This window comes from Cherax quadricarinatus, chromosome 20 (genome assembly GCF_038502225.1).
Source record: "Cherax quadricarinatus isolate ZL_2023a chromosome 20, ASM3850222v1, whole genome shotgun sequence".
Taxonomy (NCBI): domain Eukaryota; kingdom Metazoa; phylum Arthropoda; class Malacostraca; order Decapoda; family Parastacidae; genus Cherax; species Cherax quadricarinatus.
In genome coordinates this window covers 35,788,184-35,860,272 of record NC_091311.1, presented here as the reverse complement: position 1 = coordinate 35,860,272, position 72,089 = coordinate 35,788,184, and the positions used below count along the sequence as shown (strand labels likewise).

General features: G+C 41.1%; 1 protein-coding gene across 2 annotated transcripts; it reads left to right on the top strand.

The window, feature by feature from the left end:
• Positions 1 to 12,912: 12,912 nt before the first annotated feature.
• On the top strand, positions 12,913 to 70,876 carry Kyat (Kynurenine aminotransferase). 2 transcript variants are annotated; one of them, XM_070086933.1, is made up of 11 exons: positions 12,913 to 13,036; positions 26,133 to 26,342; positions 35,757 to 35,910; positions 45,101 to 45,227; positions 49,820 to 49,929; positions 52,793 to 52,915; positions 53,333 to 53,453; positions 56,550 to 56,716; positions 66,770 to 66,956; positions 69,366 to 69,529; positions 70,076 to 70,294. In XM_070086933.1, the coding sequence occupies exons 2-11, from the start codon at positions 26,140 to 26,142 to the stop codon at positions 70,148 to 70,150; spliced, it is 1,431 nt and encodes a 476-aa protein (XP_069943034.1). In that variant the 5' UTR covers positions 12,913 to 13,036; positions 26,133 to 26,139; the 3' UTR covers positions 70,151 to 70,294. The 2 variants fall into 2 exon arrangements, with proteins under 2 accessions (XP_069943034.1, XP_069943035.1); XM_070086934.1 differs by having other exon boundaries at positions 12,923 to 12,972; positions 70,076 to 70,876.
• Positions 70,877 to 72,089: the final 1,213 nt, after the last annotated feature.

Below are 72,089 nucleotides of genomic sequence, written 5' to 3'. Positions count from 1 at the left end.
TTTGACACTGCTCGCCTGAATGCGCAAATTCATTCTTCCAAACTACAAAATAAACTTCAACGTCTCATCTCAGCTAGCCCTTGGTCTAAATTCTCCCTCACTGACTGTGTTACTAATCTGTCTTCTGTCTCACTCTCTCAGTATGAGCTTGAACTTCTTGGTTTTGGTCTTTCCTTTGCCACTTCGCCTACTCCTCGCGCTGGTATTTCCCTGATTAGCTCTTTTGATTCCTTTCGTCAATCTCGCTTCCGTAATCTTCCTGACTTGTCCACTTTTCGTGGTGCTCTCCTTCCTGCTCTTGTTAGTCTGTTCTCCAAGAATCACCACCTTCCACGCCGTTACCAACTTGCCCTTTCTTCTCTTAAATCTAACACTAACATTGTCATACTATCTTCTGACAAAGGTAATTCGGTAGTTATCCTTGATCGCGAGGATTACCTCCGTAAAGCTGATGTCTTGCTCTCTGACTCATGCACCTACACTCCTCTCGTTTCCAACCCTCTTGATCGCATCAAGAGAACTTTCAACAAAAAACTAAGGACTCTCTCCGACCTCTGTCCTCCTGACTTTGACCTTGTTCAACGGTTTCGTGTCATCTGTCCCTCTCTTCCCTATTTCTATGGCCTTCCCAAAACTCATAAACCTGATATTCCTCTTCGTCCTATCATATCCTCTAGAGGTTCTGTCTCTTATTCTCTTGCTTCTTGGCTGGCCAAAACCCTCACTCCCTTTCTTGGTACTTTTTCTCCTGCCCACCTCCGTCACTCTCAAGACTTCATTGAACGGGTTCGCTCTCTCCCAACCTGTAAGATGCTTAGTCTTGACGTTGAGTCCCTCTTCACCAATGTCCCTCTTGATGATGTCCTTGATTTCCTTAGAGAGAAGGCCCATGAAGGGTTTCTTCATCTCCCTATCCCCACTGATGTCTTTCTTGATCTGATCCGCCTCTGTGTGGACTCTAACTCCTTTTCCTTCCAAGGGAAATATTATTCCCAAACCTTCGGTGTCGCTATGGGCTCTCCTCTCTCTCCTGTCCTTGCTAATCTTTACATGGAATACTTCGAGACTGTTCTTCTTCCTACCCTCGATGTGCAACCTTCACTCTGGCTCCGCTATGTGGATGACATCTTTGCTCTGTGGCCTCATGACTCCAGTCTCTTCCAACCTTTTCTTGAAGCTCTTAACAATCTTGCCCCTTCCATTAAGTTTAAAGCTGAATGGGAATCTAATTCCTTACTTCCTTTCCTTGATGTCCATGTCCACCGCTCAGATACAGGTTTTTCCTTTTCCGTTTACCGTAAACCTATGCACAGTGGCATGTACATTCACTACTTTTCCTATCATGCTTCCCCTGTCAAGAAAAGTGTTCTTATCTCCCTCTTTCTCCGTGCCCTCCGCATCTGTGATCCTCAGTTCCTTCCAGCAGAAATTTCCACTCTTTATAATTCGTTCTCCCGTCTTGGCTACCCTTCCCATTTCATAGACTCTGCCCTCTCACGTGCTAAACGCAATTTCTTCTCTCCCAAACTCTCTACTCATGGGAACTCTTCTATCCTCTGCCTTCCCTACATTTCCGGTCTTTCTAATCTCAACAATTCTCTCCGTCCCTTAGACATCAAGCTTACCTTCCGCCAGACTAACACTCTTCGCACTAATCTCGTTCATACCTCTCCTCCCTCTACAGATGTTCCTGGTGTCTACTCTATTTCTTGCTCCTCCTGTCCTCTTCAATACTTTGGAGAAACTGGTCGTTCTCTTTCTGACAGACTTAGGGAGCACAAAAATAGTGTTAGGCTTGCCGACACTAACAATGCTCTTTTCTGTCACGTCAGAGATCATAGCCATCCTATTGACTGGTCTTCTGCTAAAACTGTCTTCCCTACTTCCAACTCGAACAGTCGCCGTTTAGTTGAATCCTCTCTTATACACAACTTTCCTTGTATGAACCTTAGCCCTGGCTTCGTCTCTGTAGATGCCTTCCTCTCCCACTACATTGTAAAATGCTCCAAACTTCAGAACACCCGTGACTTAACCTGATTCCTCATTTTTTCTTCTTCTTCTTCTTTTTCTTCTTCCTCTTCCCCTTTCCTCTCTCCTTTTCTCCTCTGGGTTGTCTTCCTCTCTCCTGTCTCGTGTTTCTGTTCCTTCTTTATTTTATTTCACCACTTCCCGTTTCACGCACCTCGGTGCGCTTGCTCTCCCTCTGTGGGTTTCTAGCTCTCTTGCAGTGCTCCCCTTCCTTTGTATTTGACTGGCTCGTCTTCCTTATTTCCCACTTCTACCACTACCACTACCACTACCACTACCACTACCTCTTCTTCTTCTACTACAACTACTGATGAAATTAGACACATGTGCGGCGTCTGGTTGTCTTTGTTGTGGACGTTTCGCCATCCAGTGGCTGGCTGGATGGCGAAACGTCTACGGTGAGGATGCCCGGGTGTTGTGCGTGTGTCATTTCATCCTGTCGGTATTATATACAATTCTTGTACTACTACTACTACTACTACTACTACCACTACTACTACCTCCACCTCTTCCTGCCTATATATAGCCGTCCTGCTCCTCCCCTGTTAGTGTGACTTTGTCAATGGTCCAAGTCGGACCGAAACGTCGTCGTAAGCTTCTGTCTTTTATGTGCGGGTTATTTGTGTATCGTTCCAGTCACGGTATTGTGCCTTTTTGTTATTTATTTTTTCCTGTTTCCTCAATATCTTTTTACCCCTGTGTGGACATCAGTGCTTCCACCAGATTTTGCTGGTAGTGTGTCGACACTATTCCCTGAGGCCTTATCCCATTTTGATCTATCTCCAGAAGTATCTCAATTTTGAACCTCTGTGGACTGAATAAGGTTGTCTTCAGTGTCCTCCAGGACAACAGTAGTACCCTCACGAGCTCTATCGTGATTCGATCCCCGGCAAGGGTGAAAACATTGGGTGTGTTTCCTTACACCTGCTGTCCCGTCTACCAAAGCAAGCAAGTAGGTATCTGGGTGTTAGTCGACTAGTGTAGGTTGCATCCTAGGGGACAAGATTTAAGGACCCCAGTGGAAAAAAGATTCTCTCGATGACGCACTGACTTTCTTGGGTTATCCTGGTTGGCTAACCCTCTGGGGTTAAAAATCCGAACAAAATCTTATCTTGCACTGAAAAATCATCAATGAAGGCGAGGAAGTGCGGGGATCTGCGAGATTTGGAGAAGGGTTGGGATAGGAGGACGTTGTGAAAGTTCTTTACTGGCAGGAGATAAGAATGAGGGTTTAGTCCTTGCCAACCTCAACAGAACACATGACCATAATAGAAGGCACAGATCACTCTTTGATGTTCCTCGTGTCCATCTCACGCTATGCAAAAACTCAATGCACATAAAAGGCCCTAAAATCTGGAATTCATTACCTGTAAATATAAAAGAAACACTACCTGTTTATAAATTCAAGTCTCTTCTCAAAGTTCACTTACTCACTCAAAACCAAATAAATACTGAATAACTGAACCATATAAATTGTATATCCTAAATGTTACTCACAATTATATCACACAAATGTTAAACCTAACTTTGTTATTTTTTTAAATACACTACCTAACAGAATACTCCATTCTACTGAATGAACATCAATGCATGCAACCATAGGACCTGTCTTTGTAATACTCATTTGTATTTTATAGTTATCTGTTTACAATAATGTCTTATCACTGATTTCATCATTGCTTAGTTAATCTTAAGTTAATTTTAAGCCAGCCCGTAATGCTATGCATATAAGTGGCTTTGGCATGCTGCTCTTACCTGTATTTTTTGTACCTCTGTTTGTATGCTAAAATTTCTAAATAAATAAATAAATAAAAAAGAGTATTGTTGTCTGTCTCTGACGGGGCTAAGGCAAGGCTGGGTCCACCTGACCTACGTGAAAACTTATCGTACCCGTTTCTTATTCTGGGAACCTTTGATTTGTTTATTATTCTTACACTGATTCGGCCAACATATTTTTTCCCCGGACTTTCTATAAAGTATGTCAATAATGTCATAAACTTTTCTAAAGCACATGTAACTCTAAATAAACACTGTCACTGTCACTGTCATTATCACTGTCACTGTCATTATCACTGTCGCTGTCATTATCACTTATTATCACTATCATTGTTACGGAGACTAGTGTTTCCCTACTTGACCACATCTGGACCAACACCATATCCCCTTTAAAATCAGGCATAAACACAGATAATACCTGTAGTGATACTGGTCCTGTGGGGAGCAGCAGCAGGATAATACTGCACCACCTCTAGGGGCCCTTAACAACAACAACAACAGTTTGGTGTGTGTCATGGGCACCAACACATGGTGTGTGATTCTCTCCTACTTTATCCATTTATCAGCGATGCAGATTACATGGTGAGTTTAAATATGTGGCCTGTAGTTATAACTTTTCTCTTGACATATGCAAGACATCACCATCCCTGTAGAAGCCATTATTAGATGTACTAGTCATTATATTTTGTTGTTGCAGAAGTACTATGAAGATTCTATGTTCAATAAAGCCTAGAGATAAGGCCTGTGTTTCTATCACAACAATTTATTGAACATAGAATCCTGGGCTACCTGGTGGTGATCCTGCGCTAGACTACATCACAACATGGAGCGTTTACTGAAACCTGAGAGGCTAGACTGTGACCCCAGCTTATCAACGGCTGCTCAGGAATGGAAGCACTGGTTTAAGACTTTCGAAAACTTCTTGGGAGCCCTTCCTAAAGAAGATCTAGATAAACTAAGTCTGCTCATCAATTTTGTGTCACCTAAGATATATGAGGCTATTTCTGAGTGTAATACCTACGAAGATGCTATCAAAACCCTCAAGTCTCAGTATATTAAACCTACAAATGAAATCTTTGCACGCTATCGCCTTGCAACTCGCCGCCAGCAGATTGATGAGTCCTTAGAGGAATACTTTCAAGCGCTGAAAATTTTAGGTAAGGACTGTCACTTCCAAGCAGTGACAGCTGCTCAGTATTGTGAAGAGTCCATCAGGGATGCTTTTATCAGTGGCCTGCAATCACCAATAATAAGGCAGCGTTTATTGGAGAATAAAACTCTCGACTTAGCTGCTGCCTTTGACCAGGCAAGAGCTCTAGATTCAGCCCAGAAGAATTCTGAAGTATACAGTACCACTCAGCCTTCTCGAGTGGTAAGTGCTGCAATTCCTGACCAAGACTCTTGCAATGAAGTTACTGGGGAACCTGCCTCAGTGACAGCAGCAGCAGGTACGGTGTGTTTCTTTTGTGGTTTTTCAAGACATCCACGTCCAAAGTGTCCTGCTCGTGAAGCAATGTGCCATAAATGCCACAAGAAAGGTCACTTTGCTAAAGTATGTCGTGCTAATGCATCAACAAGAGCTAGTGCCTCCACACATTCCAGTGATCATGCGACACTAGCAACAGTGACTTCTGCGGCTACTCCAAATTCACTGTCAAAGGCAGTTGTGAAAGTATTCATCAAAGGAACAGAAGTAGATGGTCTTATTGATAGTGGCAGCTCAGAGAGTTTCATAAACCTTGACTTAGTTAAACGGCTCTCCTTGACTCTACATCACTCATCAGGTACCGTTTCCATGGCATCAACATCTCTCTCTATTCAGACCTTAGGGTTTTGTAAGGTAAATCTCAGAGTTAATGGAAAGGATTAGCAAGATGTACATTTAGCTATTCTGCCACAACTGTGCTCTGATGTTATCCTTGGTCAGGACTTTCAGAAGCTGCATGGTAGTGTCACCTTAACATATGGAGGTGAACTGCCTCCTCTTGTTGTCTGTGGACTTAGCACTTTAAGGGTAGACCCACCAAAGCTGTTTGCAAATCTTACCGCGGATTGCCATCCTATATCAGCTAAGTCACGCCGCTATTCTTATGAGGATCGGATGTTCATTGAGAAAGAAACTCAGAGGCTGCTGAAGGAGGGTATTATAGAACCGAGTGATTCCCCTTGGCGTGCACAGGTTGTTGTTGTTAAAGATGGTTATAGGAAACGGAGACTGGCTATCGATTACTCTGAGACAATCAACAAATTTACACTTCTTGATGGGTACCCTCTACCTCGAATTGACGATACAGTGAACAAAATTGCTCAGTACTACGTGTTTAGCACAATTGATCTGCAGAGTGCCTATCATCAAGTCCCTATAAGGAATGAAGATAAACCATACACAGCGTTTCAGGCTAGTGATGGCCTGTATCAGTTTACCAGAGTCCCTTTTGGAGTCACCAATGGGGTAGCCTGCTTCCAACGAATTATGGATTCACTCATTCAGGAAGAGCAACTCATGGGAACTTACGCGTATTTAGATAATGTTACCATTTGTGGCAAGACCCAGGAGGAACATGATGCAAACCTTGATAAGTTTTTGGAAGCCGCCAAGAAGAAAAATATCAGTTACAATGAGGAAAAGTGCACTTTTTCAACTAAAAGGCTTAGCATCCTTGGTTATGTAGTGGAAGGAGGTTCAATATTCCCAGACCCTGAACGACTACGACCTCTACGGGAACTTCCAATGCCTCAAGACAAAAAGTCACTCCGAAGAACTCTTGGTCTCTTTGCTTATTACTCACAATGGATCTACAACTATTCAAGTAAAGTCCGCCCATTGAGTGCTACCACATTTCCTGTGACAAAGGAAGCAGAAGCCGCTTTCCATACTCTCAAACAGGACATTGAAAACTCAGTAGTTCAAGCCATTGATGAGTCCCTACCATTCGAAGTGGAAACGGATGCATCTGACATTGCCATTGCTGCAGTCTTATCTCAGGCAGGACGACCAGTAGCCTTCTTTTCAAGAACTTTTCAAGGATCAGAGAAATGTTATGCTGCTGTAGAAAAGGAAGCCCAGGCCATCATAGAAGCAGTTTGCCACTGGAGGCATTATTTAACTGGTAGACATTTCACCATAAGGACTGACCAACGGTCCGTGATGTATATGTTCGACAAGAGGCACAAAAGTAAGATAAAGAATGACAAGATATTACGCTGGAGGATGGAACTATCGTGTTATGACTTTGATATTCTGTACCGACCGGGTCAAGAGAACATCTCACCTGATGCATTCTCTAGGTCCCACTGTGGAGCAGCATGTCATGATTTGCAATCACTCTCAGCTCTCCACAAAGCTTTGTGTCACCCAGGAGTTACACGCCTGTACCATTTTGTCAAATCAAAGAACATGCCCTACTCAGTGGAAGATGTGCGACAAGTGATCAGAGCATGCAGAGTATGTGCAGAGTGCAAGCCAAACTTTCATCAGCCAGAGAAGACTCATCTCATAAAATCCACCCAGCCTTTCGAAAGATTGAATATAGATTTCAAAGGACCTCTACCAAGCACAAATCAGAATAGGTATTTCCTTAACATAGTAGATGAATATTCAAGGTTTCCCTTTGTATTCCCCTGTGCAAATATGGCTGCTTCAACTGTTATTAGTTGTCTTTCACAGTTGTTCTCTATTTTTGGTATGCCAGCTTATATCCATTCAGACAGGGGATCCTCGTTCATGAGTAACGAACTTCAGGAGTTTTTGGCTAGCAAAGGTATTGCCTGCAGCAGAACAACAAGCTACAACCCTCAAGGCAATGGTCAAGTGGAGCGGTTCAATGGTACTATATGGAAGGCAGTTACAATGACATTAAAGTCGCGCAATCTACCTGTTCAACACTGGCAAACTGTCCTACCTGATGCTCTTCACTCTATTAGATCACTGCTGTGCACAGCTACTAATGCAACCCCTCATGAAAGACTCCTCAACTATTCACGTCGTTCCTCTACGGGAGCCTCCGTGCCCACTTGGTTATGTCATCCTGGACCCGTTCTCCTGAAGAGTCACCGTAGGATGAACAAGACGGATCCTTTAGTGGAAGAGGTAGAGCTCCTGCAAGCTAATCCACATTACGCCCACATTCGCTACCAAAATGGTGAAGAGACTACAGTATCTACAAGACATTTAGCCCCAGTTGAAATCCCTATTAGTGTGGAATCTCAAGATACACCAATAGATGTGAAAGATGCTTCGTTTTCTCCTGGAAAGCCCCTTGAGACTACCCCTATGGAAATAGAGGATTCTGCTCCAGCAGTTAATCAAACCCCGCTGGAAAATATCGAACCTGGTGAAGAGGCTCAAGGGCTACGAAGGTCGGGACGTGTACGTCGCCCACCAAACAGTTTGGGAGATTACTGTCTCTGATATTTTAGAAGGGGGAGATTGTAGTGATACTGGTCCTGTGGGGAGCAGCAGCAGGATAATACTGCACCACCTCTAGGGGCCCTTAACAACAACAACAACAGTTTGGTGTGTGTCATGGGCACCAACACATGGTGTGTGATTCTCTCCTACTTTATCCATTTATCAGCGATGCAGATTACATGGTGAGTTTAAATATGTGGCCTGTAGTTATAACTTTTCTCTTGACATATGCAAGACATCACCATCCCTGTAGAAGCCATTATTAGATGTACTAGTCATTATATTTTGTTGTTGCAGAAGTACTATGAAGATTCTATGTTCAATAAAGCCTAGAGATAAGGCCTGTGTTTCTATCACAACAATACCACAGACCACTACCCTACTTTCCTCATAACAACTCTTGGTAAAATACCCCAAGACACTACTAAAGTCACCTTCAGACTTCACAATGAGGCAGCCATTAATAACTTCACAACAGCAGTAACAAACATTGACTGGCACACTGAGCTAGAAATCTATACAGATATTGACGAATGTTTTAATAATTTTCTAAAAAAGACCCAATACCTCTATAACAAGCACTGCCCTAAAAAAACTAAACAGATGACAGCTAAGAGACTGAACAGTCCCTGGCTAACACCCAACATTCTCAAATCCATAAATACAAAACACCGATATGAAAAACAGTACAGAATGGGTCACATAACCAGAGACCAAACAAAACGTTACTCGTCAATCCTAACCAGCCTGATAAGAAGGGCAAAAAAATTGTATTATGAGAACAGATTATCCAACTTACGAGGTGATATAAAAAAGACCTGGAAAACCCTATCAGAAATTCTGGGAACAAAAAAGATATCACGAAATAGCGAAATAAAATTAGCAAAATCAGATGAACCCCAACTCCCACCAACAGAAACAGCAAACAGACTCAATGATTTCTTCTCCACTATAGGACAAAACCTGGCCAATAAAATCCCAAGCTCAGATACCCCACCAAATGACTACCTCACTGGCAACTACCCGAACACACTGTTCCTAGCTCCGACTAACCCATACGAAGTCTCCCTTATTACCAACGCACTAAAAAACAAGGCAGGAGATTTAAGATAAGATAAGATAAGATTTCGCTCGGATTTTTAACCCCGGAGGGTTAGCCACCCAGGATAACCCAAGAAAGTCAGTGCGTCATCGAGGACTGTCTAACTTATGCTTAACACTGACAAAACCTACTATATTATGTTTGGTAGCAGAGCAGGAGATGCACAAATTAACATTAAGATTGACAACACTCTAATTACCAGAAATAATGGGGGAAAATTCCTAGGCTTATACCTTGACAACAACCTGAATTTCAGCACCCATATCCAGCAAATAGCCAAAAAAGTATCCAAAACGGTTGGGATCCTCTCCGAGATACGATACTACGTGCCGCAAAATGCCCTTCTCACACTATACCACTCACTTATTTATCCATACCTCACCTATGCTATTTGTGCTTGGAGATCAACTGCAGCAACACACCTAAAGCCAATAATAACCCAACAAAAAGCTGCAGTAAGAATAATCACTAAATCCCATCCCTGGCAACACCCCCCCCCACTCTTCATAGATCTAAACTTACTCCCAGTTCAGTACATCCACACTTACTACTGTGCAATCTATATCTACAGGGCCTTAAACTCTAATATCAACCTTGACCTAAAACGCTTTCTTGATAGTTGTGACAGAACCCACAGGCATAACACCAGACACAAACATCTCTACGACATTCCCCGTGTCCGACTAAACCTTTACAAAAATTCAATGTATGTCAAAGGCCCTAAAATCTGGAATACCCTACCTGAGAACTCTAGAACTGCAGACACATTCATCACCTTCAAAACTACCATTAGAAAACATCTTATATCCCTGATACACCCCGTCAACTAACTACACGAATACCACCTGGTGGTTCACACTTACACTCGCTCACTCATTTGACCATAAACAGAAATATTAATCTCAGTCTTAAAATAATGAATCCTGTGATACTCCAATACTGAAACTATGTACTGTGCCAAAACAAAAGCATTCACATTGCTAAACTCACAAACTAGTATTTAGTCACTTAGCCATAATACCAACTTACCTCATAATTTGTAATATTTTACAATTAAGAATAAAACTAAGTATGCCCGAAATGCCTAGCCATGCTAAGCGTTCTAGTGGTACACTCTGTAATCACAATTTTACTACATGTAAACCAAACAATAACCAAATTTCTGTAAACTCAGCATTGTAATCCTTATAGAGAATAAACTTTGAATTTGAATTTGAATTGAGGTCCTCAATCTTGTCCCCCAGGATGCGACCCACACCAGTCGACTAACACCCAGGTACCTATTTGCTGCTAGGTGAACAGGACAACACGTGTAAGGAAACGTGTCGAAATGTTTCCACCCGCCGGGAATCGAACCCGGGCCCTCCGTGTGTGAAGCGGGAGCTTTAGCCACCAGGCCACCGGGCCACCAATTTAAATACCTTACCACCCTTTATATACAAAAAAGTGTCACAAGTGCTATCACCAATCATTGCAACACTCTTCAACAAATCCATTGAATCCTCCACCTTCCCTACAGTTCTCAAAATAGCAAGGGTCACCCCGATCCATAAAGGAGGAGACCAAACAGAGTTGAATAACTATAGGCCAATATCCAATTTACACCCTCTCTCAAAAATCTTCGAAAAATTAATTCATAAACGAATCTACTCCTACCTCATCTCCCAAAACATACTCAACCCCTGCCAATTTGGATTCAGGCCTAATAAAAATACGAATGATGCTATCATACACATGCTAGAACATATATACACTGCAATAGAGAAAAAAGAAGTCCCACTGGGGATCTTCATTGACTTACGTAAAGCTTTTGATACAGTTGACCATGACTTGCTCCACATAAAATTGTCACACTATGGTATAAGAGGGCACTCCCTCAACTACCTCAAGTCATACCTCAGCAACAGAAGCCAATATGTGTACGCAAATGGGGCAAGCTCTTCCGCACAACCAATTACAGTTGGTGTCCCACAGGGAAGTGTCCTTGGCCCTCTTCTCTTTCTCCTATACATAAATGACCTTCCAAATGCTTCGCAATTACTCAATCCCACACTATTTGCAGATGACACTACATACGTCTTCTCTCACCCGAGCCCAGTCACGCTAGCCAATACTGTAAATACCGAATTACAGAAAATATCTACCTGGATGAGGACTAACAAACTTACACTAAACATTGACAAAACCTACTTCATTCAGTTTGGTAACAGAGCTACAGATGTCCCTCTTAACATAATGATAAACGGATCACCTATCACAAAGCTAACAGAGGGAAAATTCTTAGGAATCCACCTTGATAATAGACTCAAATTTCATACACATGTACAACAAATTTCTAAGAAAATTTCCAAGACTGTAGGCATACTATCGAAGATACGGTACTATGTTCCACAGTCAGCCCTCCTGGCCCTATATCACTCTCTTATTTACCCCTATCTCACCTATGGAATTTGTGCATGGGGCTCAACAACAATTAACCATCTCAGACCACTAATTACCCAACAAAAGGCTGCAGTTAGAATGATAACAAATTCTCACTACAGGCAGCACACTCCACCAATATTCAAAACACTCAACCTACTCACCATACAAAACATCCATACTTATTATTGCACCTATTACATACATAGAACACTTAACTCTGATATTAACCCTCCCCTCAAACATCTCCTTGCCAACCTCAACAGAACACATGACCATAACACAAGGCACAGATCACTCTTTGATGTTCCTCGTGTCCATCTCACACTATGCAAAAACTCAATGCACATAAAAGGCCCTAAAATCTGGAATTCATTACCTGTACATGTAAAAGAAACACTACCTGTTTATAAATTCAAGTCTCTTCTCAAAGATCACTTACTCACCCAAAACCAAATAAATACTGAATAACTGAACCTTATAAATTGTATATCTTAAATGTTTCTCACAATTATATCACATAAATGTTAAACCTGAAACCCAATCTAACAGAATACTCCATTCGACTGAATGTACTTTATTATTTTTTAAATACACTACCTAACAGAATCACTACCTAACTGAATGCAACCATATGACCTGTCTTTGTAATACTCACTTGTGCTTTATAGTTATCTGTTTACATTAATGTTTTATCACTGATTTCATCATTGCTTAGTAGCAGCGCTGTATAGTCCTAGTGGCTTAGCGCTTCTTTTTGATTATAATAATAATAATAATCACTGCTTAGTTAATCTTAAGTTAATTTTAAGCCAGCCCGTAATGCTATGCATAGTATAAGTGGCTTTGGCATACTGCTCTTATCTGTATTTTTTTGTACCTCTGTATGTGTGCACAAATTGGAAATAAATAAATAAATAAATAAATAAATGCATGCAACCATATGACCTGTCTTTGTAATACTCACTTGTGCTTTATAGTTATCTGTTTACAATAATGTTTTATCACTGATTTCATCATTGCTTAGTTAATCTTAAGTTAATTTTAAGCCAGCCCGTAATGCTATGCATATAAGTGGCTTTGGCATGCTGCTCTTACCTGTATTTTTTTGTACCTCTGTATGTATGCTAAAATTACTAAATAAATAAATAAATAAATAAATCTCTCCCGGGAAGAAGGGTTCAATAAGCGGTGAGTTTTAGTGGCCTTTAAGAAAAAGAACATCCGAGTGCCGGTAAGACTCTGCCATCTGGGACACTCTGGGCTTTTTATTTCTCGCTTGTAGAGGCTTTCTTAAGGTCAGCAGTCTTATTTTTAGCTAACCACAGACTAACGTAACTAATCATATAATCGTCGTTAGCTTATTTAAAGCTAACGACGGATCCATATGCTTGGGAGTCAATGTGTACATTCATGTTGTAGCCTTGGAATTTTTAAGCATTTTTTAAAAACATCTCAGTGGAGGCTCCTTGATGACGGTTGAGGGGGCTCTTGATCCAAGGGATTTGACCTGATCGTCCCCTAGGTCGAACCAAATTACCTCTTATTTCCCCCAGGCGCTGTATGACCCATGCGGGCTTAGCACTCTCCCTCGAATGTAATAATAATGTGAAAGTTATGTGTACATTTGTACATACATTGCCCCTCAAGGGAGGTTCCTTGACGCTGGTGAGGGGCTCTTGATCTAGGGAATTGGATCTGTGCTCCAGTTCCCTGAATTAAGCCTGTATACCCCCCCCCCCACAGGCGCTGTAAAGTCCTACTGGTTTAGTGCTTCCCCATGATTATAATAATAATAATAATAATGTAACATACATTGAGAGGTTGTACAAGACATGATGATTGACACAGTTCATATTGCAAGTTGTTATGAGTTGAACACAGCAATATAGAGTAAGAATTAGGATTAGTTTGCCTGAAATTCCAAGGCATGCTAGTGGCTTTCTTTGTAATTAATATATATAATATGTAAGCCACACATTGTAAGCTTTGCAAGGAAATAAACTTTTTCATTTTCATAATGGTAGAAGTCATGATATAAAATACCAAGACGATGGATAAAGACACAGATGCAGTACATATATTATAGTCCTTGTTGACAATATTTTGCCCAGACACTGGGCTTTATTCAGTGACAAAGATAGCAATAATGTGCGTACATAGGGAACACATAGTGACGAGTTTGTTCGGATTTTTAACCCCGGAGAGTTAGTCTCCCAAGATAACCCAAGAAAGTCAGTGTGTAATTGAGGACTGTCTGTCTTATTTCCATTGGCGTCCTTCAATCTTGTTCCCCAGGATGCAACCCACACCAGTCAACTAACACCCAGGTACCTACTTACTGATAGGTGAACAGAGACAACAGGTGTAAGGAAACACACCCAGTGCTTCCACCCTGCTGGGGATTGAACCGTGGACACTCAGTGTGTGAGGTGTGATTGTTGCCCACCTGGCCATGGGACACATGTGGACAGATACAGGGCCATACAATGGAGCATTATAGTATCTTAGTGTCCAAACATCCAACCATTCAGAGGCACGTCCTTGTAAACCTTACATGATATTTGAATAAATGGTTTAAAAAGCAAATTGATTAATAGACATGCATGCAGCATTTGGGGTAAACCTGTTTGCGACTTGATAATGCCTGTGTGGGCAAAGCATTATCAATAAAGTCTCACATTATACTGCTTTATCATTTATTTTAATTGTTCTGTCATGTCTTATATCATATGCATGTATCTGCCTACATGTACTCCTCTGTTTGTAGTTGCAGGGGTAGATTATCAGATCCTGCCCCTGCCTCTTAACTTGCCACTCTCCAGATTCACTCCCTCTTAGCCTCGTTGGCCATATTGTACCTGATCTTAAAACTATGTATGAGGCTTACCTCCACCAATTCCTTACCAAGATCATTCTCCTTCCTGATCACTCTGAGACTGAAGAAATGCTTCTTAACATCCCTGTGGCTCATCTGGTCTCCTTCCTCAGACTGAACCTAATTACCCCCAATCCCCCCCCCTACCCTATCCCATCCTCCCCATCCTCCCTTTTTCCTTTCCTCCTCCTCCTCCCCACCCCTCCCTTTTGTCCTTCCTCTTTCTGGCCTTCGGGATTTTTCCCACAGGCACGCTAGTCCCTGGGTAGGGGAAAGGGTACCGGGGTCCATCCCATTCCGTTGAGGTTCTTGGCGGTGGTGTAGTTTGCCGTGGAATCTGGATTGCCTGGGGATGCCCCAGTCCCTCTCCGGTCTCCCGGGGGGTGGCTTTGGATGTCTTTCGGGTGACGGGTGTATCTCTGGAGGCTGCCTTTCAGATTCCGGGGGTGGTGGCCAAAGGAGATATGCTTTGTGGCGGATATCCGGCCACCCTCTCTTTTGTCCACCGAGGTAGCTCGGCAGATGTGAGGTTGTTATCCCGGATTGCTGGTTTACTGGCATAAAGGGTAGGGTATGGCACGGGTTCCATGCCGCATCTGCGCTACTTGCAGTGCTGAGGTCCTCTTGGGCACGGAGGGAGATTTCTGGCCCTTTCATTCCTCCTAGGAACTATCCCTCCCTGGTCCCCCCTTTTTTATTTTTTTTATTTTTATATTCTTTTCTTTTTTTTCTTAAAAACATAAAGAAAGAAGTAACCTAACCATGGAAGATCCAATCCATGACCCCACTACCCCCGGGCCCCTTCTTGTTACCACACCCCATTCTGACCCCGCCTCGTCTTTTGGCCACTCTTCGGATACTCCTAAGGCCCCTGTACCTCTTGCTGGTGCTGTTTCATCACCCGCTTCAGGTGCCGGGGTTTCGACTGACTCCTTCGATTTGTCTGACCTCCGCTCTCCTTTGACTATGCTTCCGGCCTCTCCCTCTACGGTGCAGCAATTTTTGAATCGCCAGCCCATCCCACATTGGACCAACTCCGGTCCCACTCATAAATGCCAACGACAATTGCCTGATGATACTTCTTTGCCACCTTCTCGTTCTACTCAGAAAAGACCGATACACTGTGCTCTCCCTTTCCACGCTCAGTTTCGGAATGCACAATGGACTAAATTCTTTACTTTACGACTGACTTCCTCTATTGCCTATCTTTCCAACCATAGTACAGTGGACCCCCGGTTAACGATATTTTTTCACTCCAGAAGTATGTTCAGGTGCCAGTACTGACCGAATTTGTTCCCATAAGGAATATTGTGAAGTAGATTAGTCCATTTCAGAACCCCAAACATACACGTACAAACGCACTTACATAAATACACTTACATAATTGGTCGCATTCGGAGGTGATCGTTATGCGGGGGTCCACTGTATTGGCAAGGTGCTTCTATGCCATGTTGGTAGAGATATTTCCTTTCGCGCTCTCAAGAGCGGTACCTGCATCATCACTGTCCAGAATGCCACCCAAGCTCGTGATCTTTCTCTTCTTTCACATATCGATACTATTCCTGTCACTATCGAAAAACATCATTCCCTCAATTCTTGTAGTGGTACTGTTATTCTGCCCCATACCATAATCCAACAGAATTTCCAGACATGTGGCAATGACATTCTTGAACAGCTGGAACTCCAAGATCTCCCAATCCTCAAAGTAGACACTTACGTCCTTCCTGCCCATGGGCAGAGACGTTACCCTTGCAATGTGGCTCGATTACCTTTAGACAGCCGTGAACTCCCATCCTCTGTTTATGTAGCAGGACATCATTTACACGTTCGAAAGGTGATCCCTTCACCGCAACAGTGTAGAAACTGCTGGCGATTTGGTCACCCTGCAAAATATTGCAGATCTATAGCTGAATGTCCAGTCTGTGGAGCTGATGACCATTCTAATACATCTTGTAGCCACCCTCCCTCTTGCCTTAATTGTTATGAGGCTCACCCTTCTTACTCTCGCCGTTGCCAAGTCTACTTAAATGAGCGAGAAATCGTTGCCTCAAAGAAACTGAAGGTCTCCCTTATTCTATGGCAGTTTCTCAACTGCGCCTCCAAGGGAGACTGCCCCGTATTTTTTATTCTCGTGTTTCTAAACGTCCCCACCACTTCTGCGGTCCCATCTTCTGCAACTTCCTCTGTGGTCACCCCTCCCATAGTCACTTCTGTCTCTAATTCTTTTGCTGTCCTGGGCTCAGAAGTCCCTACTTCAACACCTCAGTTTGTTCTCACCTCTTCGTGTTCTCCCTCGCAAGCTCCGGTATCAACAAGACCTCGTATGACACCTCCTCCCAATCGTCCCTCTACTTCTCAGAAGTCCAAAAAATCTCCATTGCGCAAATCTCCTTCACTTCTTCCACCTCCAAATTTTACCTTCCCTGTCTCTGTACCTGGTTCTTTCCCTCTCACTGGCTCTGTTACAAGTGTGGAGGTTCACCTTCCTCCTCGTGCTGTGCCTTCCTCCTCTGTCCCCTCCCCAGTTTCTTCCTCTTTTGCCACCTCCCAGGTTTCTGCCTCTTCAGTCCCCTCTCACACTTCTTCTCCAGTTCCCTCCACCCTTTCGTCCACCCCTACTTTGGTACAGTCCATTACGGTTCCAGTCTTTACTCGCCCTGCTCCTTCCATATTGTCTCCCATGCGATGTTTTTGAATTCCGAAACACTTGACACTATCTCTGAATATATTGCAGAGACCAAACCATCAATGGACACTGATCCACCCCCTGTTCCTTCTCTTTCCTCTCCTCCATCAGTGCAACTCCTTTCTTCGCAGCGCACCGTTCCTTCGCCGCTTGAACATTTTTCGCTACCGCTGCATGTGGACTTTTCTAACCCCTCTAGTCCGTAGGTACCCTTACCTGCGGATTTTTGGTATCTTTATCATTGCCAATCATGGCCTATTTACAGTGGAATATATGTGGCCTCAGGGGTAATCGGGGTGAGCTTCAGATGTTGCTCTCCCAGTTTTCCCCTGTTGGTGTTTGCTTACAAGAACCAAAATTACACTCTGATGTTATCTATCCCATCTCAGGCTATAATTTATTGTATTCTTCGGATCCTTTTAGTGATGAGACCTTTAATGAAAGTGCCCTTCTTCTACGTACTGATATTCCGTACCATCAGCTATTTCTTCGTACTTCGGTGCATTACACAGAAGCCCGTATCCACTTGCATAGGTGGTATACACTCTGTTCTTTGTAACTCTCTCCTTCTCGAGCATTATCTATTCCGGATGTTGCCTTTCTTGTTTCATCCTTACCGCCGCCACTTCTGTTACTTGGCGATTTTAATGCCCATCATTTCCTCTGGGGGTCTCACTGTGATCCCCGTGGCATTCAGTTGGAGGCTTTTCTTGTTTTCCACCCCCTCCATGTTTTAAATACAAGTATTCCAACCCATTTTGATCCTCTTACTCATACAGTGGATCCCCGCCTTACAATGGCATCGCATTACGTTAAATCCGCCATACGATACATTTGAACGCAAAAATTTTGCCTCGCCTCGCGCTAAAAAACTCACCTCACGCAATTCGTCTGGGACACGTCCCACGTGTGGCCTCAGCGCCAGTGTTTACAAGCCAGCCAGTGCGGTTGCATCCATGCATATGTTCAGTACATTTCGCCTTATCCCAGTGTTTTTTGTGTTTGTAGCTGCAAAATAAGTCACCATGGGCCCCAAGAAAGCTTCTAGTGTCAGCCCTGTGATAAAAAGGGTGAGAATTAGTATGGAAATTAAGAAAGATTTTGAAGGGTTTGGGGCTAATCCTGAGAAGCCTGTGCCAGTTGTGGAATCCATTGTACCTACTTCAAAGGTTAAGGAAATGTGTGCAAAGTGGGTTGAACTGCAAACCTTTATGGATGAAAAGCACCCTAACACAGCTATTGCAAGCCAAGCCATGCTGGTGACTTACAATGATGATGTTGTGACCCATTTTAGGCAAATCTTAAAGGAACGGGAGGTACAGAACTCTGAACAGATTTGTTGTGCGACAGAGGTCCAGTGACTCAAGCTGGTCCTAGTGGCATTAAAAGAAGAAGGGAAGTAACCCCGGAAAAGGACTTGCTACCTCAAGTCCTAATGGAAGGGGATTCCCCTTCTGAGCAATAACAACTTCCACACACTCCCCTCCTCCCATCCCATCAATCATTACCAGATCTTCAATAAAGGTAAGTGTCATGTATTCTATTCTTAGTAGAGTATTAATTGTGCATGTCTTCTTAAGTTTGTGTGTATTAAAATTAATATTTCATGTGGTAAATTTTTTTTTTTTCAGACTTTTGGGTGTCTTGCACAGATTAATTTGATTTCCATTATTTCTTATGGGGAAAATTAATTCGCCTTACGATAATTTCAGCTCATGATGAGCTCTCAGGAACGGATTAATATCGTAAGGCGGGGGTCCACTGTACTCTCTCTTGCGTTGATCTCTCAGTCTGCTCTTCCTCTACCGCACTAGACTTCACCTGGTCTGTTCTCCCGGACTTACATGACAGCGATCATTTTCCAATCACTCTTACTTCTCCTTCATATTCACCACCCCTTCGTAGCCCACGCTGGCAATTTGATCAGGCAAATTGGGACCTTTACTCACAACTAATTGCTTTTGGTGAGGTTCCTTCTTCGTCCTCCATTGATGAGATTTTACACCTCTTCTCGTCCTCAGTTCTAACCGCAGCTTCTCGTTCTATACCCCAAACCTCGGGCAGGCATTCTCAGAAGTGCATGCTTTGGTGGTCTCCTGCTTGTGCTCGTGCAGTACGTTTGAAACGCGCTGCGTGGGGCAGGTACAGGTACAATAGAACCGCTGAGAGACTTCTTGAGTTTAAGCAGAAGCGTGCGGTCGCTCGCCGTGTCATTCGTGATGCTAAACGCACTTGCTGGTGAGATTATGTATGTTTCCACCATCACCTCTGCTTCCTCTATGAGTGCAGTCTGGAAAAAAGTGCAGAAATTGAGTGGTAAATACTCTCCTGACCCGGCTCTTGTTCTGTGGGTCGCTGGTGTTGATATAGCAAACCCTCTTGATGTTGCCATTGAAATTGGCAATCATCTGGTCTGTATTTCTCAGGGGCTCCATCTATGCCCTTTGTTTCTTTCATCAAAGTCTGCCAGAGAGTTAGCACCCTTGGACTTTTCTTCTCTCAAAGAAGAACTGTATAATGTGACTTTTACACTTCAAGAACTAGAGGCGACACTCTCAGCTTGCCCATCATCAGCAGCTGGGCCTGACGACATTCATATTCGGATGTTACAACATTTACATAAGTCAGCCCTTGCAGTCCTCTTACACATCTTCAATCTTATCTGGTCACAAGGAGTTCTTCCCCAGCTGTGGAAATCTGCCATTGTTCTCCCGTTCTGCAAACCGGGTACTACGGGACATGATGCCTCCCACTATTGTCCCATTGCTCTTACTAGTGCAGTTTGCAAAGTGATGGAACGTCTGGTAAATCGACATTTAATGTGGTATTTAGAGACACACAACAGTCTCTCCACTAGTCAATATGGCTTTCGTAAGGGCCGTTCTACCATAGACCCCTTACTACGCTTGGATACGTATGTTCGTAATGCTGTGAATAACCACTTAGTTATTGCCATATTTTTTGACCTTGAGAAGGCATATGACACAACTTGGAGGTATAATATTTAGGCCCAAGCCCACTCCTTAGGCCTCCGAGGCAATCTACCATCCTTCCTTAAGAACTTTTTAACTGACAGACATTTCCGTGTTCGGGTTAATAATGTGCTCTCCTCGGACTTTGTCCAAGCTGAAGGTGTCCCCCAGGGATGTGTTTTGAGCACAACACTTTTTCTCCTTGCTATAAATGATTTGGCCTCTAGTCTTCCATCCAATATTTGGTTGTCACTCTATGTTGATGACTTCGCTATTGCTTGTGCAGGAGCTGACTGTCACCTCATTACAGTTTCTCTCCAGCATGTGGTCGACCGTGTTTCTAATTGAGCCACCACACATGGGTTTAAATTTTCCAGTACCAAAACTCACCAAATTAATTTCACTAGACGCTCTGTCATCTCCGATCATCCTTTGTACCTTTATTGCTCACGTATCCCTGAACGTGATACAGTCAGGTTTCTAGGCCTTCTCTTTGACCGTAGGTTATCCTGGAAACCTCACATTACCTCTCTGAAGGCAACTTGTAACAGCCGGCTGAACCTTCTTAAAACCCTTGCTCATCTTTCATGGGGAGCTGATCGTCGAACTCTCCTTCGCCTACATTTAGCCTTCATTTTATCAAAACTCGATTATGGTGACCAGATCTATTCAGTGGCCTCTCCTGCTACTCTCTCTAGCCTTAATTCCATCCATCATCAGGGATTACGTTTATATGCCTTGGTGCTTTTCGCTCTTCCCCTGTTGAGAGCCTCTATGCAGAAGCGAATGTTCCATCTTTGTCCGATCGCCATGATGCCCATTGCCCTTGCTACTGTGTACGCTCTCATGATCTCCACAATCCTTCCATTTATAGAATAGTCACCAACATTAGTAGACATTCTTTATTTGTTCGCTGCCCCTGTTTCCTCCGTCCCTTTTCTCTTCGCCTACTTTCGCTCGTCTTCCCTTCAGTTGCCACCTTTCTATGTTCATGTAGCATCTCACTTTTCCCTACCCCCCTGGGAAGTTCCAGCTGTTTGAGTGTGTTCTTTCTCACTCCCTTGCTCAAAAGCCCAACTGCCTACGGTAGCTTCCCGCTCTCTTTTTCTTGACCACTTCCACTCTCATTCTCATGCCATCACAGCGTACACAGATGGCTCTAAGTCTTCTGATGGTGTCGGATTCGCAGCAGTGTTTCCGGACAGTGTCGTGCGAGGGCATTTACTGTCTTCGGCTAGCATTTTTACTGCTGAATTGTATGCCATTCTTGCAGCACTTATCCGTATTGCATCTTTGCCTGTGTCACCATTTGTGGTTGTTTCAGACTCCCTTAGTGCTTTACAGGCTATACAAAAATTTGATACACCTCACTCCCTAGTTCTCCGTATCCAACTTTGGTTACGCCATATCTCTACCAAGCATAAATATATTGTTTTTTGTTGGGTCCCTTGTCATGTTGACATACAGGGCAATGAACAGGCAGACACTGCTGCACGGTCAGCAATACATTACCTTCCAATTTCATATAGAGGTGTTCCATTCACGGACTATTTTGCTGTTATAGCTATCTACCTTCACACCCGTTGGCAACAACGTTGGTCTGCTCTGCTCAATAACAAACTTCGTTCTCTTAAACCGAGTATAGGTTACTGGCCATCTTCTGTCATGTGTCGAGGTTGGGAGACTACTCTCTCCCGCCTTCGCATTGGTCACACTCTTCTTACTCATGGATATCTCATGGAAAGGCACCCTGCTCCTCTGTGAGAATTGTCAGGTTCCAGTATTGGTCAGCCACATTCTGCTGGACTGTTCACTCTATCAATGAGCACGCAAAATTTACCTCCAACGTTATCTTCGCTCTGCTGCTCTCTACCTTCCCTTCTTGCTTGCTGGTGGACCCACCTTTCATCCGGACTCTCTCATTGACTTTTTGACAACAACTGACTTACTCCACAAACTCTGATGATGATACCTTTAGCACTCCCCTCAGCCCTTTCTACCTCAATCTCTTGCTACCCTCTACCCCCGCACTATCCCCTGCCTTGCTGTTTTCTGTAACTTACTAATCATCCCTCCCCCCTTTTGCTGCCCGATATCCTCGCTTCCTTCCCTGCCCTGCAGCGCTGTGTAGCCCTTGTGGTTTAGCGCTTCTTTTTGATTATAATAATAATGTGGCTCATCTTTTGACTTTAACTTCCATTGGCATCCCCGAGTTCCTGTTTCTTGCCTCTCAAACAATCTATCTCCATCCACCTTTTCAGTTCCCCTGAGTATTTGATATGTTGTTATCATGTCCTCCCTGGTTCTTCTGTCCTCCATTTCATAAGATTCAATTGTGTTAAGATAAGATTTGTTTGGATTTTTAACCCAAGGGAGGGTTAACCACCCAGGATAACCCAAGAAAGTCAGCCTGACTTAGGTTGTATACTTGCCTTGAGTTTACCTGGAGAGAGTTCTGGGGGTCAACGCCCCCGCAGCCCAGTCTGTGACCAGGCCTCTTGGTGGATCAGGGCCTGATAAACCAGGCTGTTACTGCTGGCTGCATGCAATCCAACGTATGAGCCACAGCCCAGCTGGTCAGGTACCGACATAGGTGCCTGTCCAGTGCGTGCTTGAAGACAACTGGGCTCAGAATTAGTCTTTGCTGAGATTCCTAAGATTTGCCAGACAAGCATTGGTTGCAGAGGTTATGTACATACACGTGCGTGCACATGTCCATGCATTCTTGCTCATCTAATTGTATTTGTGTACTTGTGATTGAAAGAGTTAAGTCTCAGTTCCTGGCCCCACCTTTCTACTGGCTGCTGCTGGGTTTGCTCTTTCCAGGCTGTGTGAGCCCTATCATACCTATTCTTAAAGCTCTGTATAGATTCTGCCTCTCCCACTTTGCTGTCTAGGTCATCCCATTTCCAGACCAATTAAGCTAAAGTATTGTCTAACATCCTTGTGGCTCATCTGTGTTCTCATGTACCCGAGATCCACCTCCTAAATCTTAAAAATCTTCCATATTAGTTCCATACTCATACTGGTACTGCATACTTCAAGTTAGGTGTATGTGTGTGTTTTGTTTTTTGTTTGTGTGTGTGTGTACTCACCTGCTTGTGGTTGCAGGGGTCGAATCACAGCTCCTGGCCCCTGTACTCACCTATTTGTACTCACCTATTTGTGGTTGCAGGGGTCGAGTCACAGTTCTTGGCCCTGCCTCTTCACTGATCGCTACTAGGACCTCTCTCTCCCTGCTCCATGAGCTTTATCAAACCTCGTCTTAAAACTATGTATGGTTTCTGCCTCCACTACATCATCTCCAAGACTGTTCCACTCCCTGACAACTCTATGGCTAAAGAATGCTTTCTAACATCCCTTTGACTCATCTAAGTCTTCAACTTCCAATTGTGACCCCTTGTTTCTGTGTCCCATCTCTGGAACATCCTGTCTCTATCCACCTTGTCAATTCCTTGCATTATTTTGTATGTCGTTATCGTGTCTTCCCTAACCCTCCTGTCCTCCAGTGTCGTCAGGTTGATTTCCCTTAACCTTTCTTCATAGGACAGTTCCCTTAGCTCTTGCACTAGTCTTGTTGCAAACCTTTGAACTTTCTCTAATTTCTTGATGTGCTTGACAAAGTGTGGGTTCCAAACTGGTGCTGCATACTCCAGTATGGGCCTGACATGCTGTACAGAGGCTTGAACGATTCCTGACTGAGGTATCAGAACACTATTCTCAGGTTTGCCAGGTGCCCATATGCTGCAACAGTTATCTGGTTGATGTGCACCTCAGGAGATGTGCTTGGTATGATACTCACCCCAAGACCCTTTTTCTTGAGTGAGGTTTGGAGTCTTTGGCCACCTAGCCTATACTCTGTCTGCAGTCTTCTTTGCCCTTACTGATCTTCATGACTTTGCATTTGGCAGGGTTAAATTTGAGGAGCCAGTTGCTGGCCCAGGCTTGCAGCCTGTCCAGGTCTCTTTGTAGTCCTGCCAGATCCTCATCTGATTTAATTCTCCTCAACTTCACATCATCTGCAAACAGGGACACTTCTGTGTCTATTCTTTCTGTCATGTCATTCACAATACCAAAAATAGCACTGGTCCTAGGACTAACCTCTGTGGAACCCCCCCCCCTTGTAACAGGCGCCCATTCTGACATCTCGTCACATACTATGACTCGTTGTTGTCTCCCTGTTGGGTATTCTCTGATCCATTGCAGTGCCCTTCCTGTTATGCATGCCTGATCTGCAAGGGCCTGGTCCCAAATCTGTACACTGCCAAAACAACATACTGGAGTGAGAGATATGGGAGGAAATGTAAAATAAACCCAGTGAAGAGTAGGGGTGCGGTAGTGACAATAAGGGAACACTGTATCAACATCTGGGGTCACAGACTATTCAGAATCTTACCAGAAGATATCAGAAACACGACTGGAACAGTGTAGAAACCTTCAAGAGGAGACTTGACAAGTATCTTTACCAGGTGCCAGATCAACCAGGCTGTGATGGATATCTGGGGCAGCGGGCCTCCAGCAGCAACAGCCTGGTTGATCAGGCAAGCACCGGATGAGCCTGGCCCATGGCCAAGAGTTTAGCTCCCTTGCAGTGCTTCTCTTTCTTAGTCGTCGTCGTCGACGACGACTACAACTACTACTACGACTACTACTACGACTACTACTACGACTACTTCTACGACTACTTCTACGACTACTTCTACGACTACTTCTACTACGACTACTACTACGACTACTACTACTACGACTACTACTACTACGACTACTACTACTACAACTACTACTACGACTACGACTACGACTACGACTACTACGACTACTACTACGACTACTACTACGACTACTACGACTACTACTACGACTACTACTGCGACTACTACGACTACTACGACTACTACTACGACTACTACTACTACTACTACGACTACTACTACGACTACTACTACGACTACTACTACGACTACTACTACTACTACTACTACTACGACTACTACTACGACTACTACTACGACTACTACTACTACTACTACTTCTTCTTCTTCTTCTTCTTCTTCTTCTTCTTCTTCTTCTTCTTCTTCTTCTTCTTCTTCTTCTTCTTCTTCTTCTTCTTCCTTTTTTCCTACTACAGTACTTCTCTTGTCCCATCCCTATCTGCTGGGCTATACGTATATACTCCCTCCTTCTCTCCTTTTTGTTAGCGTGACTGTAAATGGTCCAGGTAGGACCGAAATGTTGTCATAAGCTCCTCTCTCCTGTGTGTGGGTTATTTGTGTATTGTTCCAGTCATGGTATTGTGCCTTTTTGTTATGTAGAATTCCATTTTTAAATGTTCTTATTTCAATTAACACTGCAGTTGTTGGTGTGGAAAGTTTGAAATGACACTTGATTAATGCATGGTCACATCCTTATGGTTTTCATTTAAATTTTTTTCATCTTATTGGCCTTCATGTGTTGTGGTGTAGTACAGCATTATTTTTATAAATTATCTTATGGAATCCTTTGTGACAAACATAATTCAAGTAAAAGGACACATGTGCTACTAATGTGGCATTTTATTGTGGCAACATTTCACTCTCCAGGAACTTTGTCAAGCCATTACAAACCATGCCATGAGCGGGGAGAGAACCCACGATCAGAGTCATAAAACTCCAGACTGACACGTTATGACTGATCTTGGGTTCTATCCCCGCCTGTGGTATGGTGTGTTTGCAATCGTGTCATTATGATTTCTTTAGTCATGAAGGCTTTAAAAGCAATACACAATGTCACATTTGTTGCACATGTGCACTTTTACCTATTATATTGCCAGTAATTCTTACCATTATTACAAACATATTTCAGTCTGGTATGTTTTTCAGGAGTGGGATGTTGAGCATTACCCGGCAGGTGGCTTTAAGGAGTACGATCTTTCACTTTCATAACCTTTCTCCGGCCGTGAGCTGTTGTAGCGATATATTCCCGATTGTATCTTCATCTGCCAGTATTTCACCACATCTTCACACAATGTCCACTATGGCATCTCCTCCGATGGCTGCCACTAAGACCTTTGGAATTGAGAAAAGTGTTTGGTAAGAAAATTCTATAATTATATTGGAATTTATGTTTCATTCATTTTATATTCCAGTTGATGGTGAAATTATATTGAATAACATAAAGGAATGAATTTGCATATTAAATCTTGAGGTGGGTGGGTGGGTGTGTGTGTACTCGCCTAATTGTAGTTGCAGGGGGCAAGACTCGGCTCCTGGCCATGCCTCTTCACTGAACGCTACTAGGTCCTCGGAGAAGTGGATAAAAAGGCTTCAAGGAAGAATATTTGGATTTCTTCCTGAAGCCATTTGAATATTCCACTTCCCCTACCACCCCATCTTTTAAACTATTTTTTTTTTACCAATTGGAATATTTTATTACATAATATGGCACAGAAGATTTAAGAGATACATTGTTGATATAAAGGTGGCATATACGGTACATGTTGTTACGTGTGTATCACCGATTATAAGGCGAAAATCTCATCCAGCTCCTCAGAGCTGGGGCGTGTGCCCAAAATGCAGCATGCATTACCCCTTTGAACAGCCGCACTGAGCCGCTGGAACAGAAAACTAGCTGCCCTGGGATCCCTAGTTACCCTGATGAGTCTTTTTCCCAGCTCCTTAAGGAGCCTAGTATGTGTGTGTGTGTGTGTGTGTGTGTTCTTATTTCAATTAACACTGCAGTTGTTGGTGTGGAAAGTTTGAAATGACACTTGATTAATGCATGGTCACATCCTGATGGTGTTCATTTAATTTTTTTTTCATCTTATTGGCCTTCATTTGTTGTGGTGTAGTACAGCATTATTTTTATGAATTATCTTATGGAATCCTTTGAGACAAACATAATTCAGGTAAATGGACACATGTGCTACGAATGTGGCATTTTATTGTGGCAACATTTCACTCTCCAGGAGCTTTGTCAAGCCATTACAAACCATGCCATGAGCGGGGAGAGAACCCACGATCAGAGTCATAAAACTCCAGACGGACACGTTATGACTCTGATCTTGGGTTCTATCCCCGCCTGTGGTATGGTGTGTTTGCAATCGTGTCATTATGATTTCATGAGTTATGAAGGCTTTAACCCTTTGAGGGTTTTCGTCGTACTAGTACGTCTTACGCGTAGGGTTTTTTGACGTACTAGTACGCATAAATTCTAGCGGCCTCAAATCTAGTGGGAGAAAGCTGGTAGGCCTTCATATGAAAGAATGGGTCTATGTGGTCAGTGTGCACAGTCTAAAAAAAATCCTGCAGCACACAGTGCATAATGAGAAAAAAAAAACTTTGACAATTTTTTTGGAATAAATCAGCGACTTTGCAGTGTATTTTCGTATGGTATTTATTGTTGTATTCTAGTTTTCTTGATCTCATTTTATAGAATGGAAGACATATTACAGAAATTGAGATGATTTTGGCTGGTTTTACAATGAAAGGTGCCTTGAAATTGAGCTCAAAGTAGCAGAAATGTTCGATTTTTACCAAACTTCAAAAGTAAACAAATCGTGCCAAGCGTGCAATACACGTCAACTGGTGAGTCTAATATTCTTTCACAAGTGCACCAATAATATTTATACCATTTTTTACACTAATGCAGTAGTCTGCATAACAGTAAATCTTATATTTTTTGTGAGAATAAAAATTCAAAATGGAAAGCAAAAGAATATAAGAGGGGCCTTGAGACGTGACTAATGACTAGAGGAAATGTCATTTTAGTGCCAGGAATGTCTTTCTTGTTTATTCTGGACCCTATTCGGAAATTGGCATCTTTTGAAATTTGTGTGAAATTGGCAAAATTGCTAAATTCTGACCACTGTACTGGATAGTTGAATTTCATAAATGGGTGGTTTCTTGCACCCATTCGATAGAAAAAATGGAGTTCTAGCGAAATATTCATGTTTTTTTGTCGACTAGTACAGCGAAATTAGCCGAAAATGGGGCTCAAAGTGGGCAAAATCGCCGATGCGTAAACATCGCCGAGACCGCTAACTTTGCGAGAGCATAATTTCGTAAGTTTTCTATCAAATTTCAAACTTTTGGTGTCTTTATGATCGGGAAAAGATTCTCTATATTTTCATAAGAGAAAATAATTTTTTTTTTTTTTTAAATTTGGCCGACCCTGAGAACGAGTTTCGGAGAGGGCCTGTCGACCCTCAAAGGGTTAAAAGCAATACACAATGTCACATCTGTTGCACATGTATACTTTTACCTATTATATTGTCAGTAATTCTTACCATTATTACAAACATATTTCAGTCTGATATGTTTTTCAGGAGTGGGATGTTGAGCGTTACCCGCGCGCGCTCGCGCACGTGTGTGTGTGTGTGTGTGTGTGTGTGTGTGTGTGTGTGTGTGTGTGTACTCACCTAATTGTGGTTGCAGGGGTCAAGACTCAGCTCCTGGCCCCACCTCTTCACTGACCGCTGCTGGGTCCTCCTTCTCCCTGCTCCATGAGCTTTATCATACCTCGTCTTAAAACTATGTATAGGTCCTGCCTCCGCTACATCTCTTGCCAGACTATTCCACTTCCTAACAGCTCTGTGGCTGAAGAAATACTTCCTAACATCCCTTTGACTCATCTGAGTCTTCATCTTCCAATTTTGACCCCCTTATTTCTGTGTCCCATCTCTGGAACATCCTGTCTCTGTCCACCTTGTCTATTCCACGCAGTATTTTGTATGTCATTATCATGTCTCCCCCTAACCCTCCTGTCCTCCAGTGTCGTCAGTCTGATTTCCCTTAACCTTTCTTCATGGGACATTCCCCTTATCTCTGGAACCAGCCTTGTTGCAAACCTTTGCACTTTCTCTAATTTCTTGACGTGTTTGATCAGGTGTGGGTTCCAAACTGGTGCTGCGTACTCCAGTATGGGCCTGACGTACACAGTGTATAAAGTCTTGAACGATTCCTTACTGAGGTACCGGAATGCTATTCTCAGGTTTGCCAGGCACCCATATGCCACAGCAGTTTTCTGGTTAATGTGTGCTTCTGGTGATGTACTCGGTATTATACTCCTAAATCTTTCTCCTTGAGTGAGGTTTGAAGTCTTTGGCCCCCTACCCTATGCTCTGTCTGTAGTCTTCTTTGCCCTTCTCTGATCTTCATGACTTTGCATTTGGCGGGGTTAAATTCTAGGAACCAGTTGCTGGACCACACATCCAGCCTGTCCAGGTCTCTTTGTAGACCTGCCTGGTCTGCATCTGATTTAATTCTCCTCATTAACTTCACATCATCTGCAAACAGGGACACTTCTGAGTCTATCCCTTCCATCATGTCGTTCACATGTACCAAGAATAGCACTGGTCTCAGGACTGACCCCTGTGGGACCCCGCTTGTCACAGGCGCCCACTGTGATACCTCATCACGGACCTTGACTTGCTGTTGCCTCCCTGTTAGGTATTCTCTGATCCATTGCAGTGCCCTTCCTGTTATATGTGCCTGATCCTCTAGCTTCTGTACTAATCTTTTGTGGGGAACTGTGTCAAAGGCCTTCTTGCAGTCCAGAAAAATGCAATCAACCCACCCCTCCCTCTCATTTCTTACTTCAGTTACCTTGTCATAAAACTAGCAGGTTTGTGACACAGGATTTGCCTTCCGTGAATCCGGGCTGGCTTTTGTTTATAATCTTGTTCCGTTCCAGGTTCTCCACTACTCTTCTGATAATCTTCTCCATGACTTTGCATACTATACACATCAGCAACACTGGTCTGTAGTTTAGTGCTTCATTTCTGTCTCCTTTCTTAAAGATGGGGACTACATTTGCCTTCTTCCATACTTCAGGTAGTTGCCCAGTTTCAAGGGAAGTGCTGAAGATTTTGGTTACTGACACAGATAGTGTCTCTGCTCCCTCTCTAAGGACCCACAGAGAGATGTTGTCTGGTCCCACCACCTTTGAGGTATCAAGGTCACTTAGGAGCTTCTTCACCTCCTCCTCAGTTGTGTGTAATTCATCCAACACTTGTTGGTATACATCCCTTGTTGGTGTACCCCACTGTTTTGTCTTCCCATTGTCCCTTCAGCCTCTGGGAAGACAAAACAGTGGGGTACACCGACAAGGGATATACCATCACGTACGTATGTATGTACGTACGTGTGTGTGTGTGTGTGTGTGTTTTTTTATTTATTTGTTTTTTTATTCACTGTGCACCTAGTTTTAGTTTCTTGTATGTTTTATAAAAGTTTTTTATTCCTCCTTTTCAGTTTAGGAGACCTGGTCTGAGTCTAGGTCATGGAACAATGACCATGCTCCTTCTCACTCTTCTAATTTCTTTTCAAAGATTTTTATAAGCTGTATGAAATAATTAAAAAACCCTCGTGATGAAAAAGGCTAATTATTTATAATTTTTTTATTGAACATTGGCTTTGGTATTGACTGTTGTTTTCCAACAGAATTTTTGCTTCAAGGACTTCCCTATTAGAGATATGTTGTAAGGTGTTTCTTGGGAACAGTAAAAACACACACACATACATTATAGCATATACTGTAATCTATACAGTACAGTATATATCTATACAGTACACATAGCAAACTGCATAAGTTCGTTATATTCAGATCCACTTTTACACTATGACCTCATTTCTATTAGTGATTCTCTATGTAACATTTAATAAAATTGACTAGATTACAAAAAGAAAAAAATATGCTTATCTATGACTATAATGCAAGCAAAGCCAAGGCACCAATGTGAATAAAATATATGAAGATTTATTCAGATACTGCATATGAAAATATAGTCAACCAGTTCATTTCAAAAATTGAAGTCCATACTGAAAAAGCTAAACTTAGAACTTAGCATTTTAAATGTGCCAGAAATGATAAAACAATATTAGAAGAAATAAATTTGAAAAACAGGCATAATAATTAGTTAAAACTCTTATTAATGGTTGTAAAAAGAAAAACCTAATTTGAAAGATGTGCATTACTATAAAGGGCAAAAAAAAAAAAATTCTATTAAGGATGAAGAGAAAATACCAAATCAGAGGAAGAAATGTGTGATATAGTAAATATGAAGTTATAGACTGAATTTAAATAAAAAAAAATTAAAAACAAAAAACAGTAGTAAATCTTGAATAGACAGTTGAAATGGAGTTCATTGGAATAACCAAGAAATAACAAAACTGCTATTGGATGTTGACACTGTGTACACAAAGCACCAGTATCAGGAGTTAGTTGACTGTTGAGAGTTGTATCCTTGGGAAGGAGGATTTAAGGATCCAGCAGAAACAAGCCACACTACAGTGCTTGGCTTTCCAGGGTTAATAACCTTTCAGAGTTAATAATCTGAAGAATGTCTTCAACAGATTAATAAAATGGAATATGGCAATTATGATACAGTATAAGAAGGTGGTATGCATAGGTCTGTCTTGAGCAGTGATCTAAAAACTCCTTGGAAAACGTTAGAGACAAGCAAATAAAACACATAAGCTACTACATTAAGAGTAATAAATATTATGCTGGATAGAAACAGATTGCTTGGTTTCATTTATTTTTAATTTTAATAAGCTGAGATATCATGAAGCATAACCTGATAATGAAACTACAAATAGATAATCTTACTCACACTTTTTGCATACAATAGATTTAAATTTTACTCTATGTTTTTACTCTTTCCACTTTCATTTGTAACTTCATTTCATTGTCCCCTATGGAGTGTAAACGAAGGACACATTTTTGAAGGGATTCAGGGAAACTGGTTAGCTGGATTTGAGTGCTGTCGATGAGAAGGACAGTGCCTGCACTCTGAAGGATGGAGGGTGATGTTGAGTCATAGGGTAATCTGAATTGTAATGCCACACTTGGCAAGACAGTGATTGAATGAATGAGTGTGAATGTGTTTTCTTTTTTTGGGTCACTGTTTTTGTGGGAGATGATGTTGAGCATTGAGGTAAAAAAAAAAACAGTATTTTGTAATTGTAAACATAATAATATTTAGCCATTTTTATTTGTAACTGAAATGCACATTTTCCCCTTAGGCAGCATTTCTCTAAGAGACCAATAGGGGTAAGCAGGTGGCTGGTAAAGTCAGTTGTGGTGGATAGAAATAAGATTGTTTTACCATGATCGTAACAATAACAGAAAATTCTCTAACCAACAGACTTTGTTTCCAAATCAGTTGACCCAGTTGATTTTGTCCTGTATTTCTAAAGTCCATTCAAATTTATACCTTACTTTAACTGTAAGGTATTATTATGTAAGTGATTATAACCTGTTAAAGGTAGTAGGTTGGTAGACAGCAACCTCCCAGGGAGGTACTAACGTCCTGCCAAGTGAGTGTAAAACGAAAGCCTGTAATTGTTTTACATGATGGTAGGATTGCTGGTACCTTTTGTCTGTCTCATAAATATGCAAGATTACAGGTACGTCTTTCTACTTCTACTTACCTGGAGGTTACCTGGAGGTTATTCCGGGGATCAACGCCCCCGCGGCCCTGTCCATGACCAGGCCTCCCGATGGATCAGGGCCTGATCAACTAGGCTGTTACTGCTTGCCGCACGCAGTCCAACGTACGAGCCACAGCCCGGCTGATCCGGCACTGACTTTAGGTATCTGTCCAGCTCTCTCTTGAAGGCAGCCAGGGGTTTATTGGCAATTCCCTTAATGCTTGATGGGAGGCTGTTGAACAGTTTTGGGCCCCGGACACTTAGGGTGTTTTCTCTTAGTGTACCAATGGCGCCCCTACTTTTTATTGGGGGCATTTTGCATCGCCTGCCCAGTCTTTTACTTTCGTAGGGAGTGATTTCTGTGTGCAGATTTGGGACCATTCCTTCCAAGATTTTCCAAGTGTAGATTATGATATATCTCTCCCTCCTGCGTTCCAACGAGTACAAGTCAAGTGCTTCCAAGCGTTCCCAGTAGTTAAGGTGCTTGACAGAACTTATACGTGCAGTAAAGGATCTCTGTACACTCTCTAGATCTGCGATTTCACCTGCTTTGAATGGAGATGTTAATGTACAGCAGTATTCCAGCCTAGAGAGAACAAGTGATTTGAAAAGGATCATCATGGGCTTGGCATCTCTCGTTTTGAAAGTTCTCATTATCCATCCTATCATTTTCTTTGCACGTGCGATCGTGGCACTGTTGTGATCCTTGAAAGTGAGATCCTCAGACATTACTACTCCCAGGTCCCTTACATTATTTTTCCGCTCTATTGTATGGCCGGAGTCAGTAGTATACTCTGTTCTAGTTATTATCGCCTCCAGTTTTCCATAACGGAGTAGTTGGAATTTGTCCTCATTGAACATCATATTGTTTACCGTTGCCCACTGGAAAACTTTGTTTATATCTTCTTGGAGGTTAACCGCGTCCTCAGCAGATGACAGCCTCATGCAGATCCTAGTATCATCCGCAAAGGATGATACGGTGCTGTGGTGTATATCTCTGTTTATGTCTGATATGAGGATAAGGAATAAGATGGGGGCGAGTACTGTGCCTTGTGGAACAGAGCTCTTCACTATGGCAGCTGTATATTGTATGGAAAGGCTAAAACTGGAGAAAGAAACCGTCCAGTTAATGACATTTACTAAAAGTGCAAATGTCGTCGCAGGAAGCCAGTCGCGGCGACACTTCCCCCGCCACCGCCGACCCCTACCGTTGCGACCCCGCCACCACCGACCCCTACCGTTGCGACCCCGCCACCCCGGACCACTGCCGTAGCGACCCCGCCACCCCGGACCACTGCCGTAGCGATTCCGCCACCCCGGACCACTACCGTAGCGACCCCGCTACCCCGGACCACTGCCGTAGCGACCCCGCCACCCCGGACCACTACCGTAGCGACCCCGCCACCCCGGACCACTACTGTAGCGACCCCGCCACCCCGGACCACTACCGTAGCGACCCCGCGACCCCGGACCACTTCCGTAGCGACCCCGCCACCCCGGACCACTACCATAGCGATTCTGCCACCCCGGACCCCTACCGTTGCGACCCCGCCACCCCGGACCACTGCCGTAGCGACCCCGCCACCCCAGACCACTTCCTTAGTGACCCCGCCACCCCGGACCACTGCCGTAGCGACACCGCCACCCCGGACCACTGCCGTAACGACCCCGCCACCCCGGACCACTGCCGTAATGACCCCGCCACCCCGGACCACTGCCGTAGTGATTCCGCCACCCCGGACCACTACCGTAGCGACCCCGCCACCCCAGACCACTACCGTAGCGACCCCGCCACCCCAGACCACTAACGTAGCGACCCCGCCACCCCGGACCACTACCGTAGCGACCCCGCCACCCCGGACCACTACCGTAGCGACCCCGCCACCCCGGACCACTACCGTAGCGACCCCGCCACCCCGGACCACTACCGTAGCGATTCCGCCACCCCGGACCACTGCCGTAGCGACCCCGCCACCCCGGACCACTGCCGTAGCGATTCCGCCACCCCGGACCACTGCCGTAGCGACCCCGCCACCCCGGACCACTGCCGTAGCGACCCCGCCACCCTGGACCACTGCCGTAGCGACCCCACCACCCCGGACCACTGCCGTAGTGACCCTGCCACCCCGGACCACTGCCGTAGCGACCCCACCACCCCGGACCACTGCCGTAGTGATTCTGCCACCCCGGACCACTACCGTAGCGACCCCGCCACCCCGGACCACTGCCGTAGCGACCCCGCCACCCCGGACCACTGCCGTAGCGATTCCGCCACCCCGGACCACTACCGTAGCGACCCCGCCACCCCGGACCACCACCGTAGCGATTCCGCCACCCTGGACCACTGCCGTAGCGACCCCGCCACCCCGGACCACTGCCGTAGCGACCCCGCCACCCCGGACCACTACCGTAGCGACCCCGGACCACTACCATTACCGCAGCTACCCCGGCAACACCGGCCCCGCCCACACCCCCCCCCCAAAACACCCGCCCCACCAACACCCGCCCCGCCAACACCGGCCACCCACTACCATCACCACTGCATAGCAGGCCTACTAGTACTCCACCATCTTGGGACAACCACTCACTCACGGTACCATTAAAAAAATACTTACACTTAGGTCACACTACACATATGTGTACAAGCATATATATACACACCCATCTGGGTTTTCTGCTATTTTCTTTCTAGTTCTTGTTTTTGTTTATTTCCTCTTATCTCCATGGGGAAGTGGAACAAAATTCTTCCTCCGTAAGCCATGCGTGTTGTAAGAGGAGACTAAAATGCCGGGAGCAAGGGTCTAGTAACCCCTTCTCCTGGATATATTACTAAATGTACAAGGAGAAACTTTCATTTCTCCTTTTGGGCCACCCCGCCTCGATGGGATACGGCCGGTGTGTTGAAAGAAAGATTATAACCTGTGCACATACATGTGTGTGGGTGGGCAGATGGGTGTTTGTGTGTGGGTTTGTGTGTTTGTGTGGGGGTACAACAAATACATACATGTATGCATATACATATTGCAGTTCCACTTGTGTTTCAAAAAATTGATAATTATACTTTACTTCCAGGGTTGAATTCATTCAGTTGGCACTAGAGGTGAAGCCTCTCAACCTTGGGCAAGGCTTTCCTGATTTTGCTGCCCCAATAACTGTGAGGAAAGCACTTGCTGAAGCTTCCACAAGTGAAACAAATGTTCTCCTCAATCAGTACACACGTGGCTTTGTAAGCTATTTATCTTTAAGTCTTTTAGTTGAGTTCAGATTTGGGGATTTTAAGTTTTCTACAAATAAATGTAATGCATATTTAGTTTTTGACTACTGTTCTTCCACTAATTTGTGTTGTTATTATGATTTTTTTTATTATCACACTGGCCGATTCCCACCAAGGCAGGGTGGCCCGAAAAAGAAAAACTTTCACCATCATTCACTCCATCACTGTCTTGCCAGAAGGGTGCTTTACACTACAGTTTTTAAACTGCAACATTAACACCCCTCCTTCAGAGTGCAGGCACTGTACTTCCCATCTCCAGGACTCAAGTCCGGCCTGCCGGTTTCCCTGAACTCCTTCATAAATGTTACTTTGCTCACACTCCAACAGCACGTCAAGTATTAAAAACCATTTGTCTCCATTCACTCCTATCAAACACGCTCACGCATGCCTGCTGGAAGTCCAAGCCCCTCGCACACAAAACCTCCTTTACCCCCTCCCTCCAACCTTTCCTCGGCCGACCCCTACCCCGCCTTCCTTCCAATACAGACTGATACACTCTTGAAGTCATTCTTGTTTCGCTCCATTCTCTCTACATGTCCGAACCACCTCAACAACCCTTCCTCAGCCCTCTGGACAACAGTTTTGGTAATCCCGCACCTCCTCCTAACTTCCAAACTACGAATTCTCTGCATTATATTCACACCACACATTGCCCTCAGACATGACATCTCCACTGCCTCCAGCCTTCTCCTTGCTGCAACATTCATCACCCATGCTTCACACCCATATGAGAGCGTTGGTAAAACTATACTCTCATACATTCCCCTCTTTGCCTCCAAGGACAAAGTTCTTTGTCTCCACAGACTCCTAAGTGCACCACTCACCCTTTTCCCCTCATTAATTCTATGATTCACCTCATCTTTCATAGACCCATCCGCTGACATGTCCACTCCCAAATATCTGAATACATTCACCTCCTCCATACTCTCTCCCTCCAATCTGATATCCAATCTTTCATCACCTAATCTTTTTGTTATCCTCATAACCTTACTCTTTCCTGTATTCACTTTTAATTTTCTTCTTTTGCACACCCTACCAAATTCATCCACCAATCTCTGCAACTTCTCTTCAGAATCTCCCAAAAGCACAGTGTCATCAGCAAAGAGCAACTGTGACAACTCCCACTTTATGTGTGATTCTTTACCTTTTAACTCCACGCCTCTTGCCAAGACCCTCGCATTTCTCTTACAACCCCATCTATAAATATATTAAACAACCACGGTGACATCACACATCCTTGTCTAAGGCCTACTTTTACTGGGAAATAATTTCCCTCTTTCCTACATACTCTAACTTGAGCCTCACTATCCTCGTAAAAACTCTTCACTGCTTTCAGTAACCTACCTCCTACACCATACACCTGCAACATCTGCCACATTGCCCCCCTATCCACCCTGTCATACGCCTTTTCCAGATCCATAAATGCCACAAAGACCTCTTTAGCCTTATCTAAATACTGTTCACTTATATGCTTCACTGTAAACACCTGGTCCACACACCCCTACCTTGTTATTAAGCTTTCTTAAATGTTGCTACGAGTTTCATCTTTCATATATACGTATTTTACATGATACTGCATTTTTCCAAGACTTATTCGTATACTACTGCAGCCTTTACCGATGCTCTTGGCATTAAGGCCAAATTCATAAAATGCTTTATCTATATAGAAATGCAAAACATCACTAGCATGGGTGCTTGTTGTACTTTAGAAAAGTACTTTGATTCTTTGGAGATCCAAGAGGTTTAAAAATCATGTTAGTTGCACTGACATGACACACAATAATCTTTGAGAGGATCCTAAAATGTCAACTTAATTTCACAACCCAGGTCATTGTAGTTTGAGAGAAGTTATGGTCCATCCTTGTAATTTTTAGCCTACTAAGAAAAAATCATGAAGGTTTTGAAAGAAAATATGACTGTAGATAGCCAGTGGCAAAAGCTCTTACTTCACACGGTCAGGTGTCCGGGTTCGATTCCCAGGAAGGGTAGAAACATTGGGCATGTTTCCTTACACCTGTTTTCCATGTTCATCCATCAGTAAAATGAGTACCTGGGTGTTAATCGACTGGTGTGGGCCACATTCTGGGAAAAAAGACCTACCAAACCATGCCATGGGTGGGGTTAGAGCCTGCAATCAGAGAATCTCAAAACTCCAGACCGATGCGTTAACCACTGGGCCAGCCAGCCAAAATAAGATTCATCCAACTAGGTATATTTATACACCATAGGATGGTTAGCATAGGCACCACTGTGACCACAAATGCAAGTTTTTACAGACGAACCTCTAGCTAGCGTGGCGCCGTGACGAACTCTAGCTCAAGTCCCCTCAAATTCGTCTACATGACTCACGAAATCGTAATGACACGATTGCAAACAGACCATACCATGGGCGGGGTTAGAGCCCGCACTCAGAGAATCTCAAAACTCCAGATCGATGCGTTAGCCACTGGGCCAGCTAGCCACAGTAAGATTCATCCAACTAGGTATATTTATACACCATAGGAAGGTTAGGTAGTAGGTTGGTAGACAGCAACTGCCCAAGAAGGTACTACTGTCCTGCCAAGTGAGTGTAAAATGAAAGCATGTAATTGTTTTACATGATGGTAGGATTGCTGGTGTCCATTTTTCTGTCTCATAAACATGCAAGATTTCAGGTATGTCTTGCTACTTCTACTTACACTTAGGTCACACTACACATACATGTCTTCTTTCTTTCAACACACCGGCTGTATCCCACCGAGGCGGGGTGACCCAAAAGGAAAAACGAAAGTTTCTCCTTTTACATTTAGTAATATATACAGGAGAAGGGGTTACTAGCCCCTTGCTCCCGGCATTTTAGCCGCCTCTTACAACATGCATGGCTTACGGAGGAAGAATTCTGTTCCACTTCCCCATGGAGGTAAGAGGAAATAAACAAGGACAAGAACTAAAAAAAAATAGAAGAAAACCCAGAGGGGTGTGTATATATATGCTTGTACATGTATGTGTAGTGTGACCTAGTGTAAGTAGAAGTAGCAAGATGTACCTGAAATCTTGCATGTGTATGAGACAGAAAAAAAAGACACCAGCAATCCTACCATCGTGTAAAACAATTACAGGCTTCCATTTTACACTCACTTGGCAGGACGGTAGTACCTCCTTGGGCGGTTGATGTCTACCAACCTACTACCTAGACACATATATGTACAAGCATATATATACACACCCCTCTGGGTTTTCTTCTATTTTCTTACTAGTTCTTGTTCTTGTGTATTTCCTCTTATTTCCATGGGGAAGTGGAACAAAATTCTTCCACCGTAAGCCATGTGTGTTGTAAAATGCCGGGAGCAAGGGTCTAGTAACCCCTTCTCCTGTATAAATTACTAAATTTAAAAACACTTTTGTTTTTCTTTTTGGGCCACCCTGCCTCGGTGGGATATGGCTGGTTTGTTGAAAGTTGAAAGAAGGAAGATTAGCATAGGCACCACTGTCATGTTGACGGCTTTGAGGGGACTTGAGCTAGAGTTCGTCATGGTCATGCTAGCAGGAGATTCATCTGTAGAAATTTGCATTTGTGGTCACAGTGGTGCCTATGTTAACCTTCCTGTGGTGTTTAAATATACTTAGTTGGACGAATTTTATTGTGGCTAGCTGGCCCAGTGGCTAACGCATTGGTCTGGAGTTTTGAGACTCTCTGATTGCAGGTTCTAACCCCGCCTGTGGTATGGTTTGTTTGCAATCGTGTCATTACAATTTCGTGAGACAAAATGACCTAATTTGCCTGAAATGCTTTGCAGAACAAGAGGCTTTCTTTATAGTTGTATGTCATTGATGTCAGCTAGGCCTGTATACCTTGTACATGTTCTTTTCTTTCAACCAACCGGCTGTATCCCACCGAGGCAGGGTGGCCATGTATGTAATTATAGAAATAAAGATCTTCTTTCTTTCTTTCTTTCAACGTACCAGCCGTATCTCACTGAGGTGGGGTGGCCCAAAAGAAAAAACTAAAGTTTCTCTTTTTAAATTTAGTAATATATACAGGAGAAGGGGTTACTAGCCCCTTGCTCCCAGCATTTTAATCGCCTCTTACAACACGCATGGCTTACGGAGGAAGAATTCTGTTCCACTTCCCCATGGAGGTAAGAGGAAATAAACAAGAACAAGAACTAGAAAGAAAATAGAAGAAAACTCAGAGGGGTGTGTGTGTATATATATGCTTGTACATGTATGTGTAGTGTGACCTAAATGCAAGTAGAAGTAGCAAGACATACCTGAAATCTTGCATGTTTATGAGACAGACAAAAGACACCAGCAATCCTACCATCATGTAAAACAATTAGAGGCTTTCGTTGTACACTCATTTGGCAGGATGGTAGTACCTCCCTGGGCGGTTGCTGTTTACCAACCTACTACCTAGAGAAATAAAGATATTATTATTATTATTATTATTATGATGTGTACGAACTTGGGAAAGGTTGTTGATAAATGTGACCACTGAATGGCTGTTTATAAAGTGTTTTCAAAATATATAACTGGTAAAGTAGCAAAATTAATATTGAAGTTTCTAAAGCAGATCTCAGAGAGGTGAAAAAATTCATTGACTACAGTGAACAATTGAGTTCTGCAAGACACACTGTTTATGCAACTTACATTTTTCTAGCCCTCTAGCAAACAACAACAAAAAAAAAAAAACAGAAAATGGAGCACAGCCTTGGCTTCCTTTGCAGATATCAAATACTACAAAGCTTATCTCAGTGAAGGACAATGGAAATCTAGTTGTATTGACAAAGTTTTCCGTTTGGCAACTTAAAACTTTATTCTGATCAACAACAAATTACAAATATATGTTCAGTATAATAAATTGCAGAAAAATATATGAATAAAAGCACACAAGGACAATTCTGTTATAGACTGTATTTTTCTCAGGCTTAATTGAGCTTAGATTCATCATGCCTAGGTAGTAGGTTGATAGACAGCAACTGCCCAGGGAGGTACTACTGTCCTGCCAAGTGAGTGTAAAATGAAAGCCTGTAATTGTTTTACATGATGGTAGGATTGCTGGTGTCTTTTCTCTGTCTCATAAACATGCAAGCTTTCTGGTTCATCTTGCTGCTTCTACTCACACTTAGGTCACACTACACATACATGTACAAGCCTATATATACACAACCCTCTGGGTTTTCTTCTATTTTCTTACTAGTTCTTGTTTATTACCTCTAATCTCCTTGGGAAGTAGAACAGAATTCTTCCTTCTTAAGTCATGAGTGTCGTAAGAGGCGACTAAAATGCCGGGAGCAAGGGGCTAGTAACCCTTTCTCCTGTATATATTACTAAAGTTAAAAAAAAAAACTTTTGTTTTTCATTTTGGGCAACCCTCCCTTGGTGGGATATGGCAAGTTTGTTAAAAGAAGAAGAAAGATTCATCGTGGTCACTACTTGACTCCGCCCAGTACTAAGTTTGCATAAGTTGGAGCAATGTCGAATGACCCTTGGACGAGGCTGTATTGATGAGCTTGATGGACTAGATACCGTCCAGACTTGGTGGTGCATATGAAAATATAACTGCAATGTAGTGCAAATTCAGTAAGCATGCATTTTATTAATGACTATTTTTCTATGATATGCAACAGTTCTACAGTGGGATAATAATATTGGAGTTATTAATGGCTTTATAATCTTGCTTCCAAATTGTCCTTTGAGTACAGTAAATATTTTTTGAACAGTTCTTTGTTTATTTTTCTCTTCCATTCTGTCTCTTTCCCATCACATTTTCACTTAAGAATGTGTTCCGAGAGAAATTCTCAATTGTTCACATTTTTGGTGTTTGATTCCAGCAACTGGTGACTAACAATCACATTACTGTGTAGAATTTTTTTTTATAAAATTGCTGCCAGTATTCCTTTAATTGTTACCAACATTTTGAATGTTACATATTGCTGTTTCTTAAAGATTGGGTATGTCTGAGATGGGGAAAAGTATCAATGATATAGAAAGATAATTTTGTAATAATACGTAAAAAACGTTAAAGTGGTAATATATTGTAGTGAGGGGAGTTTGATTTAAGAAATTGGAGCTTCTGTCTCCTTATGTGGATCTAACTTTAATGTCTTCCATTTTCCCCAGGTGCAGTATAACTCCTATTGGGTTTAGTGCTCCCTCACAAATTTAATAATACTGTGGAAAATACTGTATATATTTTTCAGAAATTCGGTATTTATATGTATATATATGGCCATACTGTATTTAATAACATTTTTGTCATAGAAAATGGGAAACTGAGCCTGAGGAGAAGGGACAGTCGCCATTTTATTTGAATTGAATAACACGTTGTGAGTAATGGGAAGAATTTTTCGTGCTCTAGAGGTTAAAATTGGGCTGACACCTCTCAAATAGGAGACGAAATTGTTGGATGTGCATTCCTGCATAATTTGAGAATCAGGTGACAGGACAGGACAACTCCAGGAACCTCAGATAAGCTGTCTAAATTATGTTTAATTTCTGGCCAGTAAATTCTTCATAAATGTAGGCAAAAGGGGGGGTCCTGTACATGACACATTAATCTCCAGTTAAATTGGTGAGTGTTATGATTAAGATATATTCTCCTTCTGTTGTATAAATGTGTATATATGTGTATCTATAATCATTTATTATTTTTAATATACAGTCCACAAATTTATATATTTAGCAGCATTCCTGGTGATATATATTTCATTTAATTAATAGGTCCAGAGCAACTTGTGGATATGACAGTGGTAGGTATCGAAGGGGGACATTTTTTGCGACCTAGGTGTCCCAAATTCCTACTTGTTTAACTGATAAATAATAATTATCTGTGTTCATTTACTGTTATGTATATAATGATATATCCAAGTAAATGCAATTTTCCACAAATACTATAATAATAATAATAATACTAAATGCTGTAAAGAGTTTTTATGAGGATAGTGTGGAAAATTGCATTTATCTGAATGTAACTAATTATGTACATAACAGTAAATGATAACAAAGATAATTATTATTTTTCAATGTTATATAGACAAGTAGGAATTTGGGACACCTAGGTCGCAAAAAATGTCCCCCTTCGATACCTACCACTGTCATATCCTCAAGTTGCTCTGGACCTATTAATTAAATGAAATATACATACACCAGGAATACTGGTAAATATATAAATTTGTGGACTGTATATTAAAAATGATTATATATAAATTCACATATACATAACAGAAGGAAAATATATCTTAATATCACTCACCAATTTGACTGGATATTAAGTTGTATCATACTCGGAAAAACCTCACTAACTAAATTTATGAAAACACTGGCCAGAATTATACACAAATCTAGAGAGCTTATCTGAGGTTCCTGGAGCTGTCTTGTCCAGTTGTCTGATATCTCAAGTTATGCAGGAATGCACATCCAACAATTTCGCCTCCTATTTGAGAGGTGTCAATCCAATTTTAACCTCTAGAGCACGAAAAATTCTTCCCATTATATTAACGTTGTATCCAATTCAAAACCAAGATGGCGAGTCCCGTCTGCGCAGACGCAGGCTTTCTGTTTTCTATGACATAAATATTATTAAATACAGTATGGCCATCTATTTACATATAAATACTGAATTTCTTGAAAATATATACAGTATTTTCCACAGATAGGGTGTGTAGGAGAGAGGGAGATTACTTCCCAGTAAAAGGAGGTCTTAGACAGGGATATGTAATGTCACCCTAGTTGTTTAACATATTTATAGATGGGGGTGTAAAAGAAGTAAATGCTAGGGTGTTGGGAAATCAAATACAAACTGGAAGGTGACACGGTTACTTTTTGCTGATGATACTGTGCTTTTGGGAGATTTTCGAGAAAAGTTGCAAAGGTTAGTGGACGAGTTTGGGAGTGTGTGTAAAGGTAGAAAGTTGAAAGTGAACATAGATAGAGTAAGGTGATGAGGATATCAAATGGTTTGGATAAAGAAAAACTGGATATCACATTGGAGGGAGGGAGTATGGAACAAGTGAATATGTCCAGATATTTGGTTGTTGCCTTGTCAGCGGATGTGTTTATGAAGGATGAGGTTAACCATAGAATTGATGAAGAAAAAAAGGTGAGTGGTGCATTGAGGTATCTGTGGAGACAAAAAACGTTATCCATGGAGGCAAAGAAGGGAATGTACAAGAGTATAGTGATACAAACACTTATATGGGTATGAAGCATGGGTTATAAATGGTGTAGCAAGGAGGAGGCTGGAGGCAGTGTGGAAATTAGGAGGTGAGGACATACTAAAAGTATTAGTCAGAGGGCTGAAGAGGGGTTGTTGAGGTGGTTTGGTCACTTAGAATGGAACAAAATAGAATGACATGGAGAGCGTATAAATCTGTAGGGAAAGGAAGGCGGGGTAGGGGTCATCCTCGAAAAGGTTGGAAGGAGGGGGTAAAGGAGGTTTTGTGGGCAAGGGGCTTGGACTTGCAGGAAGCGTGCATGAGCGTGTTAAATAGGAGTGAATGGAGACGAATAGGTTTTGGAACCTGATAAACTGTTGGAGTGTGAACAGGTAATATTTTGTGAAGGGATTCAGGGAAACCAATTAGCCAGACTTGAGTCCTGGAAATGGGAAGTACAGTGCCTGCACTTTAAAGGAAGGGTTTGGGATATTGGCAGTTTGGAGGGTCATCTAAGCTGTTGTATCTGAGTGCCTCTGCAAAGACAGTGATTATGTATGAGTGTTGGTTTTTCTTTTTTGGGTCACCCTGCCTTCGTAGGAAATGGCCAATGTGTTAAAAATAAAATAACTTAAGTAGAAGCCACTGAGTTGCTGATTTTTATAATATACCTTCTTTATTTCATCAATGTATCCTTTAAAATTTGTGTTCCATATTACAGAATAAAATTTATGGTGATATACATATAAAAATATGGGGTATACCTGGAGTGTGTTCTGGGGGTCAATGCCCCCACAGCCCGGTCCATGACCAGGCCTCGCAGTCGATCAGGGTCTGATCAACCAGGCTGTTACTGCCAGCCATGTGGCAGGAGAAGTAAAATATTCAACTGGCCTCAGGGAAAAATCCAAATATTTCTCTGTGAAACCTTTTTTTTATCTACTTCTCCATGTGCATACATAAATTCTCTGTATCACACTGTAGTACCTAAAGTTACTGTGTTTCAGGGACACCCTCGCTTGGTGGCTGCAGTGGCGAAGCTGTACTCTAAATTGGTAGGTAGAGAAATCAACCCTCAGACTGAAGTTCTGGTTACTGCAGGAGCTTATGAGGGTCTCTTTGCCACCATTATGGGTTAGTAGTTTTACACTCCAGTGTTGTACAGTATAACAATTGTGTATTATTGGCATTGTTAGCCCCCTCCTTCATGTGGCTATCTCATTGCCAGTTCCAATCCTTTGTAGCCTCGTGGGCTCTGTTGTACCTGATTTTAAAACTTTGCATTTGACCCGCCTGCCTGTGTGTATGTATCTGTTGGTACCTGCAGGAATAGAGCTATGCTAGTGTCTTATCTTCTGTGATCACTTTGTCATGTATATGCTTTTTAAGTTCCATTCTTATCTCCCCATCCACCCACCACTTACTGAGAAACAATCTGATTCTCTGAATTAAAATGCATTTCAATTCATTCCTGGAATGAAAAAACAAAAAGCCTGTTTACCTCTTAGCAGCAAGAATTCCTTCCCTGTTTTGGAAGTACAGCCTCTCCTCACATTGGTAAACAAATTCGTCGCAAAGTGAGAAGCAAATTAGTGGACCCCCGACTTACGACATTAATTCGTTCCAAAAGGCTGTTCAGGTGCCGTTACCGGACGAATTTGCTCCCATAAGGAATATTATAAATTAGATTAGTCCGTTTCAGACCCCCAGAAATACACTTACAAAAGCACTTACAAAAATACACTTATATAATTGTTTGAGTTGGGAGCTGTTCGTAAGTCTGGGGTCCACTATATAATGGTAGCGGGTTTGTGTTAGCCATCTTTGATATTGTTTTAATGTCACCTTTGCACCATTTATTTACAGTAGTGTACTGTATATTGTAATAAGCAGAATAGAGGAAATCAGCTCTAATATACTTTATTTAAATATGCATACTGGTCAGAGAGCCAATTGTAATTCCGAGTCGTTGGTAAAAGAGTACGTCACTAAGTGAGGAGAGGCTGTAGTTTTAACCACTTAAGTCTGCTTTATAAATAGGAATTCTGTATTTATTGATATGTTAAAGAATGTAGATACAATAGTGCCCGGCTTTACTGTTTGACCTTACAGCATTCTGCTAATATGGACATTTTGAATTATGACCAAAACCCTCTATACGGCTCCCCCCACCTGACTTTCTAATGCAGTGAGCACGGGCCACCCGGTTTGTTTACATTCTCCATGAGCACGACTCTCCATTATGTCTGGAAACTTTCCAAAATTTCAAGTGTTTTAAAGTTACAGCGGATACCAGGTTTTTGGCTGGTGCGGAAATTGTACAATTCGGATTTCGAGCACGTTTTCGGCGAAATTTCCCCCTGGGTTTTGTACATCGGCTCGGAAATTGACAGTGCCAGATGCGTCCACCTGGGTTGCTCATATGTTCGTGACTCACGCTTGGGCACATTAAATGTCTTATTTTACGTTAATATAGACATTTGCATTATTTCATCTATGATATTTTCTCCACAATTATGTAAGAAACACGTTACATAGCCTATAAACATGCATTGCTTATATGCGATGTATATTTAATAATAATCACTCTTTGGCACATTAAATGTCTTATATTAGGTTAACCCTTAAACTGTCCAAACAAATTTACGTTCACATGTGTAGCGCTCCAAAAAGTAGATCCACGTTTTTTTACATATTTTCAAATATAACAAAAAAAAAAGTAGATCAAAGTTTTTTTACACGTTTTCAAATGTAAAAAAAAAAGAAAAGATCTATGTTTTTTACATACTGTATATTTAAACAGATTCACATTATTGGAGGCAGGAATGGCAGTGCTTGCACTCTGAAGAAGGGGTGGGGGGTGTTAGAGGATGATCTGAATTGTGATGTCAGGACAGTTCTGGGAAAATGGTGGTTGAATGAATGATGATGAATGGGTTTTCTTCTTTGGGTTACCCTGCCTTGGCAGGAGATGGCCATTGAGATAAAAAAAAAATAGTATTTTTTTTTTTTCTAACAAGTCGGCCGTCTCCCACCGAGGCAGGGTGACCCAAAAAGAAAGAAAATCCCAAAAAGGAAAATATTTTCATCATCATTCAACACTTTCACCACACTCACACATAATCACTGTTTTTTCAGAGGTGCTCAGAATACAACAGCTTAGAAACATATACGTATAAAGATACTCAACATATCCCTCCAAACTGCCAATATCCCAAACCCCTCCTTTAACCCTTTGAGGGTTTTCGTCGTACTAGTACGTCTTACGCGTAGGGGTTTTTGACGTACTAGTACTCATAAATTCTAGCGGCCTCAAATCTAGTGGGAGAAAGCTGGTAGGCCTTCATATGAAAGAATGGGTCTATGTGGTCAGTGTGCACAGTCTAAAAAAAATCCTGCAGCACACAGTGCATAATGAGAAAAAAAAAACTTTGACCATTTTTTTTTAATAAATCAGCGACTTTGCAGTGTATTTTCGTATGGTATTTATTGTTGTATTCTAGTTTTCTTGGTCTCATTGTATAGAATGGAAGACATACTACAGAAATTGAGATGATTTTGACTGGTTTTACAAAGAAAGGTGCCTTGAAATTGAGCTCAAAGTAGCAGAAATGTTCGATTTTTACCAAACTTCAAAAGTAAACAAATCGTGCCAAGCGTGCAATACACGTCAACTGGTGAGTCTAATATTCTTTCACAAGTGCACCAATAATATTTATACCATTTTTTACACTAATGCAGTATTCTGCATAACAGTAAATCTTATATTTTTTGTGAAAATAAAAATTCAAAGTGGAAAGCAAAAGAATATAAGAGGGGCCTTGAGACATGACTAATGACTAGAGGAAATGTCATTTTAGTGCCAGGAATGTCTTTCTTGTTTATTCTGGACCCTATTCGGAAATTGGCATCTTTTGAAATTTGTGTGAAATTGGCAAAATTGCTAAATTCTGACCACTGTACTGGATAGTAGAATTTCATAAATGAGTGGTTTCTTGCACCCATTCGATAGAAAAAATGGAGTTCTATCGAAATATTCATGTTTTTTGTCGACTAGTACAGTGAAATTGGCCGAAAATGGGGCTCAAAGTGGGCAAAATCGCCGATGCGTAAACATCGCCGAGACCGCTAACTTTGTGAGAGCATAATTCCGTAAGTTTTCTATCAAATTTCAAACTTTTGGTGTCTTTATGATTGGGAAAAGATTCTCTATCTTTTCATAAGAGAAAATAATTTTTTTTTTTTTTAAATTTGGCCGACCCTGAGAACGAGTTTCGGAGAGGGCCTGTCGACCCTCAAAGGGTTAAAGTGCAGGCATTGTACTTCCCATTTCCAGGACTCAAGTCCGACTATATAAAAACCGGTTTCCCTGAATCCCTTCACTAAATATTACCTGCTCAGACTCCAACAGCTCGTCAGGTCCCAAATAACCATTCATCTTAATTCACTCATATCTAACACGCTCACACACTCCTCCTGGAAGTCCAAGCCCCTTGCCCACGAAACCTCCTTCACCCCCTCCCTCCAACCTTTTCGAGGACGACCCTTACCCCGCCTTCCTTCCCCTACAGATTTATACGCTCTTCATGTCATTCTACGTTGATCCATTCTCTCTAAATGACCAAACTACCTCAACATCCCCTCTTCACCCCTCTGACTAATACTTTTATTAACTCCACACCTTCTCCTAATTTCCACACTCCGAATTTTCTGCATAATATTTACACCATACATTGACCTTAGACAGGACATCTCCACTGCCTCCAACCATCTCCTTGCTGCGGCATTTACAACCCAAGCTTCACACCCATATAAGTGTGTTGGTACCACTATACTTTCATACATTCCCTTCTTTGTCTCCATAGATAACGTTTTTTGCCTCCTCATATACCTCAACACACCACTCCCCTTTTTTTCCTTCATTAATTCTATGATTAACCACATCCTTCATAAATCCATCCGCCGACACGTCAACTCCCAAATATCTAAAAACATTCACTTCTTCCATACTACTCCTTTCCAATTTAATATCTAATTTGTCTTTATCTAAATCATTTGATACCCTCCTCACCTTACTCTTTTCTATGTTCACTTTCAACTTTCTACCTTTACACACACTCCCAAACTCGTCCACTAACCTTCGCAATTTTTCTTTAGAAACTCCCATAAGCACAGTATCATCAGCAAAATGTAACTGTGTCAATTCCCATTTTGTATTTGATTCCCCATAATTTAATCTCACCCCTCTCCCGAACACCCTAGCATTTACTTCTTTTACAACCCCATCTATAAATATATTAACAACCATGGTGACATTACACATCCCTGTCTAAGACCTACTTTTACTGGGAAGTAGTCTCCCTCTCTTCTGCACACCCTAACCTGAGCCTCACTATCCTCATAAAAACTCTTTACAGCATTTAGTAACTTACCACCTATTCCATATACTTGCAACATCTGTCACATTGCTCCCCTATCCTCTCTATCATATGCCTTTTCTAAATCCATAAATGCAGTGAAAACTTCCCTACCTTTATCTAAGTACTGTTCACATATATGCTTCAATGTAAATACTTGATCTACATATCCCCTACCCACTCTAAAACCTCCTTGCTCATCCGCAATCCTACATTCTGTCTTGCCTCTAATTCTTTCAATAGTAACCCTACCGTACACTTTTCCTGGTATATTCACATTCAAACTGAAAATAATTTTTTTTTTTCCAGGATTGGTGAATCCTGGTGATGAAGTGATCATTATTGAACCATTCTTTGACTGCTATGTCCCTCAAGTCAAATTGGCCGGTGGGACTCCTGTGTATATACCTCTCCGTCCTGTAAGTTTTACTTTTGAGCTGTGTTCAGTGACCAACTAAAGATAATGCAAATTAGCAGTAATGCAGATAAGCATTTTCAGAATATTAATTTATTGCAATGTAAATATAAAGATTCCAATAAAATTGTGAGTAATTTAAAATACTCTTGTTCTAATTTTTTTTTTTTTTTATCATCACACTGGCCGACTCCCACCAAGGCAGGGTGACCCGAAAAAGAAAAACTTTCACCATCATTCACTCCATCACTGTCTTGCCAGAAGGGTGCTTTACACTACAGTTTTTAAACTGCAACATTAACACCCCTCCTTCAGAGTGCAGGCACTGTACTTCCCATCTCCAGGACTCAAGTCCGGCTTGCCGGTTTCCCTGAACCCCTTCATAAATGTTACTTTGCTCACACTCCAACAGCACGTCAAGTATTAAAAACCATTTGTCTCCATTCACTCCTATCAAACACGCTCACGCATGCCTGCTGGAAGTCCAAGCCCCTCGCACACAAAACCTCCTTTACCCCCTCCCTCCAACCTTTCCTAGGCCCTACCCCGCCTTCCACTACAGACTGATACACTCTTGAAGTCACTCTGTTTCGTTCCATTCTCTCTACATGTCCAAACCACCTCAACAACCCTTCCTCAGCCCTCTGGACAACAGTTTTGGTAATCCCTCACCTCCTCCTAACTTCCAAACTACGAATTCTCTGCATTATATTCACACCACACATTGCCCTCAGACATGACATCTCCACTGCCTCCAGCCTTCTCCTCGCTGCAACATTCATCACCCATGCTTCACACCCATATAAGAGCATTGGTAAAACTATACTCTCATACATTCCCCTCTTTGCCTCCAAGGACAAAGCTCTTTGTCTCCACAGTCTCCTAAGTGCACCACTCACCCTTTTCCCCTCATCAATTCTATGATTCACCTCATCTTTCATAGACCCATCCGCTGACACGTCCACTCCCAAATATCTGAATACATTCACCTCCTCCATACTCTCTCCCTCCAATCTGATATCCAATCTTTCATCACCTAATCTTTTTGTTATCCTCATAACCTTACTCTTTCCTGTATTCTCTTTTAATTTTCTTCTTTTGGACACCCTACCAAATTCATCCACCAATCTCTGCAAGTTCTCTTCAGAATCTCCCAAGAGCACAGTGTCATCAGCAAAGAGCAACTGTGACAACTCCCACTTTATGTGTGATTCTTTATCTTTTAACTGCACGCCTCTTGCCAAGACCCTCGCATTTACTTCTGTTACAACCCCATGTATAAATATATTAAACAACCACGGTGACATCACACATCCTTGTCTAAGGCCTACTTTTACTGGGAAATAATTTCCCTCTTTCCTACATACTCTAACTTGAGCCTCACTATCCTCATAAAAACTCTTCACTGCTTTCAGTAACCTACCTCCTACACCATACACTTGCAACATCTGCCACATTGCCCCCCTATCCACCCTGTCATACGCCTTTTCCAAATCCATAAATGCCACAAAGACCTCTTTAGCCTTATCTAAATACTGTTCACTTATATGTTTCACTGTAAACACCTGGTCAACACACCCCCTACCTTTCCTAAAGCCTCCTTGTTCATCTGCTATCCTATTCTCCGTTTTACTCTTAATTCTTTCAATAATAAGTACCATACACTTTACCAGGTATACTCAACAGACTTATCCCCCTATAATTTTTGCACTCTCTTTTGTCCCCTTTGCCTTTATACAAAGGAACTATTCATGCTCTCTGCCAATCCCTAGGTACCTTACCCTCTTCCATACATTTATTAAATAATTGCACCAACCACTCCAAAACTATATCCCCACCTGCTTTTAACATTTCTATCTTTATCCCATCAATCCCGGCTGCCTTACCCCCTTTCATTTTACCTACTGCCTCACGAACTTCCCCCACACTCACAACTGGCTCTTCCTCACTCCTACAAGATGTTATTCCTCCTTGCCCTATACACGAAATCACAGCTTCCCTATCTTCATCAACATTTAACAATTCCTCAAAATATTCCCTCCATCTTCCCAATACCTCTAACTCTCCATTTAATAACTCTCCTCTCCTATTTTTAACTGACAAATCCATTTGTTCTCTAGGCTTCCTTAACTTGTTAATCTCACTCCAAAACTTTTTCTTATTTTCAACAAAATTTGTTGATAACATCTCACCCACTCTCATTTGCTCTCTTTTTACATTGCTTCACCACTCTCTTAACCTCTCTCTTTTTCTCCATATACTCTTCCCTCCTTGCATCACTTCTACTTTGTAAAAACTTCTCATATGCTAACTTTTTCTCCCTTACTACTCTCTTTACATCATCATTCCACCAATCGCTCCTCTTCCCTCCCGCACCCACTTTCCTGTAACCACAAACTTCTGCTGAACACTCTAACACTACATTTTTAAACCTACCCCATACCTCTTCGACCCCATTGCCTATGCTCTCATTAGCCCATCTATCCTCCAATAGCTGTTTGTATCTTGCCCTAACTGCCTCCTCTTTTAGCTTATAAACCTTCTCCTCTCTCTTCCCTGACGCTTCTATTCTCCTTGTATCCCATCTACCTTTTACTCTCACTCTAGCTACAACTATAAAGTGATCTGATATATCCGTGGCCCCTCTATAAACATGTACATCCTGAAGTCTACTCAACAGTCTTTTATCTACCAATACATAATCCAACAAACTACTGTCATTTCGCCCTACATCATATCTTGTATACTTATTTATCCTCTTTTTCTTAAAATATGTATTACCTATAACTAAACCCCTTTCTATACAAAGTTCTAATTAGTCATAGAAAATACTGAGTTCCCACTTCTTAACATTTATTTTTGAGCAGAAGAAAACTGAAGGAATAACATCATCAGGAGACTGGGTGTTGGACCCCATGGAACTGGCAAATGCTTTCACTGACAAGACAAAGGCTATTGTAGTCAATACACCAAATAATCCACTTGGAAAGGTATGTACAGTAGTCCATTTTTTATTGGTTTCTTAATAAAATGGTTTGCATGAAAATGGTAAGGTGAGCACAATTCAAGGTGTGTGCATCAATCTAGGTGAAACACATCTGATCCCAAGCAAATTAGTGCAGTGTAATGCTGTGTTGAAGAATTTTCAGACAAACAGTTAACTCCTTATTGTGTAATCATTTTGTTGAGGTGATTGTATTATTATAGCAGGCTTGCTGTCAAATAAAGTCCATTTGTACTCTCGACCCTCAAAATTTACAGAAAGAGATGGGAAGGTTTCTAGAGGTCCTGCAAAGCTAGAAACCACAAATAATGTAAAAGTAACTGAATAAAAAGTTATGTTTAGATTTGGGCTCAGTTTGTGTTTCAGAGATCAAATCTCTAATATGAGACTACTCTTTCAACAGGTGTACACAGAGGGGGAGTTGACAATGATTGCAGACTTGTGCAAGAAGCACAACAGTATAGCTATCATGGATGAGGTTTATGAGTGGATGACCTACAGTGGGACAAAGCATGTCCGAATGGGTTAGTATGTAGTGTGCAGTACTGGGTTATCACAGTGTGACTTTTTTTTTCTAACACACCGGCTGTCTTCCACCGAAGCAGGGTGACCCCTAAAAGAAACACCTTATCATTCACACTATCACTGTCTTACCAGAGGTGTGCAGGTATGACAGTTCAGACAGCAGATATCCCAAACCCCTTCTATAGAGTGCAAGCACTGTACTTCCCTTGTCCAGGACTCGAATCCAGCTAACCGGTTTTCCTTAATCCCTCTGCAAAATGTTACTCTGCTTATACTCCAACAGCTCGTCAAGTCCCAAAAAATATTTGTTTCCACTCACTCCTATCTAACATGCTCACACATGCCTGCTGTCCAAAGCCTCTTGCACACAAAACCTCCTTTACCACTTCCCTCCATCCCAGACTGGGCTGCAGGGGCATTGACCCCTGAAACCTCCTCCAGGTATCCTTTCCTAGGATGACTCCTACCCACCTTCCCTCCACTACAGATTTATACACACCTCATAAATAATTTAATAAAATAAGCTTTTAAATATCATGTTTTGCTCTACTGTATATTACTGGATGACATAAGATGTAATGGACCTTATTATAATGGATTTTTAAAATTTTGGGCAAAAACCACTGGTTAAATTATACTTTTACCTCTTTTATTTTCAACTTTTATTTGAAGTATGTCTGTAAACTTTGTGTATGGTACTATGTTAGGTGTACAGTAGAGTACTTTAGTGCATATTTTTATTTTTAACATTATTCTGATTTGACGGACACTGGGACAATCCCTCTATTAGTTCATTATATCGAGGGTTCATTGAAATTAATGTTGTATACAGTAGTCATTATTGCATTAACTCAGATGTAGTGTAGTATCAAAAAGTTATATGTAATATAAGTAAAATTACTGCATATAAAAGGAAAAACTTTCATTTTTATCCTTTTAGGTCACCCTGCCTCAGTGGGAGATGGCCAGTGTAGTGAGGGAAAAAAAGAACAAGTAAAATGAGTATAAATGACTGAAAGTACTATTGTACAAAATGCATAAACAGTATTGCACTTCATTATTTTTTTTTTTTTTAACAAGTCGGTCGTCTCCCACCGAGGCAGGGTGACCCAAAAAAGAAAGAAAATCCCCAAAAAGAAAATACTTTCATCATCATTCAACACTTTCACCACACACATTATCACTGCTTTTGCAGAGGTGCTCAGAATACAACAGCTTAGAAGCATATATGTATAAAGATACACAACATATCCCTCCAAACTGCCAATATCCCAAACCCCTCCTTTAAAGTGCAGGCATTGTACTTCTCATTTCCAGGACTCAAGTCTGACTATATGAAAATAACCGGTTTCCCTGAATCCCTTCTAAATATTACCCTGCTCACACTCCAACAGATCGTCAGGTCCCAAATATCATTCGTCTCCATTCACTCCTATCTAACACGCTCATGCACGCTTGCTGGAAGTCCAAGCCCCTCGCCCACAAAACCTCCTTTACCCCCTCTTTCCAACCCTTTCGAGGACGACCCCTACCCCTCTTTCCTTCCCCTATAGATTTATATGCTTTCCATGTCATTCTACTTTGATCCATTCTCTCTAAATGACCAAACCACCTCAACAACCCATCATTATTATTTAGTATATAATGTTCATTAACTCGCAAACTAATTGTAAGATATTATTGCAGTATACAGGAGGGCCCCACTTACATGGCAGGTTAGGTTCCGGGCCACTGCTGTAAAGTGAAAATCGATGTAGTTAGGTTCCGGGCCACTGCTGTAAAGTGAAAATTGATGTAAAGTGAGTCATAGCCTTGTTTTCACTTTCAAATGCATATAAAAGCCTAATAACTTGTTTACACTATCATATATTAAGTGAGTAATATTGCTAGGCCTAAAAAATGCATGTGCAGTACATGCATTACTTTTTTTTTTAACATGCTGGCCATCTCCCACCAAGGCAGGGGGACCCTAAAAAAAAGAAACACATTCACCATCATTCACACTGTCACTGTATTTGTAGAGGTGCACAGATACAACAGTTTAGATGTCACTCCAGACAAATATTTTTGTCCTTAGCTTATAGTGACTGGTGAATATATTTATTGTAGGAAGTCTGAATAAATGAAGAATGGGAGCGATTGAAAACTGCTACATTAGCGAAATGCTATGAAGCGAAGCTCTGTAAAGCGGGGCCTGCCTGTTTACGAGGATACTATTACAGCATGTATTAATTATTTTTATTGTATCATTTCTTCTTTCAACAAACCGGCCGTATCCCACCGAGGCAGGGTGGCCCAAAAAGAAAAACAAAAGTTTCTCTTTGCAAATTTAGTAATTTATATGGGAGAAGGAGTTACTAGCCCCTTGCTCCCAGCATTTTAGTCACCTCTTACAACACGCATGGCTTACGGAGGAAGAATTCTGTTCCACTTCCCCATGGAGATAAGAGGAAATAAACAAGAACTAGAAAGAAAATAGCTGAAAACCTAGAGGGGTGTGTATATATATGCTTGTACATGTATGTGTAAGGTGACCTAAGTGTAAGTAGAAGTAGCAAGACATACTTGAAAGCTTGCATGTTCATGAGACAAAAAAAGACACCAACAATCCTACCATCATGTAAAACAATTACAGGCTTTTGTTTTACACTCACTTTGCAGGATGGTAGTACCTCCCTGAGCGGTTGCTGTCTACCAACCTACTACCTAGAATTGTATCATTTATGTGAATAATTATTACATAAAATCGACAGCACTTCAAAAATTGCATTTTAATGGAATAAATGAAAACTATTTGGACAGCAGATGGATTTATGAAAGATGAGGTGAATCATAGGCTTGATGAGGGGAATAAAGGTGAATGGTGTACTGAGAATCTGTAGAGTCAAAGAACATTATCTATGGAAGCAATGAGGGAAATATGAGAGTATAATGGTACCAACACTCTTATATATGTTTGAAGGTGTGAATCAATTGGTTCTTTAGTGCCCTAGCTATAAATGAAGATGTTTGTAACTCTGGGGATTCTTAAGTTTGGAATCCACCCCATGCTGTAGAAATTTATAAGTAATTTAACATGTAATGTTGCACTTCAGCTACGTTGCCAGGAATGTGGGAGCGCACAGTGTCAATTGGTTCAGCAGGCAAAACTTTTTCTGTGACTGGCTGGAAAATTGGATGGGTATATGGACCTGCTAACCTGCTGAAAGGACCTCAAGTAATTCACCAACACTCAGTATACACATGTAGCACACCTATTCAGGTAAGCATGTATCATTCTTACGAAGATTTGGTATGCTTAAAAAGCTAGAAGGAGGGTATGTAAAGGTAGAAAGTTGAAAGTGATCATAGATAATAGTAAGGTGATGAGGGTATAAAATGATTTAGATAAAGAAAAATTGGATGTCACATAGGAGGGAGGGAGTTTGGAAGAAGTGAATGTGTCCAGATATTTGGGAGTTGACATGTCAGCGGATGGGTTTATGAGGGTTAACCATAGAATTGATGAAGGAAAAAAGGCGAGTGGTTTGTTGAGGTGTCTGTGGAGACAAAAATGTTATCTATGGAGGCAAAGAAGGAAATGTACAAGAGTATAGTGGTACCAACAATCTTATATAGGTGTGAAGCATGGGTCGTAAATGCTGCAGTGAGGAGGAGGCTGGAGGCAGTGATGTTATATCTAAGGGCAGTGTGTTGTGTGAATATTATTCAGAGAATTCGTAGTGTGGAAATTAGGAGGAGATGTGGAGTACTAAAAGTATTAGAGAGCTGAAGAGGGGTTGTCGAGGTGGTTTTTTCATTTAGAGAGAATGGAACAAAGTAGAATGGCTTGGAGAGCATATAAATCTGTAGGGGAGTGAAGGTGGGGTAGGGGTCATCCTCGAAAAGGTTGGAGTGAAGGAGGGGGTAAAGGAGGTTTTGTGGGCAATGGGCTTGGACTTCCAGCAAGTGTGCATGAGCGTGTTGGATAGGAGTGAATGGAGACAAATTTTTTGGGGGCCTGACGAGGTGTTGAAGTGTGAGCAGGGTAATATTTTGTGAAGGGATTCAGGGAAACCGGTTAGCTGGACTTGAGTCCTGGAAATGGGAAGTATAATGCCTGCACTTTAACCCTTTCAGGGTCCAAGGCCCAAATCTGGAGTCACGCACCAGTGTCCAAGAATTTTCAAAAAAAAAAATTGTTATTTTTTCTTATGAAATCGTAGAGAATCTTTTTGTGAAGGTAATAAAACAAAAAGTACGAAATTTGGTGGAAAATTGACGAAATTATGCTCTCGCGAATTTTGATGTGTCAGCGATATTTACGAATCGGCGATTTTGCCGACTTTGACTCCCATTTTAGGCCAATTACATTATTCCAAACAACCAAATTCTTAGCTATTTCACTAGTATTACTTCTATTCTATCGATTGAGCACAAGAAATCGCCAAGTCAACTGTTTCAACTACAAAATAAAGTGATCGAAAATTGTTAATTTGGCCAATTTAACACAAAGTTCAAAATATTCCAATTTCAAAATAGGGTCCAGAATGAACAATGTAGGCATTCCTTGCACTAAACTAACATTTCCTCTGTTCATTAGTTATGTTTTGAGGCTTTACAAATAAATTCCATTTTGATTTTTTATTCACATAATGAATTTTTATTCACACCAAAAAATAGAAGATTTACTGTTATGCAATACTGTAATAATTGTATAAATATCATCACCATATTTGTGAATGTATATTAGACCCACCAGCTGATGTGTATTAGATGTGTGAGGTCGTTTGTTTACTCTTGAATATCGGCAAAAATTTAACATTTCCGCTACTTTGAGCTCAGTTTCAAGCCATTTCCAATGCTAAAACCAATCAAAATCATCTCTATTTCTGTAATATGTCTTCCATTCTATCAAATGAGACCAAGAAATCGCAAATACAACTATAAAAAACATACGAAAAAACACTGCAAAGTTGCTGTTTTAATCGAAAAATCATGATTTCATTTTTTTTCTCTCATTATACACAGTGTGCTGCAGGATCTGTTTTATGTGGTGCACACATACCACATAGATGTATTCTCTCATATCTAGGCCCAAATGTACCACTCACAGTTTATCAGAGTGAGCTGAGCTCATGGCGTAGATCTACGGTTTGGACCCTGAACGTAAAGCCGTAGATCTATGGGACGGACCCTGAAAGGGTTAAAGGAAGGGTTTGGGATATTGGCAGTTTGGAGAGACATCTAAACTGTCATATCTGAGCACCTCTGCAAAGACAGTGATAATGTATGAGTGATGGTGAAAGTGTTGAATGATGAAAGTTTTTTCTTTCTTTTTGGGTTTTTCTTTCGTTATGTATCACCCTGCCTCAGTGGGAAACGACCGACTTGTTAAAAAAAAAAAAATAGAATTAGCAGGGCTCTTTTTTTCAAAGAAAAGTAACAAGATTTGCTTTTTGGGGTTGAATATTTACTCAAGTGTACATGCACAGTACACCAGAGTTGAATTTTTGAAAATAAGTTACGTGAGCTTATAATCTCCATATTTTTGTTTTTCACCATTCTGCAATATGTGTAACTCTTATAAAACATTGTACTCGTTGATTCCTTTTCCTTTTTTTTTTTTACATTATCGATCATCTTCCACCAAGGTAGGGTGATCCAAAAAAGGAAATATCTTAACTATCATTTGCTCAATTGCTGTCTTGCCAGACATGTACTGACATAATTCAGATGACCCTCTTGACTGCAAGATCCCCACCTCTCCTTCAGAGTACAGATACTGTCCCTTCCACCTCCAAGACTCAAGTCTAGCTAACTGATTTCCCTGAATTCCTTCATAAGTGTTATCCTGCTCACACTCCAACAGCTCGTCAAGCATTAGCAACTACTTGTCTCCACTCCAATCTTAACATGCTCACACAAGCTTTAGGTTTTTCTTATTTGCACAATTATATTTTATTCTTTCTGTTCAAACTTTCAAAACTATTTTTTGGGAAATGTTGAGTGAATGCGTGGAGAGTTTTGAATCAAGTGTGAGAGTAATGGTGGTTGGGGATTTCAATGCTAAAGTGGGTAAAAATGTTATGGAGGGAGTAGCAGGTAAATTTGGGGTGCCAGAGGTAAATGTAAATGGGGAGCCTTTAATTGAGCTATGTGTAGAAAGAGATTTGGTAATAAGTAATACATATTTTATGAAAAAGAGGATAAATAAATATACAAGGTATGATGTAGCACGTAATGAAAGTAGTTTATTAGATTATGTATTGGTGGATAAAAGGTTGATGGGTAGGCTCCAGGATGTACATGTTTATAGAGGGGCAACTGATATATCGGATCATTATTTAGTTGTAGCTACAGTTAGAGTAAGAGGTAGATGGGAAAAGAGGAAGGTGGCAACAATTAAGAGGGAGGTGAAAGTGTATAAACTAAGGGAGGAGGAAGTTTGGGTGAGATATAAGCGACTATTGGCAGAAAGGTGGGCTAGTGCAAAGATGAGTAGTGGGGGGGTTGAAGAGGGTTGGAAGAGTTTTAAAAATGCAGTATTAGAATGTGGGGCAGAAGTTTGTGGTTATAGGAGGGTGGGGGCAGGAGGAAAGAGGAGTGATTGGTGGAATGAAGTAAAGGGTGTGATAAAAGAGAAAAAGGTAGCTTATGAGAGGTTTTTACAAAGCAGAAGTGTTATAAGAAGAGCAGAGTATATGGAGAGTAAAAGAAAGGCAAAGAGAGTGGTGAGAGAGTGCAAAAGGAGAGCAGATGATAGAGTGGGAGAGGCACTGTCAAGAAATTTTAATAAAAATAAGAAAAAATTTTGGAGTGAGTTAAACAAGTTAAGAAAGCCTAGGGAAAGTATGGATTTGTCAGTTAAAAACAGAATAGGGGAGTTAGTAGATGGGGAGATGGAGGTATTAGGTAGATGGCGAGAATATTTTGAGGAACTTTTAAATGTTAAGGAAGAAAGAGAGGCAGTAATTTCATGCACTGGTCAGGGAGGTATACCATCTTTTAGGAGTGAAGAAGAGCAGAATGTAAGTGTGGGGGGGGGGGTAAGTGAGGCATTACGTAGAATGAAAGGGGGTAAAGCAGCTGGAACTGATGGGATCATGACAGAAATGTTAAAAGCAGGGGAGGATATAGTGTTGGAGTGGTTGGTACTTTTGTTTAATAAATGTATGAGAGGGGAAGGTACCTAGGGATTGGCGGAGAGCATGTATAGTCCCTTTATATAAAGGGAAAGGGGACAAAAGAGACTGTAAAAATTATAGAGGAATAAATTTACTGAGTATACCAGGAAAAGTGTATGGTAGGGTTATAATTGAAAGAATTAGAGGTAAGACAGAATGTAGGATTGCGGATGAGCAAGGAGGTTTCAGAGTGGGTAGGGGATGTATAGATCAAGTGTTTACATTGAAGCATATATTATTTTTTTATTATTATCACACTGGCCGATTCCCACCAAGGCAGGGTGGCCTGAAAAAGAAAAACTTTCACCATCATTCACTCCATCACTGTCTTGCCAGAAGGGTGCTTTACACTACAGTTTTTAAACTGCAACATTAACACCCCTCCTTCAGAGTGCAGGCACTGTACTTCCCATCTCCAGGACTCAAGTCCGGCCTGCCGGTTTCCCTGAACCCCTTCATAAATGTTACTTTGCTCACACTCCAACAGCACGTCAAGTATTAAAAACCATTTGTCTCCATTCACTCCTATCAAACACGCTCACGCATGCCTGCTGGAAGTCCAAGCCCCTCGCACCTTTCCTAGGCCGACCCCTACCCCGCCTTCCTTCCACTACAGACTGATACACTCTTGAAGTCACTCTGTTTCGCTCCATTCTCTCTACATGTCCGAACCACCTCAACAACCCTTCCTCAGCCCTCTGGACAACAGTTTTGGTAATCCCGCACCTCCTCCTAACTTCCAAACTACGAATTCTCTGCATTATATTCACACCACACGTTGCCCTCAGACATGACATCTCCACTGCCTCCAGCCTTCTCCTCGCTACAACATTCATCACCCATGCTTCACACCCATATAAGAGCGTTGGTAAAACTATACTCTCATACATTCCCCTCTTTGCCTCCAAGGACAAAGTTCTTTGTCTCCACAGACTCCTAAGTGCACCACTCACCCTTTTCCCCTCATCAATTCTATGATTCACCTCATCTTTCATAGACCCATCCGCTGACACATCCACTCCCAAATATCTGAATACATTCACCTCCTCTATACTTTCTCCCTCCAATCTGATATCCAATCTTTCATCACCTAATCTTTTTGTTATCCTCATAACCTTACTCTTTCCTGTATTCACTTTTAATTTTCTTCTTTTGCACACCCTACCAAATTCTTCCACCAATCTCTGCAACTTCTCTTCAGAATCTCCCAAGAGCACAGTGTCATCAGCAAAGAGCAACTGTGACAACTCCCACTTTATGTGTGTGATTCTTTATCTTTTAACTCCACACCTCTTGCCAAGACCCTTGCATTTACTTCTCATACCACCCCATCTATAAATATATTAAACAACCATGGTGACATCACACATCCTTGTCTAAGGCCTACTTTTACTGGGAAATAATTTCCCTCTTTCCTACATACTCTAACTTGAGCCTCACTATCCTCGTAAAAACTCTTCACTGCTTTCAGTAACCTACCTCCTACACCATACACCTGCAACATCTGCCACATTGCACCCCTATCCACCCTGTCATACGCCTTTTCCAAATCCATAAATGCCACAAAGACCTCTTTAGCCTTATCTAAATACTGTTCACTTATATGTTTCACTGTAAACACCTGGTCCACACACCCCCTTCCTTTTCTAAAGCCTCCTTGTTCATCTGCTATCCTATTCTCCGTCTTACTCTTAATTCTTTCAATAATAACTCTACCATACACTTTACCAGGTATACTCAACAGACTTATCCCCCTATAATTTTTGCACTCTCTTTTGTCCCCTTTGCCTTTATACAAAGGAACTATGCATGCTCTCTGCCAATCCCTAGGTACCTTACCCTCTTCCATACATTTATTAAATAATTGCACCAACCACTCCAAAACTATATCCCCACCTGCTTTTAACATTTCTATCTTTATCCCATCAATCCCGGCTGCCTTACCCCCTTTCATTTTACCTACTGCCTCACGAACTTCCCCCACACTCACAACTGGCTCTTCCTCACTCCTACAAGATGTTATTCCTCCTTGCCCTATACACGAAATCACAGCTTCCTTATCTTCATCAACATTTAACAATTCCTCAAAATATTCCCTCCATCTTCCCAATACCTCTAACTCTCCATTTAATAACTCTCCTCTCCTATTTTTAACTGACAAATCCATTTGTTCTCTAAGCTTCCTTAACTTGTTAATCTCACTCCAAAACTTTTTCTTATTTTCAACAAAATTTGTTGATAACATCTCACCCACTCTCTCATTTGCTTTCTTTTTACATTGCTTCACCACTCTCTTAACCCCTCTCTTTTTCTCCATACTATACTCTTCCCTCCTTGCATCACTTCTACTTTGTAAAAACTTCTCATATGCTAACTTTTTCTCCCTTACTACTCTCTTTACATCATCATTCCACCAGTCGCTCCTCTTCCCTCCCGCACCCACTTTCCTGTAACCACAAACTTCTGCTGAACACTCTAACACTACATTTTTAAACCTACCCCATACCTCTTCGACCCCATTTCCTATGCTCTCATTAGCCCATCTATCCTCCAATAGCTGTTTATATCTTACCCTAACTGCCTCCTCTTTTAGTTTATAAACCTTCACCTCTCTCTTCCCTGATGCTTCTATTCTCCTTGTATCCCATCTACCTTTTACTCTCAGTGTAGCTACAACTAGAAAGTGATCTGATATATCTGTGGCCCCTCTATAAACATGTACATCCTGAAGTCTACTCAACAGTCTTTTATCTACCAATACATAATCCAACAAACTACTGTCATTTCGCCGTACATCATATCTTGTATACTTATTTATCCTCTTTTTCTTAAAATATGTATTACCTATAACTAAACCCCTTTCTATACAAAGTTCAATCAAAGAGCTCCCATTATCATTTACACCTGGCACCCCAAACTTACCTACCACACCCTCTCTAAAAGTTTCTCCTACTTTAGCATTCAGATCCTCTACCACAATGACTCACTTGGTTCAAAGGCTCCTATACATTCACTTAACATCTCCCAAAATCTCTCTCTCTTCTCTACATTCCTCTCTTCTCCAGGTGCATACACGCTTATTATGACCCACTTTTTGCATCCAACCTTTACTTTAATCCACATAATTCTTGAATTTACACATTCATATTCACTTTTCTCCTTCCATAACTGATCCTTCAACATTACTGCTACCCCTTCCTTTGCTCTAACTCTCTCAGATACTCCAGATTTAATCCCATTTATTTCCCCCCACCGAAACTCCCCTACCCCCTTCAGCTTTGTTTCGCTTAGGGCCAGGACATCCAACTTCTTTTCATTCATAACGTCAGCAATCATCTGTTTCTTGTCATCCGCACTACATCCACGCACATTCAAGCATCCCAGTTTTATAAAGTTTTTCTTCTTCTCTTTTTCAGTAAATGTCTACAGAAGAAGGGGTTACTAGCCCATTGCTCCCGGCATTTTAGTCGCCTCATACGACACACATGGCTTACGGAGGAAAGATTCTTTTCCACTTCCCCATGGACAATAGAAGAAATAAGGAAGAACAAGCTATTTAGAAAAAGGAGAAAAACCTATATGTATGCATGTATATATGCATGTGCGTGTCTGTGAAGTGTGACCAAAGTGTAAGTAGGAGTAGCAAGATATCCCTGTTATCTAGCGTGTTTATGAGACAGAAAAAGAAACCAGCAATCCTACCATCATGCAAAACAGTTATAGGTTTCTGTTTCACAGTCATCTGGCAGGACGGTAGTACTTCCCTGGGTGGTTGCTGTCTACCAACCAACAGTATTTAGATAAAGGTAGAGAAGTTTTTATTGCATTTATGGATTTAGAAAAGGCATATGATAGAGTGGATAGAGGAGCAATGTGGCAGAGGTTGCAAGTACAGTATATGGAATAGGCGGTAAGTTATTAAATGCTGTAAAGAGCTTTTTTGAGGATAGTGAGGCTCAGGTTAGGGTGTGTAGAAGAGAGGGAGACTACTTCCCGGTAAAAGTTTAATATATTTGTAGATGGGGTTGTAAAGGAAGTAAATGCTAGGGTGTTCGGGAGAAGGGTGGGATTAAATTTTGGGGAATCAAATTCAAAATGAGAATTGACACAGTTACTTTTTGCTGATGATACTGTGCTTATGGGAGATTCTAAAGAAAAATTGCAAAGGTTAGTGGATGAGTTTGGGAATGTGTGTAAAGGTAGAAAGTTGAAAGTGAACATAGAAAAGAGTAAGGTGATGAGGATATCAAATGATTTAGATAAAGAAAAATTGGATATCAAATTGGGGAGGAGGAGTATGGAAGAAGTGAATGTTTTCAGATACTTGGGAGTTGACGTGTCGGCGGATGGATTTATGAAGGATGAGATTAATCATAGAATTGATGAGGGAAAAAAGGTGAGTGGTGCGTTGAGGTATATGTGGAGTCAAAAAACGTTATCTATGGAGGCAAAGAAGGGAATGTATGAAAGTATAGTAGTACCAACACTCTTATATGGGTGTGAAGCTTGGGTGGTAAATGCAGCAGCGAGGAGACGGTTGGAGGCAGTGGAGATATCCTGTTTAAGGGCAATGTGTGGTGTAAATATTATGCAGAAAATTCGGAGTGTGGAAATTAGGAAAAGGTGTGGAGTTAATAAAAGTATTAGTCAGAGGGCAGAAGAGGGGTTGTTGAGGTGGTTTGGTCATTTAGAGAGAATGGATCAAAGTAGAATGACATGGAAAGCATATAAATCTATAGGGGAAGGAAGGCGGGGTAGGGGTCGTCCTCGAAAGGGTTGGAGAGAGGGGGTAAAGGAGGTTTTGTGGGCAAGGGGCTTGGACTTCCAGCATGCGTGCATGAGCGTGTTAGATAGGAGTGAATGGAGACGAATGGTACTTGGGACGTGACGATCTGTTGGAGTGTGAGCAGGGTAATATTTAGTGAAGGGATTCAGGGAAACCGGTTATTTTCATATAGTCGGACTTGAGTCCTGGAAATGGGAAGTACAATGCCTGCACTTTAAAGGAGGGGTTTGGGATATTGGCAGTTTGGAGGGATATGTTGTGTATCTTTATATGTGTATGCTTCTAAACTGTTGTATTCTGAGCACCTCTGCAAAAACAGTGATAATGTGTGAGTGTGGTGAAAGTGTTGAATGATGATGAAAGTATTTTCTTTTTGGGGATTTTCTTTCTTTTTTGGGTCACCCTGCCTCAGTGGGAGACGGCCGACTTGTTGAAAAAAAAAAAAAAACATATACCTCAATGCACCACTCACCTTTTTTCCTACATCAATTCTATGATTAACCTCATCCTTCATAAATCCATGCGCTTTCCACATATACCTCAACACACCATTCACCTTTTTTCCTACATCAATTCTATGATTAACCTCATCCTTAATAAATCCATCCGCTGACATGTCAACTCCCAAATATCTAAAAACATTCACTTCTTCCATACTCCTCCTCTCCAATTTGATATCTAATTTTTCTTTATCTAAATCATTTGATAACCTCATCACCTTACTCTTTTCTATGTTCACTTTCAACTTTTTACCTTTACCCACACTCCCAAACTCGTCCACTAACCTTTGCAATTTTTCCTTAGAATCTCCCATAAGCACAGTATCATCAGCAAAATGTAACTGTGTCAATTCCCATTTTGTGTTTGATTCCCCATAATTTAATCCCACCCCTCTCCCAAACACCCTAGCATTTACTTCTTTTACAACCCCATCTATAAATATATTAAACAACCATTGTGACATTACACATCCTTGTCTAAGACCTACTTTTACCAGGAAGTAGTCTCCCTCTCTTCTACACACCCTAACCTTAGCCTCACTATCCTCATAAAAACTCTTTACAGCATTTAGTAACTTACCACCTATCCTATTCCATATACTTGCAACATCTGCCACATTGCTCCCCTATCCACTCTATCATATACCTTTTCTAAATCCATAAATGCAATGAAAACTTCCCTACTTTTATCTAAATACTTTTCACATATATGCTTCAATGTAAATACTTGATCTACACATCCCCTACCCACTCTAAAACCTCCTTGCTCATCCATTGATTGTTTTCATTTGTTTATATTTGGTAGTGTTATTTTCTATTATATAGGTCAATTTTTAATATTGATTCGCTGTTTTATTTTTTAGGAAGCTGTGGCTCAAGGATTTGAGATAGAAATGGAACGGTTTGGTAAACCAGAGTGCTACTTCCTGTCGTTACCTGCTGAGCTTGAAGTGAAACGTGACAATATTGTTAGGATTTTGGCAGATGCTGGACTCAATCCAATAGTTCCTGAGGGTGGCTATTTCATCTTGGCTGACGTGAGGAATATTAGTAAGTAGCATATAGTATATTGATACTAGTAGATACTACAATACAGTAGATTTGACCCTACCTCTATGCAGTAGATATGTTCAATAACCATAGCAGCTGTACTAAGTTGAGTTAGGAAATCAACACTTAATTCTGCATAATAGGAATCTTTAATTCACTTTTTAACTTGACACTTAATTGCACATGGCCTGTACATTGCCTGTATAAAATTCATAACAATGGGACATAGAATATTGGCAAATTCAATTAAATCGAGGAGAGCTGTGTGCTGAGGTCACCCTGCAACAGCTTTAAAGATGTAATAGAGGGTATTATGCCTTCAAGTATTGATGGTTCTCTGTTGCTTCTCATGAGAAGTGCCTTAATTGAATTTATTCTCCCTTTTCTTGGAACAAACCTGAATTCTTCCCATTTCTCAGGTGCTGTTTTACCCCTATGAGTTTAGTACTTGTTTTTTTGCTGCACCTGGTGATTTGGTCTCTTTAACACTGAATTTATTGTAGAGATTATTTTTCCGGTCATTGCCATAATTTTATAATTTACATTCTTTTTTTTCCTCCTTTTTTTACTTTCCAATTGCTGGTGACGACTTCCTCCTCCATGTTTATATTAGGAACCCACCGTTTGAAGTTCTTTGGCATTTAGATTTTAACTTATACATTATGTCCTCTACTGACAATGCTAATGTGTTGCTTTTTTTGAAATCCATAAATGGTATGAACAGGTTTTCATCCTTATCTAAATATTGTTCACCTATATGCTTCAATATAAATATTTGGTAAACACAATCCCTACTCTTCCTAAATCCTAGTTCCTCTGCAGTCTTACTTTATTATACTCCTAACTCTTTCAGTAATAATTCTACTATACACTTTACCGAGCATACTCCATAGGCTTTTTCCTTTATAGTTTGTTCACTCTTTCCTGTCTCCTTATACAATCATTATGCATGCTCTCTGCCAGTCCTGTCACCTCTTCTCTCATGCATGTTTCCTTTCCTTCTTTTAACATCTAGGTCTTAATCCTAGTTTTACTTCCCTCTCATTCTGCGCATTGCCTCATACACTTCCCCCAGATTCATTACTTTTTTTTTTTGTACTCCTTCCAGATATTATTCTTCCCTACTCAGAAGATATCATCACTTCCCTTTCATCATCAACATTTAACCCTTGAACTGTCCAAACTTAGATCTACGTTCACATGCATAGCACTCCGAACGTAGATCTACCTTTTTTTTTACATAGTTTCTCATGTAAAAAAAATGTTGATCTACATTCAGAGCGCTACACACGTGAACGTAGATCTACGTTTGGACAGTTTAAGGGTTAACAACTCCAAATATTCTTCTCATTTGTTCATATTTTCTACCTTTTGAACAATCTGTCTCTGTCCACCCTATCAATTTCTGTTTTAATGGTAATTTCCTTTCTGCTTTTGAAAACTCTTTTACATTTATTTTAATGATCTTTTTATTTACAAAGTGAGGAATATTTTTATTATTTGATTATACAGTACATGTCTTTTTAGCAAATGATACAAAAGAAAACAATTATTAGCTCCTTGCTTCAGGTATTTTAGTTGACTCAGTAACATGCACTGTTTACAGAGAAGGTATTCTAACCAATTTTCCACAGAATTTGAAAGAAAACTCTACAGTCACAAGAATTAGGAAATTCACATGTAGCAGTAGTAGTAGTAGTTGCAAGATTTAAATGTTATCTTTAAAATAATAATAACAATAATAATAATAATAATAATAATAGTAATTCAGGATTTTGTTATTTTTGATCAGCTATTCTTTCAAGATATTCGTAAGCACTCACACACCTAGCTATAAATGTAACAACAACGATGAAGAAAAAATACGGTACTAAAGATTATTTTCAAGAGTTACAGTAAGATCATCAAGATTATAAGCTTTAAAAGAGAGAGGTGTTTTAACTAGGACTTGAAAGCATGAACATATTCCCGATTTTTAACAGACGCTAGTATCCTCTTGAAGAATCTAGGAACTACATAAGAAAAGGCTCTTTCTTCCATTGTGTGAAACAACAGGTCTCTGTTTCAGTCATATAAAAAGATGGTAGTGCCTCCCTGTGTAGTTGCTATTTGCTTAATACCTTCTGGAAGTGAAAAATACAGTGCCTGTTTTCTGGAAGAGGGGTGTGAATCTAGCAATTCAGAAGGTCATTTGAATTATGATGCCTGCATGCTTCTGATACAATAGCTGTTGAATGAATGATGGTAAATGTATTTCCTTTTTTCAGTCCCTCTTCCTTGTTGGGAGATAGCTGATGGACCTAAAAATAAACTCATTTTTGATCTATTGCTTAAATGATATGGACAGTTTATTTTACTACAGAGAAGATAATATTATGCATTATATGCTAAGTTTTTTCTTTAATATAGCAAGCAAGATTGATGTTGGAGGTGATCCCAGTGAACGCAAAGACTTCCGTTTTGTAAAGTGGCTGTCACGCAACCGTAAGCTTCAAGGTATTCCACCTTCGGCCTTTTACTCTCCAGAGCACGGAGAAATTGGCGAAAACTACATTCGTTTTTGCTTCATAAAGGTCAGTCTTTTATTACATTGAGTTAAAAATTTTATTTAAATGTTTTGCTGTTTAATTTTTACAATTTTAATGTATGTGTGCAGTAAGTTGATATGGACACATCTATTATTGTCTTTTGCTGTGTAAGTTAAAAGTAGAAATATGTTAAAAAGATTTTCTTTTGCACTATTACAAGATTTCCAGACTTTCCTTAGTCTTACGGGTTGGTGGGTACATCATTGAAGGCACGTATTTGTATCTGTGCTTCGAATTAGGTAGACACAAGAAATGTGTTTGCTCTGTTATATTCTTTAGCTTTCAGTCACTCCTCTTGCACATTTATTTTCACCATCTATGCCTTGTCCTTTTTTCATGAGGTCGGAAGGTACCTGTCGGGAAACTGTGAAAATCTTTATGGAGAGGAATAATAAATGTATACTCTGTCACCTATCTTTTTTTGCCTTTGTACCTATAATTCTTAGTATTATCACATATAATTGCTACTATCATGCTTGGAAAATATTTCTCAAAATTCTACATTTTTAATTTGTATTTATTCTTTTGCAGGAAGATGAAAATCTGGAGAAAGCAGGAGAGATCTTGAGAGCTCTTAAGAAGGACATTGATGAGAATAGAGTGTGAGAAATTGATTCATAAGACATTTCTGAATTGTTGGAGATTATTTTGGGGAATTAACTCTTGTTACATGTAGATATAATTAAAAATATAAATGTAATTACAACTGTTAGAAATTTTTGTGAATATCAGAAGACTTAAATTTATAGCATCATTTTTAAAACTTGATATAAAATTCCTATAGTTATGCCAGGTTTGAACAATTAACAAAACTATCCTAATATAGTTGAATGAACCTTACATTGGATTTTATGCACAAAAGAAGTCAAATACATTAAGAAAAACCTTACGAACACTGTAATTATCTATTTGCATTGATACAATTTTAGAGTTACGCATCACACATTCATCTCATATACCAAGGAACAGTGCAGTCATAATTACAAATGGAGATCTTTTTTAAAAATAATAGTGTGCATTGTGTATGTTTTTGTATACAGTATGTGCATGTATGTGTGTGTACTTGTTTATACATACTTGCCTATATATGGTTGAAGGGGTCAAGTCAGCTTTTTGCCCTGCCTCTTCGCTGATAGCTAATGTGTGTGCGTGCATAATTACATTTGGTATACGGTGCCTGCACTTTGAGGGAGATTGAGAGAGTTACAGTTTGAGGACCATCTGAGCTTCGATGCCAGCAAGTGATTGAATTAACCCTTTCAGGGTTTTTGACGTACTAGTACGGCTTACGCATCAAGGTTATTGACGTACTAGAACGCCTAAATTCTAGCGCCTTCAAATCTAGCGAGAGAAAGCTGGTAGGCCTACATATGAAAGAATGGATCTATGTGGTCAGTGTGCGCAGTATAAAGAAATCCTGCAGCACACAGTGCATAATGAGAAAAAAAAAAACTTTGACCATGTTTTAGGACTAAAACCGACTTTGCACTGTATTTTCGTATGGTATTTATGGTTGTATTCTAGCCATTCACTCTCTCACCTGTTAATCTGTTAAATCAAGCATTTACTATATTTTATTTTTGTTAATACAGTAATTGGAACTGCATTATTTTGAGCAAACATTTACGTGATCTTAAGAACCGGCATAGAGTATTGATATACGTACATATTTATGGAAACGCTTGCACAATCTAAGCATGATAATTTAATTTGTAAAGATAGAACATCAGTGTTTATGTTCTCTGGAGATCAAATTATGTTGATAAACATTTTTCTCAATAAATAGTTGTATATACATTAGTTGTTATCTATTCTGTGATTTGCTGGTGGTGAATGTGTCGAGTTAACTTTATATACAGTAAATATATTCTATACATATTGTAGAGCTTAATATGAGTAATTTACCAATGTAATAAATTTTAAATACTTGTTGTATTTTTAAATACACTTGTTATTTATATTTGTGATTTATTTACCTCTCCATTTATGGGTTACAAAAAGTTTTCACATGCATTGCAAGTCATTGGTTCTCCCTGACACACTAGTCCTCATTTCCTTCACTAGTACATCAATTTATTCAACGTAGGTTTACCACAAAGTGTTACCACGCTTGATTTTTTATATCCATCACTGTATGATCCCTATGACTTTAGTGCTCTCTAATAATAATAATAATACTGTGCTGTATGACTGATGGATTTAGCACTAGGTTTGATCATAATAATAATAGATGACAGTGTATTTAAGTGAATTTAAGGCCAGCAAAGGTTGATTTGAGAGATTTAAGAAGCGTAGTGGCATTCATAGTGTGAAAAGGCATGGTGAAGCTGCCAGTTCGGACCACAAAGCAGCTGAAAAATATGTGCAGGAATTCAAGGAGTACATAGACAGTGAAGGACTGAAACCTGAACAAGTGTTTAATTGTGACGAAACAGGCCTGTTTTGGAAGAAAATGCCAAGCAGGACGTACATTACTCAGGAGGAAAAGGCACTCCCAGGACATAAGCCTATGAAAGACAGGCTTACTCTGTTGATGTGTGCCAAT

Coding starts and splice junctions, on each gene's coding strand:
- Kyat (XM_070086934.1), top strand. CDS start 26,140: ATGTTGAGCATTACCCGGCAGGTGGCTTTAAGGAGTACGATCTTTCAC. Junction 26,343..35,756: donor GGAATTGAGAAAAGTGTTTG/GTAAGAAAATTC, acceptor CTTTACTTCCAG/GGTTGAATTCATTCAGTTGG. Junction 56,717..66,769: donor CATGTAGCACACCTATTCAG/GTAAGCATGTAT, acceptor TTTATTTTTTAG/GAAGCTGTGGCTCAAGGATT.